Source organism: Quercus robur, chromosome 7, assembly GCF_932294415.1.
Source record: "Quercus robur chromosome 7, dhQueRobu3.1, whole genome shotgun sequence".
NCBI classification, from domain to species: domain Eukaryota; kingdom Viridiplantae; phylum Streptophyta; class Magnoliopsida; order Fagales; family Fagaceae; genus Quercus; species Quercus robur.
This window is the reverse complement of record NC_065540.1, coordinates 22,278,205-22,334,160: the sequence shown is the minus strand read 5'-3', so window position 1 is coordinate 22,334,160 and position 55,956 is coordinate 22,278,205. Positions and strand designations below refer to the sequence as shown.

Below are 55,956 nucleotides of genomic sequence, written 5' to 3'. Positions count from 1 at the left end.
CTCTAGTTTTTTTTACCAAAAAATTAAGAGGTTTAAAAGAACAGGTTAAGCTTATGTCCAATGGATTGGTGCACTTGATACGATGTTCATAATTTAGTTGATTAATCAATTTATTGTTTTAAAACTTATTTTGTATGTTGTACATAATGATTGAGTGTTTTTATTATAAGTTTTACATTTTAAACAACAAAGTTTTGAAAACATGATTTTGCTTAAATCAAAATTTTCCTTTGAAATTGTGTTTGTAATAACTATTTCATTAAATTTCCTCTTGCCTTGAAATGTTTTGATTTAATTAAAATTGTATTTTCAAAACACAACTTTTAATCCTTCTTGCCTTGAAATTGTGCTATTCATTTTGCCTCGAAATCATGTTTTGAAAACACAAATTTTTTTTAACTTTAAAATGGCTTTCCCTTAAAATCTTGTTTTAAAACACCATTTCACTTAAATCAAAATTACCTTATAAATTGTGCTTCAAAATATAAATCTAACTTAAATCACTTTTAACTTGAGAACATGTTATTAAAGCGCAATCAATGTGTGCGCTATATACCTATTGTAGGGATATTGGGCCCAGGAGTTTATTATCTATGTATATATTGGGCCTGAGGCCTAAGCCGAGGACGAAGGGTTGCTTGAGGAGGAATAAACATTGCGAAGGGAGTCCTTGTTAGAAAATGAAGAAGTTAGTTTTGGTCATAATGACCTAGGAGGTTGTGCCGAGGATGAATGCCTCATCGGCTAACCCAATCCGAGGTCTGTAGAGGTGGTCTGCCATCTAGGGGGACGTTTTAGGAAGTTCCATTGGTACAGGTAAACATTGCAAAAACATGGGACAGGGAGGGAGTCCTAAAATATCTAAGGAGAAAGCTAATACCACCGTATTAAATGCTCTACAGCTAACTGTCTGGCCGCATTAATGTGGAGGTGATACCTGAATAGTAGTTTTCTGCTTTACAACTATTACCTAAAGACTTCAGGAATGTGCTGATGGGACAAAGATCAAGCACCAACCATCTGGTCTGCACGTGGAGGGTAAGGATGAAAGAAGAAGAGAGTATAAAAGGAGAAGGGAGCAATGGGAACAGGGATCGAGAAATCAAGAGTGAAACATTATAGTAATCAGGAATCAAATTTGTAACCAAACTTGTAAGAAATATATAAGAACTGATCTCCTCGGATTGTGCCGAGGACGATATTCTCTTGTTTAAATCAATCTATTTACTTGTTCTTATCATTTGAATCTACTTTATTTGTTGTCTACCTCATTTTAGCCCAGTTTTCCAACTCACTCTATAAATTCATTGTTTTAGGCTTTTTGGGCCTAGGTTCATCCACCTTTTGGGATAGGGATCCAAATCTGGTCCTTACACCTATTGTTTGGTCAATAGAAGTTTAATTAAAATCATGGTTATCAAACCTCTAACACTAGTTGCTGGTGACTAGACCATCGAAACAATAGGCTCTAGCTACCAGCACCAGAGTGGTGTCTCTAGTAATTGGACTGCCAACACTGGTGGCAAAATGGTGTGTCCAGCCATTGGACTGCCAACACCCGTGGTTGCTTGGCTGGAATAACGGCTCAGTTATTGGACCTATAACACCGATCGTGGAGCGGAGTCTCCAGTGACTAGATGATTAGCAACGATGGCTAGAATGAAGGCTTTGGTTATCGAACCTTTAGCATCGATTACAAGAGTGGCAGCATTAACTACGTAGCCCACCAACCAAGTGACCTAACCACTAAATTGGGTGATTGAAGCCACTGTTTGTTTTTGTAAAATATTTTACCAAATTTTTAAAAGTAAAATGTTTTTCAACTTTTTATAAAATGATTTTGTGCTCAACAAAAAATATTTATTAGTTTGACCATATTTTACATGCAAACAAACACTTTAAAATAGAAAAAAGAAAAATTCTGAAAAGTATTTTACTTCAAAACAAACAGAGCATTGATAAGAGGCAAAAGAGAGTAAAATGTAATGGTGGAGAGAGTTATGTAATGAAAGGAATGAAGTTATTGATTTGAATGACAAAATAAGTAAGTATAGAATTAATGATCTGAGTGGATAGGATAGGAGCACTTTAATGAATTTTTCACAAAGTTCAAGATTTCAATTTTTACATTGAAATCATGTTTAACTCACTTTTTAGAACATGGTTCCAAATTGAATCCAAATTAGCTTCTAACTATAATCTAATTTTATACCAAGTGTCTATTTTAATTTTCTTAATTTTGATGTTAAGTGATCCATTTATAATACTTAACGCGAAAGCCAAGGTAACCGCCTCACTCACCTAAGAAAGACTAACTCTTCATCAATATTGTTTAATGTTTCCTTACATGAGCATGAGTTACAACCTAGTTTGATTAAAGTTGAATTTGTGTATTTCTCAAAAAAAACAAAAGAAGAAGTTAAATTTGTGTTTTCAAAACATGAATAGGGTTCATGGCTTCCGCTAAAGTTTTGAAAACACAATTTTGCTTGAATTACGTTTTGTCTTAAAATGTTTTGATTTAAATTAAAACTGTATTTTCATTAGAGCATATGACTCTAGCGTGTATGCTGTGCCTATACCTTTTGTCACGTCAATAAAAAAGTTTTTCTTAAAATTGTGGTTTTACTTAAAAAACCAAAACCTGAATTTAAAACACAATTTTGACTAAATAATTAAAAAAGAGATTTCCAAATAATTTGAAAATTTTGCTGTTTTTAATAATTATTACACAGTATTATTCTGATTCAAAAAAGTCTAAAAGTCTCCTGTGTCTTGCCCATACAAAATAAAGGAGTCGGACATAATTAAAGATTTTGTTCTTTTGATAATAGATCCAAATTTTTTTTCCTGGCTAAATTCTGACAAATCCAATTAAAGAAAGGAAAAAAAAAAAAGCTGTATATTTAATTAAAGAAAGGAAAAAAAAAAGCTGTATATTTAATAAATAAAGGGTAAATTACATATTTGGTCCCTAACCTTTATGTCATTTGTCGATTTAGTCCCTAACCTTTCAAATGTGTTAATTTGGTCCCTAACCTTTTGGTATTGTGTAAAAAAGGTCCTTACCGTTAAGTGATAGATGAAAAATAATAGTTTGGCTAATGGTTAAAATAAAATAATATTTTTATGCTACATATATTGCCATGTCAGCATAAACTTACACACAAAAAAAAAGTTAGGTTAATTTTCAAGATTGAAATTATCTTTTTCATTCAGTTCATTTTGCTTTTCTTTCTTGGGAACCAAACAGGGGTTAAAAACCCAAAATTGAAAGCTCAACTTCCTTCTTCTTTTGCCATTATTTTCCTAGCAACCAAAAATTAAAAACAACTTTGAAGTTCAAGACGCGTCTAACACAACCCCCCTTGTTTATATTTGAATATGAAGGAGGAAGGGAAGAGGAATGAGCTTCGCGAGCAAAAAGATGGAAGATTAGAATGATGAATCGCTGAATGCATTGGAGGGTGTGGTGGAGGAGGAGAGTAGGAAGGTCCAACAGGAGATTACAGTTTCAAATCGTGGGTCTGCCATGACATGTGCCTTTTCGTCACCGATAAAGAAGACAAAGGATTTGAATTGGGATGATAGCATTGGTTATTTCATCAAGAACGCAATTTGGCAATGGTAAAAAATATAGAGAGAGAATGATTTGGAGTAATGTGTAAATATGCTTTAGTTCGGATTGATTCTTTGTGATACTATTAGTCATAGTTTTAATGAAACTAGATTTGCTTCTTTGCGAAGATCTAGACCTGCTTTGTTAGATCATCTGGGTTTCACTTCTTCCAAAAGGTTGCCTTAATTAGTTTTAATAGTAATATTTTTTAAAGGGTTTAGTTATCACTGGAGTGGGGATGTAAAGAGAGGCTTCCTAAGCTTCAAAGTTGGTTTTTTCTTGTTTGGTTGCAAGGAAAATAAGGGAAGAAAATGAAGTTGAGCTTTCAATTCTGGGTTTTTAATCCCTATTTGGTTCCCGAGAAAACAAAGAAAAATGAAATAGATGAAAAAGATAATTTCAATTCAGAAAAATTAAGCTTAACCCTTTTTTTATTTAAAAAAAATGTAGGTTGACATGGCAATACATATGACATAAAAATATTATTTTATTTTGACCGTTAACCACGTCATTATATTTTGTCCATCACTTAACGTTAGAGGCCTTTTTTACTCAATACCGAAAGGTTAAGAACTAAATTGACATGTTTGAAAGGTCAGGGACCAAATTGATAAATATAGTAAAGGTTAGAGATTATATAAGTAGTTTACCTATAAATAAAAAAGGGAAATGCTAACGAGTGCCCTTAGGGCACTAGTTAATAATCCATATAAAGAAAGTTTTTATGGGAAGTGAAAAAAAAAAGTAATTAATATTTTGACAATTTTTTTCATTTTCCATAAAAATAGTATCAAAATTTTCTTAAAGTGAATTATTAATGAGTGCACTCATTAGCAAAACCCAAAATATATATATATATATATATATATCCCAGAGAATATGCTGCTGGCACTGACTAGCCTACTAATTACTCCAAATTTTGTCTTTCCCAATTTTATACGGTTCTATATTTAAATCAGGACGCCAGATCACCCACTTTTTTTGCATCATAAACTTGAACAAACATCACCACCGTCCAATCACAAAAGTGGGCCCCACATTCCCAAGGCGCAACGCCTTTACTAGCGTACAAGTGTCCTAAACCAATTTTTAATGAAACTGTTTTATTTTGTTTGGGTCCCACACTGCCTTTCTCTTCACAAAAGAAGCGCCAACGAATTTTGGATCCAATTCCCCTTTTATTTTTCCATTATCAACTCCCAAACCCACTCTCATTCTCATTCATTCATTCACTCATAGGCCACAGACACTCAGGCAGCTACTTCATTTCCCGGTATTTCATTTTTCCGGTAATTCATTTCCCATATTGAAGAATTCCAAATTTCTGTTAACTTTAGATCGTTTTATTTAATACTCGGTAATTGTTTACTGTACTACTTTTTGTTAAATGTTGCTGCATGTTCTGTGATCGAATGGAAAATTTTGATGAATCATGTGATTTTTCTTATTTAATCCAATCACACTTATATACTTTTATATGGGTTTTTATTTCTTTGCTGTATTTCGACTTTAATGAGGTATTATAGTTCTTTACTGATTCGAGTTGATCATATTGTTTATATAATCTATATTATAGGTTTGGGCTTTAACTTTGAACTAGTTGTTTCTCTTGCCTTTTCTTTTCTTTACATATCTGGGTTTTTTTTTTCCCCTGTACTAGTATGAATATATTGTTGAACTCTCTTTTGGAAAACCACATAGTATGTTTGTTTGCTCTTGCTTTCTTGGCTTTCTTTTTTTTTAATAGTTTACTTTTACTAAACATGGCTGAAATTGATTGCATACTAAAAGCTCATGAGTTTAAACACCATCTCTAATGTCTATTCATTTGTATTTAATAAGAAAAAAAATGAGGAACGCTAATGCGTGTACTCCTTGTTACTCCCACTCCCTGTATTTGCTTGTTGATTACTTTTAAGTTCATTAGTTCTTTTACTTTAATTTGTTCTTTTTGCATGATTATGTTATTGTTATGATTGTCTTTTTCTTTTTGAGAAACGGGATTAAAGGGTAGGGGGGGGGGGGGGGTTTCTCAGGGTAAGGAGTGGAGGTGGGTTTAATTTTCTTGGGAAAATTAGATATCCAATAGAATTTGTAATATTGTTGGCCATTTTATTATCATAAGAATTTTCTACAAGCAGAAGCAGCCAATATGTGGTAGGTAATTTCCATTGTAATTATTTCTTTATCAGTGTTATTCAGCATTGGAAACTTTTGTATCTGTTAGTGCCATATATAGTTTTGAAAGGTATAACAGGCACTGTGGTCCTTTAAATTTATTGTAGGATGAAACAGAAACGTTGGATGCTCATAATTACTTAGTAAAATATTAATAAAGATGAAGATTCTCCCATGATAAAGAAGTTGATCTGTATTCTGTGTGCTCCAAGTGTTTGCATTTAATAATAAACTATTCAAATTTCATACTTGTTCATTTTTTTAACATTTCATATTCCACATCAACCTAAGCATCAAAATATTATTATCTTAATTTTAATTACAGGATCAAGTCAGGGGAAGAATCATGGATAGGCTAAAGACCTTGGCACGTCTCATGATTGTTTCGGATCTTGATCATACGATGGTAGGTTCCCTAATTCTTTTCTTTGTGCTCATGTTACTCCATTCTCTTGCTGCAGTGATTTTATTGTGTGATGTTTTCATTACAGGTTGATCATCATGATTCTGAGAACCTTTCTCTGCTCAGATTTAATGCCTTGTGGGAATCCAATTATCGTCATGATTCTCTGCTAGTTTTCTCTACTGGAAGATCACCTGTTCTTTACAAGAAGTTGAGGGAAGAGAAACCCTTGTTAACTCCAGATATAACAATAATGTCTGTTGGAACCGAGATAACATATGGCAACTTAATGGTGCCAGATGATGGTTGGGTTGAAATCTTAAATCAGAAATGGGATAGGAGCATAGTCATAGAGGAATCAAAAAAATTTCCTGAGCTCACTCTTCAGGTATTGTTTATAGATAATGGCATCTGATGGGTTAATATTTTCGCCAGTTCATGGTGCTGATATCAAATATGATGATCTGTATTATAAAGCATTCAAGGCAATTGACTTGATTGTAATCATTACTTTTTCTTTTTTGAGAAACGATTGTAATCATTACTTAAAATTTCTGAAGTGTTGAACTTTATGGGGTAACACAGGCGGAGACAGAGCTACGACCACACAAGGTTAGCTTTTATGTTGAGAAAGACAAGGCTCAGGCTGTGTCGAAGGCTCTTATGGAGCGTTTTGAAAAGCATGGAGTAAGATTTAATTTTTAAGTAAAAGTTTATGACTTGATTTCTGTCATATATTATATTTATTATTAATTTCCGAAACCTCTCTTTGCTTTTGGGCAGTTGGATGTTAAAATAATTTATAGTGGAGGAATGGATTTGGATATATTACCACAAGGTGCTGGAAAAGGGCAAGCTCTTGCATATCTGCTAAAAAAGTTTAAGACTGAGGGAAAACTGCCTAATAACACTCTTGTTTGTGGTGACTCTGGAAATGATGCTGAGCTATTCAGCATACCAGAAGTGTACGGTGTCATGGTTGGTAGTTCATCTATTTGATCCTTTTGCCAATCTTGTTATCTCAGCAAGCAGTGGAGGTTGTCCTCCCAACTGTTTATATTCTAACATTTACCCACTATGTAGGTTAGCAATGCCCAAGAAGAATTGCTGAAGTGGCACGCTGAAAATGCTAAGAATAACCCCAAGATTATTCATGCAACAGAGAGGTGTGCAGCTGGGATCATACAAGCTATTGGTCATTTTGGCCTCGGCCCAAACACATCTCCTAGAGATGTCATCGACTTTTTGGACTGCAAGCTGGAAAATGTAAATCCTGGACATGAAGTAGTGAAATTTTACTTGTTCTATGAGAGATGGAGGCGTGCAGAAGTTGAGAATTTTGAGCCATATCTGGCAAGTCTGAAAGCAGCTTGTGTATGTCTGATATCCCTTTTACCTTTCAATTCAATTTTATAAGTTTAGAGTAACTTTATTTTTGATAGGTAATACAAGAATTATTATTGATGAAAATGGAAAAAGAAACATACAATGTGTTCATGAGAATGAACACAGCAAAGCACAAAACAGAACACCACAGAAAAACAATCAAGAGACTAAACTAAGAGAAGAAAAAAACTGAACAATAGAAGTACATTATGTAAAACCCCAACACCGAGACCAATCAAAAAGACTTCTCTGGCACAGGCCTATTAACTTAACCAAAGACTTCTCAGAATCTTCAAAGGACCGACGATTATGCTCCATCCATAGTCCAAATCAAACATCTTGAAATTAAATTCCAAATATCTGAATCATGTTTCCCAAGCCAATAATTCCAACAAAATAATAATTCCGCCATAGAGCTAGGCAAGACCCACCGAATAACGAAAGCCTGAAGCATAAAAACCCATAAAGAATTCGCCACATGACAGTGAATAAGGAGATGGTCCACAGATTTGCCAAAGGGCGACCTCTAAGCATGGATTATTCAATGTAAGAATGCGATCATGAGCTGCCATCCATAGAAAAAAAGCCACCCTTTTGGGAACCTTTGCTTTCCAAATGCCCTTCCAAGGGAGGATAGAGTTGGGAGTCGTCCTTAACTCATTGTAAAAGGAACGGGTATCAAACTTTCCATTAAGACCCCAACACAAAGAATCGCTGCCTACTCCACATGGAAGATGAGCTTGAATAAAATCAAGAAGAGAAAAAGAAGCAGCAAGCTCCTAGTCTTCGAAATCCCTATAAAATCTCAGGTTCCAAAATCTGACATCATCCCCCTCTTGATGACTCAAAACATCAGAAATACAAGTTTCCTTATTCGCTAAAATCACATATAACTCAAGGTAAAGGATTTTAAGGGGATCAACCCCAACCCATCTATCATGCCAGAAACAAATCCGGGTACCATCACCCACAACAAAGGAAAAATGTTTAGAGAAGCTTTCCCACCCTTCATTAATACTTCGCCACAAACCACGCCCATGAGTTCTCCTTCAAATTTTAGTACTCCAACCCCCTTGACCCTCCCCATATTTAGAGTAACTTATTGTTTATCCAAAATATTAATAATTATAGTGTCTTGTTGGGTATAGGTTAGTGACATTTAGTCCTTCTGGGGGGCTAATATCTCCATCCTTGAACATGCTAAATTTTGTTATTTTTTAGTATTTGTTTTCTGAGTTATATTTTTCTGATAGAACCCTGGGTTGTAGATGAAAGATAAGTATTCCCATGTCTCCTTTTGCCTACAGATAGTAAATTATATTTCATAGTTGTAATGGTCATTTGCCTGGTTTTTATTTTATTTTATTTTTTATGCTTCTGGTTAGTAACAATTCTCACAGCAGGCCATGAGTTGGATAATAGTTTTTTGTTTTTCAAACCCATCCCCCATTCTCTTGCTAGTCACGCTACTCTATGGTTAGTTACGAGTCTATAGTTATTATTATTATTATTTTTTCCTTTGTCAGGATCCATCTGGGGTTCATATCGAACCAACTGGCTCTGAACATTCTCTTTGTGATGGCATAGATGGAATGAGATCAATCTATGGAGACAAACAGGGAAAGCAATTTCGGGTTTGGATTGATCGGGTGTTGCCCACACAAATCAGTTCAAACACATGGCTTGTGAAGTTAAATAAGTGGGAGTTATCTGGTGAAAACTTTGTTATTCCCTTTACTTTATTCTTCTTTTATTTATTTTGTAACTGCAATTTTTTATCACACTTTATGTTAGAGTTCAATTTCATCTCTAAACTATCAATGGTGTCAATCTAGTTATTGAGGTTCTGAAAATAGTTCAATGTTATGTTTGCCTCCAAATTCCTTTTTGATATAGAGTGATTTTAATAAAATTGGTTTTCAAGTTAAGTGATTTAGCCTGTGTTTAGCTTTAATCTTTACTATGAAAAGAGTTTGAAGGAGGTGTGGTTAGTATGATTTCAGTAGTTAATTTGATGGCAAGTGGGAGTAAGTGTAACATTGAACCATTTTCAAAACTTCAGGGACTAAATTGATACAATTGAGAGATTATGCATGAAATTAAACCATGATATGTAGTTCTGGGATTGAAATAATATTTTGAGCTTATTTACTTTATTTTTCTTGTTCTTATACCTTTTTTCTTTCTCAGTAAATCTAACTTGATAATATCACGGTATAAAATTAATACTGTGCAACCACCAATATCATTTGTCTTCACATTTGTGTCCGACTGTTGCATGTCTCATAGTCTATACTCTTTCTCCTGTAGTAACTATGCAGAGACCGTGAAAGGAATGGTCATATTTTCTATAATTATTTGTATGAGAGGATACTCATAAATGCAGTAGAAAATTATAGATACATATCTTTGAAAGCCACCCTGAAACGCTAGGTTTTCGTACCTTGTGATTTCTGCTTCTCTAAATTGACTAGCTGACTTTTATAGGTGAGGAACGCAAATGTTGCAAAACCACTGTTATAATAAGTTCAAAGGTGAGTTACATAAGCATCCTGACCACTGTTATAGTAAGTTTAAAGGTGATTTACATAAACATCCTGTTAAACTTGTGCCGGACGTTTTCTGAATTTTTTTAATTTTTTTTTTAAATTTCTTTTCAGGATGCCGCGGTTCCATCGGATGGATTCACTTGGATGCACGTGCATCAGACATGGTCAGAAGAAGAAACAAATCTTAAAGATCATTCAAGTTCAATCATCGTAGTCTAGATTGCTGCGGCTTCAGCTTTAACTTCAAGTTCCAGAATGCCGTACAACTTTTCCTATCAAATAAATGTGTCTAGATGATACAGTTTATATTTTATATGTTTTCTTTATAATATGGATGTGATTGATTAAGTTAAAATCGATGATTATACATAAACTTGGTGGTTGGCTGCATATTTAAAGTTTATGATTCATTATTTGCATTATAATACTCGGAACAAAAGATGATTGGATGTTGGGTGGCTCTACCTTTAGGCCATTTAGGCAATGACCTAAAGTCCTCTAAAATATATTATATTATATCTATTTTGTTTTATAGTATTGTACAAATATACCACTGTAATAAAAAAATAAAAAAATTTCTATTAGCTGATAGAATGCTTATAAATTTTTTATTAAGGACCAAAATTTAATAAATAAAAATTATTTTTAAAATATTATATTCTTATCGAATTGTTCAACATTTTACATTTCAACATTTTATTAATACGTTTTACTATATTTGTGATAATTTAAGAGTGTAAAAATTTTTAAAATCAAAATTTTTTTAATACATTTTATAAATATATAAAAAATAGTCCAATTAATTTATTAAATTATATAAAAAGGTTCAATTATATAAAAAGGTTCGATTATTTTTTATAATTCATGTATTGCTTTTAAATACTAAGTAATAATACATTTTACATTTGCGTTTGACTCCAAAATGTGTTGAGTGGGCTCTATACTAACCTTATTTTTGCCGAGCAAGAATTTGAGTGAGATTTGAAAAGAATTTATAAGTTAAATTAAGCTAAATTACAAGTTTTTTTTAAAAAAAAAAAAAAAATTTATTTTATATTTAAAATACTTGACGCATATTAAAAAAAAAAAATTGTCATAGAAATGTGGCCATATTCTCTTCTACAACCACATCTTCGATATGATCAACATCCTCATATTCACCCATGGTATCTAGGAGCTCCTCGAAGTCATCCCTAGTAAAATTAATATGGGTTGCATTATCACCAAGTCCGTGATCATCATCATTTTCGGATGTGCCCCCATGCAGCTCATCATGAGATAAATGCTCTCTTTCATGCACTTCCTGGGGCCCTTCCTCCTCCTCAGTCGAGTTCACATGGGGAAATGTCTGCCACGGTTCACTGCCATACCTATCTCCTATGTTCTCTGCACGTCCTTGATAAGACTGTAATGGTATTGAGTTGATGTGCTTATCTACAATTCCATCCAAAACAGTATGTTGTGAACCCTCTCTAGCCTCTACTATGGCGGGCTCAACAATGACATAGAGATTCGAAGCACTGAATCCTTTCACCACCATTTGTTCAACAACTTCCTACATCATCTTCATTTCGGCGCCATTCGATAACTGTAGTGAATTGTAGAAAACTTGATTGTCTACAACCCATTGAGGTGCTTGATACACGATGAAAATGTTATGCCTAGAGTGGTCTAACCCCATCGCCTTCAATATTCTTCGTTGCAAGTTCATAAGGCCTATCCCACGCTTTACCTTAACACATTTTTGCTTTTGGTTTGAGCCTTGGTATGACAACCCATGCAACTCATGATAATACGTCTCTCCATCGTACTACACATAGAAAAAATGAAAATCTATCACCGACCTGTTATTAACAATATAAAAGTTGTCATAATCTAGAACCATTTACATAAATTTGGCGTATGATAAAAACAATTTATATTCAAACTCAACTTTGGGTATAGATATATAAATAATTGAATCTTGATCATTCGAATAATTTATACACATAGACATAATGTGCACTTAATCATATATATATATACACATATATAAAATAATAAAGGTCAACCGTTTCGACTTTATTTTATTAAGCCAATTTCTTTGTTGAGTAATGAATTCATATTATTATGAACACCCTTATTACTGTAAAAGTCAACAAAATATCATATTACCTCTATCTATCAACCCATGACTTTTATACAATTAAGCTACACTTGAACTATACTTGTCACGAATTAGGAATTCAACTAACCTTTACTAGTTCTAGCACTTGCTTATTCTGAAGGTGTTGTTGGATTGAATATTTTCAAAGGATTTGCTTAATTTTATTGTGTTTACACCACTATGTGTATGTGTGTAACTTACAAAATAATCTTACTATGCATGCTGTCTATTTGCTATCATATGGTCAAGCTTGATTCTTTTATATTTGTGCTCCATTTGTTTTGACAAAAAAGTTATATATATATATATATATATATCAACAGTTGTACATAGTTAATATTGCAAAACTCATTACATGAAATACACCTCATGCATAAAAATCTCATACAAACCACATGCAAACACAATCCAAAACTAAGTATTTAACTATTACCTCTATGTACTGGTCACAACAAGGCTGACCCAAAGGTTTAATGGACAACACGTTGGTCTTGGATGGAGACACTAACACTGAGAGTCAAAGACTTGCAGATGGTGACCCAACTACTAGTAAAGCTTTTGTTTCTAGTAAGTGTTCTGACTCGTCACATGGACTTGGAAAGATAGATATTGAAAATAGTTGAAAGCTGGCGAGGGGTTATTTTGTTCAGAGGTACCCGAGTATCATTCATTGTAGTGGTTGGCGCTAGAAAGTAGGTGTGTAATAAGTATGCCACTTGATACTCGAATTTCTAGGACTTCAGTAATGTATTAGAAGTACCCGAGTCCACTAAACTCGAGTATGGCTCGAGTATAATAAGTGAAATGAGTGAAAATCATCTAGATTCATACTCGAGTTTCTAGGACTCGAGTACTGTGTTAGAAGTACCCGAGTCCACTAAACTCGAGTATGGCTCGGGTATAATAACCAAAATGAGTGAAATCATCCAGATTCTGTCTTTACAAAAACTGTTGTTGAAGTCATGCAACCCATTAGAACATTTTTTTTTTCTTTTTTCCCTTTTCTTTTTAATGACAAAAATCTTATGATATTCACTTTTTTTCTCCTCTCCATTTTAAAGGGTGTGAAAATCATGATTCATTATTAATGTCATACAGATGAAAGTTAGCAGATGGTGGCACTATGCGGCAAGTCTAGAAGTAAAGTAAGCAAATGAAGCAACTCCTATAAATAGTAGTCAATTACAATATGCTTACAAATAACTTGGAAATAGAATTAGATAAATCAAAATGATCATAAAAATGTTGAGCCTTGGGACTGAGTTGGTGAACCATCTGCATGGAGTACCCATGAAAAGCAATCGTCGTGTCAAGCTCTCTTATATTTCTGTTTTTTACTGAACCACTTATGAAGCAATCCATAATTAGTTCATTGGCCTCCACGGCATGGATACAACCATTTTCGGCCAATTCAGTTGGGATATTTACATCACCTACCAATATAGTGCAATAGTAGCATTGGTCATTCAAAAATATGATAAAAAATTACTATTAAGTTAGATAATATAATGGTTTACATATGGTTTTATTTTTTTCACAAAATTTCAATCAGATACACGCATACACACACACACACACACACACACACATGTATGTATATACACACATGCATAAAATGACAACGTTCCCCGAATTCAATTGTGTGGATTAAAACACAGATCATATAAAAAAACACCCTAGGACATCATCCTAGATTTCTCTCAAGACTTCAGAGACTGAGAAGCACTAAGGAAGCTTCTAATGTTCTTCGTGAAATGTCCTAGCTTGACAAAAGCACCCTGAAATATTAAAAAAAATAATTATAGAAAAGAAAAAGATGGACTTAGTTGTGTGCAAACAAGATTAACATAGAATCACACCAAAAAATTTGAACAAGCCTCAGGCCAGTATTCAAAATGACTAAAGAGTCACTTGAAACAATTTTTTTGCTTTGCTAACCACTAAAGAGTAAAAGCTAAATACTCCAAAGTAAGGGCAAAACGGCTTCAGAATTTTTCTCTATAGTTCACAAAGACATAAAATGGTAACAAGTTAGCTTTGCAATGGAAAACAAAAAATTGTCAAAAGCAGAGTTATAATGAGAAATTTGTGAAGTTCTAATGTGTAATTCACAATAGCAAATCCAATGGGAAAACAAAATGTCACTTTCAGTCTTATAAAGTGATCAAACATGGCCCTGTTAACATCATTGAAGATTTGAGCAACATGCAAAACAATCTGACTTAGGAAATAATTGCAATTTCAATTTTAAAACTTTTGAATTGCTTGCACTATCTTTGCAGCGTTGTCATACAAGTGGATTAATAATCCCAAATCAGTAGGAGGAAAATCAAGAGGTATCCTGAGCTTGTATGCACTACAACCCATGTAACTTTTCAAAAAAAAAAAGTTTCTTTAAAATTGATTAGTCAGATAGTTAATGAAAACCTAAAAATGACAAGTTAGATTCTAAAATCAAATCATGATGCGATATTTTTCTTCTTCTTCTTGAGTTGTGTCTTCATCATAACCAATTATAGGACTTCACAACCTAATAACATGATAATCAAACAATTTTCAAAATATATTTATAAGTAATTACAAAATAAACCCCAGAGCTTGGGATTAGCATCAAACTAAACCTAAAAGATTTGATTGCACTAATGTCAACCCTATAATCTTAAAAGTGTTACAATGTGCTGTTAGTAAGTCTTTGAATTCGTTAACTAAAAATAATGGAAATCCATATAAGTTGTACTTAGAAATTATCTAAGTAATAAAAATTCAACACAAGAGTTGCAGATGGTATTTTGGCACAAAACGAAATTTAGAAAACGGTTTATTTATATGTAAAACCTAATCAATAAACACAATTTAATGAAGATGCCATCATTTTGTAAGTTTGTACTGTCATTTTATTGTTCATGTGAAAGACCTTTAGCCTCCAAATAGTTCTCAAGGGCAGTTTGCTTGAATTTCCAATATCTCTAGTTAATAGGCCTCAATGAAGATCTAGATTGCAACAATTTTGAAACTAAAGGTTGGATATTGATGGATTGAGAAACTCAAGAGTTAATTTGAAAATCACCCTAAAATTCTAGGAGGATCTATGTAATTTTCCTAAGTGAAAGGGAAATCATATATCTGCATCATGCTTGCATTTTTAATGACTGTACAGTTTCACTAAGTTGAATTCTAAAGTGTGAGAGCCTTAATTAACTTGAAAGGGTTCCATGTATGCAATTAGAGAGGTTTCCAGAGACAAGAAACTATTTCCCTTCTAAGATATCATCCATAAGAATGTATAGTTTGCTCCAAAATTTTACAGAAGTATAGACTTAGTTAAAGCAATTCAATTGTGTAACTAGGAATAAATTCCTTGAAAAAAAAAGAGATGAAATCATGAAGATTAGAATGATATAACCATTCCCAATAATTACCTTGATTTGCGAATGAAAAACGAATGCTTTTTGTACAGAAGCTGCTTAGTCAAGCTGCGTTCTCCTGTGGACATGATAATATCCATTTCTGCAATATCACATCTAATCCAGGATAGCTGTGAACAAAAGTAACAATTGAAAAATTAATGAGCACATAACATAACAAGGATAGTTAGAACTGCAATTTGCACAAATCTATGTCTCATAATTCCCAGGTACAAATTCATGTGACAGTCAACATGTCAAGTTACGTGCCCTAGAGCTCCACTCCCTTCCAAGTGTCATACATATACCACTGTGACTAAATTGTGTCTTAATGCACACGATTTGTGCAAGTATCAAAGCTCAAATATAATAGATAATAGAACTACCCATACCAATTGAACAATGATAAGTGTATCCAAGAAATCATTTTCACCATACCTTTTTTCAGTGTACCAAATAAAATACATGCAGATAATTCAAATAGCATTTTGACCTTGCAAAGATGCTCATGTAATAACCTGGTTCTACATTGCCCCCATGTTAATATTTTGAAGTACTTCTATGGCCAATTTATAATAGAACCAATCTATACATAAATGGCTACAGTCAGCAGCTAGATTCCACAGAAATAAGGTGAACCAACTCAAAGAATGTGTATATTTTGGACACTTTACAAATCATTAATGTATTAAAAAGGAGATAAAAAATCTTAATATGTTCAATAAAAGCAGATTTTACAATTCACTAATAGAAGGCAGCTTAACTTCAACTCGTACTATGTATGTCATAAATTTTACCTTGCTTTCCAGAACCACTTGTAACTAGTAGATTTAAATTGTGAGTTTCAATTTAATTTGCTTTAGGTTGGGAGATACTCAAGGTAAAGAATCAACATTAGAAGGAACTAGGCATCCTATCATATGGTTCCTTAGAACAAGAACATTTCTGCCAAATGGTTGTGGATGATGTTTCACCATCTTGAGCATTTAATGAGACATCTTGATGATTAAAATTTATTATTTACTTTCCTCCTTCCTATGCATTTTTCTGTAGAATTGGATTTCATCAAAAACTGCAGGATATATAGCCTAAGGACTATTGGACTGAAGTATCTACTTAATGATTCTATGTATTTATTATCCATTAGTGCCCTAAAGTCTTCCCTTTGCTAATGTCTCTCAACTATCAAGAAAGAAAACTTGTAAATTTCATTACACCCCAAAAAAAAAAAAAACGATAAAGGAAGAAATTACTAATAATTCTTCAAATTTTATTTTAGAAAATAGAGAAAAGATCCATTTTGTGAAGGAAACAACATAAGAACCAATTGTTCCAAAAGCTCAAGTTGTTGAGAAATACCTATCTTACACCAACACCACCTCATGTACAGGCCTTAACTATAAACACTAAATGAAGAACATGCAAACATAAAAGGAGAAACTGGGGAGCAAGACTAGAATCAAAGACCTCTGATAACATGTTAGGAACCCATTCTGTCCAAAGCTTAAGTTGATTCAAAACCAGCCCAACAATGTTTTCAAGCTTACACCAACGAGCATATTTGTTAGCATTATGTGGTTAAATGATTAAATTCACCATTTCACATAAGCTTAAGCTTTTGATAAAATTTCTAATTTACATGATATTAGAGTAGTAGGTTATGAGTTTGATCCCTGCCTCCTCCACACTACCTCTCATTTTAAAATCTCACATGTTGAGCCTCACCTATTAAAAGGTAATTTGAGCCCACACGTGAGGGGGAGTGTTAGAATTATGTCATTAAATGATTAAATTTACCATTTCCCATGAGCTTAAGCTTTTGGGAAAATTTTAATTTAACAATATCCAAGTTCTTACTTTTTACTATTGAAAAACAAAAGTCTTCATAAAAGATAAAAAATAAGAAAAAAAAAAATTTTGAGGACCAACTGACAGACTCACAAGACTATGATCATAACATTTAGATTGAAGAAAGCTTATAAGACCACAAAATTGAACATGGTATTCTATTTTTCTCAAGAAAAAGAAATGCTAGTTATAAGTTATAACCTAGAAAGAGTGGTCATTTTTATTTAGGAAATTCAAAACAAATTAGACACGTTTGCATAATACCCTAATTGACACAAGAACAAGGAACAAACTGCAACATGAGAACATAATTGTTTCATTTGATAAGGCCATTACCTAGTGATGGTCTAGCTAAAACCTAAGAAAGGTTATTAGCTTCAGAACTTTTGCAAGAAGTGGCCACTCTAAACTTACGTATGATGCATCCCCACTTGACAACCAAGACTATACCATCACACCAGACAATGGCCCCAAATAGAACATAACCTAGTTTATAGATGTACTAGTAAAACTATGCTCACCATGACAGAGAAAAGTAGGAGGGAAAGACCAGAACAAACTTCCGACCACTCTGATTTTGTAGATATTTTGAAGAGCCTAATGAATTCAGCAACCCAAAGAAAGATCTCAGAAAACTCAATGGGAAGTTGATATACATAAAGAAGAATGATGTTCAAGCCTGAATACAACAAAAGATGCCTCCACCACCTTCATTCCAGTATGAAAAAATTTAAATCAGTAAAAAATTGGTATTTTCTGCTAAGTAGAATGACTAGTAGAAAGATTGACATTTGATGTAAACTATAATGCTTACCAGAAGAGACCTAGAAAATTGCTTGTTAAAGACCAATCAACAAGTCCAATGCTGCTACAAATGAAAAATGGAAAAGAGGCCCAATATGGGTGATTGATTCCCGTGACTAGCTGTACAGCGGGCAACAATAAGCAGCATAAAACCCTGAGATGAGAACCTTCAAAGCAACAAAACAAGAAAATAGTCCAAATTCAACATCCAAGTCAAACTTATATTGTAAAAAGGAAATCAATACTCAATTATAGTCAACTGTGACCCATCACCCAGACCTATTGAGAGAAATTCTACTTCATTGAACTTAAGTAATCCTAAGTTTGATGCAAATAATAATCATAGATGCTTCACCACCTCAGATGCAATCGAGCTGCCATCTCCTTGATTGTTGAGAATGGAAGTCAAGTAAAAGAGTGTTTACTTGAAGGATGTTAAAATTTTATAACTCATATTTTATGGAATGGACCATATAAAGGGGACTGGGAGAGGGAGAGAGGTTGTTAAGAGCAAACTTTTATGCTTATTGCATTCGTCCAGTTCATGATCTACTAAAATTATCTAAAACACTGAGAAAATTGCAAGATTTACCTTTCTTCCTTTTTGTGAGGAAATAAATTAGTAAATATAATACATCACAACATTCAAATCCACACATAAGCACTCCTGACTTAATAAAATTATACTCTTGAAAAAATAGCACCCATTCAGATCCATAAATAAAAGATAAAGAAATAGTAAATTTATAACCAAAAAGAAAGTTATGTAACATAGTCTAAATTAACAAACCTATGCGAACGACAGAAGAAAATAGATGCCCCAAACAAGAATCTCTCCATGAATCCAGACCAAATCTACTCCTGTAGATTTCAATTAGAGCAATAGAGGCTGCTAATACTTGTACGACCAAAAATATATCACAGACAAAGGCCTCCAAGACTGGACTTTGCAAAACATCCCACATCTATGTATAGAGTGACTCTTGACAAAGTAATCATGTATCTTCATGACCGAATATCTATGAGATAGTAAGGTAAAAAATAAGAAATAGACACATTCTATACCTCATAAAACCAATTATGTTGGCCCACTGAGCATCCTCTACACTCCATTGATCCCCCTCAATAGCGAAAACGATATGAAATATGGCATGTGAAAGAATAGCCAATAGGGAAAAATTAACGACAAACCATGAGAACCACGATTGTCTCTGAAATCGAGAACCTGTTAGATGAGTTGCATGATCTGGAGGAGGTTTTGGTGCAAGCTTGGCAGATTTGGAATCAAAGAAATCGGGTTGTATATGGAGGGAAATTTCATGAACCGGGATGGTTGATCACTCGAGCAAGGGAGCTGTTAGAGGACTTTCGGACTGCCCAAGATCAGATGAGAACTGAAACAGCGATGCAGCCAGCTCGTGTTACCTGGCAGCCTCCTCCACAGTCCGTTTTCAAACTTAATTTTGATGCAGCGGTATTTTCCTGCCTCAATAGTTCTGGTTTTGGTGCTGTAATTCGCAATGACAAAGGGGAGGTTATGGCAGCCATGGCAGCCAAGGGTCCGGCGGTGCTGTGCAGTGAGGAAGTGGAACTTCTTGCATGTAGGAAGGCGATTGAGTTTGCGGTGGATGCGGGATTCTCAGAATTTGTTATTGAAGGAGATAACAGCTCGGCCACGTCAGCTATTTCGACGATGCAGCTTGATCAGTCACTGATGGGGAATGTGGTTGGGGACATTCAACATTTGATTCGGAATTTGCATTGGGTAAGGATTGATTGTATTAGGAGAGGGGGGAACTGGGTTGCTCATGTATTAGCTCAATTTGCTAGAAATATTTCTGAGGATAGGTATTGGATGAAAGATGTTCCTCCAATAGCTAGAGAAGTTGTGTACCAAGATGTTAACTTTGTTAATTAATTGAATGATATGCTTTTGTTTCAAAAAAAAAAAAAAGAACCTGTTAGATGACAAAACATTAATAGCAATTAGTAAATAAGTATTAATTATTAGCCCAAAAATTAATTTAAAATAATAATGACAAAACAATTGCAAATGTATGGCCATATTTAATTTGGGTCAGGGAAAAGTACATGCAATTAAATCCTAGAACAACCATTCCTATTAACAAAATAGTTGATCCTATCAGTCCATGGAGATAACAATTTTTTAACACTCTTAAAACCAAATAATAATAAAAACTTATCATAAAATGGTTCAATGATCTTTACATCATAATTTAACAGAATAATATAATTAGGGGATAATTAGAAGTTTAATAGTACTCACAACAATAAATTTACCATGTATGTATTTCAAAACTGATAACCCATTAAGTTTTCTCAAAGTAGTTTTCATAGGATTTGAGGATACAAAGACGCATTAGGTCTAACACTAAGCTATCATAGTTACAGTCATGACTCGCAGCATATCTTTTCTTTTCTTTTTTTCTTCTTTTTTCTTTTCCATACAACTTAAAGCGGACAATGGAATCTAAAATTTCCACAATTGCACCCCTTTGCCAAAAACAAGCATGTAGTGTCTAGACAGTGGCACTCCAGATTGAAATAAGGTAGAAATGATAATGATAAACCTTACCTAAATAATTCAAGAAAGATGATCCAGTCAAACTCAAAGGCATCAATAACAGGGAAAAAATGAAATCAAAGGAAAGAAAAATTATCTGACAAATAGTGTAAGCAGCTTACCAATTTTTGTATCATTGTATTGAATGAAAAGAAAAGCTAATAAATCAGCCAGGGATATCAAATTCCAATTGAGTGAGGCAGCTGCATGTAGCAGATAAAGAAGTGAATGATAAAACAATTGGTATAGTAGGAAAGAAAGTATGCACACAAAGAAAATAACCTAGCAAATGCACAAAATTAAGCATGATATTAGTAAACTCACAAATTAGCCTCAAATGAAGATCATAAATAATAGATGATTTCTCTTTATTCTTTTTTCAGACACGAGTTGTTTGAGATCACCATTAAAATCTTTGAAGATCATTAATAGCATTATTTGAAGGGCATATGCCTAGTGAGGAATATTCCCTCACTAACCAAATAACCAAATAAAATGAGGGAGAGAGGGAATATGCAAGCTAAGGTACCGAGCTCTCTCTAATTGCTCAAGTTTAGCCAAAATGCTCTATATTGTTCTCATGGCACAAGAGCTCAAAAAAACCAAGAGCCTCTCAGTTTCCTTGTTTTTGTTCAACAAACCCACACCATAAATCTGCCCAATACACCATCAAGAATAGCTGGGAGCTCAAGAGCTTGACCAATCTACCTCAAAGCTCTCTCTGTATATCCTTTTATGAATACAGCTCTAGAGGCATGAAATCCAATGCTCCTTTTTTTTTTTTTTTTTTTTTTTTTTCTGTTGAGCTAATCCTACTTCCCTACAACCCCTTCTCCTCTTTGTTTTAGGCTCAGTCACACACTCAACAAAATGGTATGTAGCATTAACTGAGAAACCCAAACAAGATTCCTCAATACGCTTACAAAAAAAAAAAAAAAAAAGAATTCTGATGACCTTGCCCGCGCAGGTTAATGTCTCACTTGAGAGCTAATAATGACTGTACAGTTTCACTAAGTTGAATTCTAAAAGCTTTGTCCCTAAAATCATTATCTGTTACAAGAAGCTGAGCGGATGTGACATCCAGCTGCAGATGGGGAAAATAGACGAATACATTAAATCCAAGACATTACCAACATCACATACCAGGTTCTGTAGTGAGTGCAATGCGATCTCTTGCGATCACAAGTTCAGATGACAATTCATTAGAGCCCAAAGTTTAAGGTACTCCACTGTTGTTGTTAAAAACCTTGACTTGCTAAATTTTCAGCATATTTTTCAACAAGCTTACACAAAGATGCACTAAATCGGTTAAACATTGTTGCCAAGCCAAGGACAATAGTCTTTTCCATCAAATCCTAATCAAACGATTAAAAAAAGAAATACATATCAAAATACACATCAAAATACACCTCTACAAGTACCAAATTAACCTGCAGAAGCTCAACATAGGATTTCCCTCCGTGCTCAGTTCTAAGACTCCTTGAACAAATCGTAAACAATGCACTGGAATTTCAAAAAACCAAACCCCCCCCCCCCCCCCCCCCCCAAAACAAAAATCATTTTTGTAGCCTAATAATGCATCTCACCATCATATAGCCCCATTTGGTCTATAGCCATGTTTACACGTACAGCCTATTCATAGCGACTATAGGTCCAACAGGTTTATAGTCGCGTTTTTGAAAACACGGCTATAGGCTGAGACCTAATAGTTGCATTTTTTTTTAAACGTGGCTATAGACCATGTTTTGGGTGCATTTTAAAAACGACGCTGTAGGGTATCTAAAGGTCTGAAATGGAAATTTCTGAAGTTCATTCCCAGAATTTTGCAAGTTACCAACAAAAAATATATCAGCTTATAAGCCAAAATCTTCAAGTTCATTGCCAAAATATATGTGGTACAAAAAATATATCACCACAGGACAAAAAGATCCTATACATCACAAAAAGATCCTATACTATTGCAAGCCCAAAGCAGCATTGATTCTTGAACTTGTTGAGTTGCAACAAAAGACCAACCATAAGAATTGGTATTAGCAGAGTACTTTTCAAAAAATGAAAAGCAAACAATTGGCAAAGCATAATTTAATTGAGTTAATAATCAAACTTATTAGCTCTTTAGGTAGGTAGGTAACTGCTTCTCATTGTAATGTTTCAGAACAAAGTTTTGTTTTCCCAATTTCATACTTGAAAAGAGATAGATATTGTTGCAATTGGAAAAAACAATACCTAGTACTAAACACAGCTGTAAAATGTATCTTCAAATGTCAGTTGACTGTTTAGACATGAGATATTGCCTCTCAAATTACTATTTTCAACACACTCGTCATGAGTGCTTCTAGTCCACTTACTAAGACATTATTTCATGCTTCCTCATTCTTGCAAAGTTGTTATCAATTCCTGTATTTTCACTTGCCTACTAACTATGGTTTGCTTGTTGTTAAGATCCCCATAACTTGATCAAATGGGTGTAAAAGTGAATTAGAAAAGCTAAAACATTCACAGCCTTGAGTGAGCATGCACCAACTCTAAATGAGGATGTCAAAAACTCTTACAATTGGGAATCTTTGAGTTCAATTATTTCCTACTTGACAAATATGACTAAAGGACAACAATATGTTCTCAAGATGGTTTTTCTACCCCTTTAAGAAATGCCCACAATTGAATTCAAAATAGTATTCTTAAGAGAAACACACCACTTGGAAGGCACCATTTTTGGTTCCACCCACGCCAATTGACCATCAAAAATCATCCCCATTTTCTTCTCCTCACTAGTTCCTTGACTGGTCTCACCTTGCTTGAAAAGAACACAAGTAAATACTAATATGCAAATCATTTAACTATAAAGAGATGTATATGTAATCGGTATTGAATTGAAGTATAGTACCATATCCAGTCCCAAAGTCAAGAGAATGTGTCCATGTCTGTTGCGGCCTTTGTGGCCAATCCTCAATGTGTGAAGCCTTTGGTAGGGGGGTGGGTATCTCTGTTTGGATGAACTTGGTATGCACAAACTCAGGGGGGACAGCACCAAGGGTGAGTCACCCAGGGGTGGGCATAAACCTCATCTCATCTCTACCACATACATCTGCGGGGGTAGTGCGGGTAGTCAGTGGGGGAGACGTATGGGTGGTGGGCAACGAAGATGTAGTAGAGGATGTGGATGGGGACCGAGATGTGTCCCCATGGGCAAACATATGGGATGGACTCGCATCATCATGGAGCCCGTGTCATAACCAATGTCCAAACACATCTCATTTGCTGTTTAACTTGCCTTCTCCATGGTGTGGTCATGCCTGGGTGTGTGTTGCTGACCAGATGTGGGCATGGGTGTGTGACGTCGACCAGATGTGGGCATAGGTGTGTGACACTGACCAGATGTGGGACGCCAACTTGATGTATGAAGTTGACTAGATTGACAGCCTCTATGCCCTTGACGTCCACCTGCTTGCCAACCACACCCTACAGCCAGTTCACTTGTGTTGCCCACAGCGTGTGCATTGTCCAAGGTCAACCGACCGATCACTTCAACAGATTGCAAGGCATTAATACAGTTGATGTATATCTCAGACCCTGGTTCACACTTCGTCATAATCCTCAACTGTAATTCAACCTGTCACAAGTATACAAAAGTAGTGTTAGTAGGTTGAAGTAAACTATGCGAAGCAAGGTACATTTATAACAGAACAGTCTTTGTGAACTTACCAAAGTGTCCCAGTACGAGGTTTCTTTTGTAATATGGCGAATAGTGCGGGGACAAAACCACACCATATACTTGTCATTGTAGCTCATCTCCCTATGTAAGGGTGGTGCATTGGCAATTGAGGCGTGCACATTCCATTTAGTAATATGCATGGCATGTACTTCAGCCCAGTTTTTGTCTTGCTTGCCTTGGAGTGTTATCTTGTGAAGTTCAATTGAAGTATCGACATCGACCGGTATGCCTTGCTTCATCCCAAATTGTTAAAGAACACGTTTGGGGTGATGGCCTTCAACTACCCAAAAATGTATAAGCTGCACAATAGACCTTCATATGTGTTGGCCTGTCGTACAATATACGGGCAGGGAACCCAAATAATTTCTGTATGGCTCCCAGACAATTTGCAATGATCCAACAGATGCAAACAACCATATTAACAATATAATTAGAAAAAAATGTGTAATGAATGTGAACAATACATGGCAACAATGTTTAACTCTGAAATAAAAAATGTTTATTCATTCCAAAGTGAATTGTAAGTACACTTGTAAGGCACGATACCTGATTTGGCCGTAGCGAAGCAAGCGACACATGATAGTCACGTAGGACGTGCATTGGATGTTCAATTTTGCCCTTAGCCCTTTTCCATCTAGCAAACAACACAGATATAACCTTCATATTAGTTACTTACATAATTCCCATGAGAAAAAATTAATGCGGAAATGTAAAACGATAACTATCTCAGATCCTACATACCTGATAGCAAGTGGACCTGGGGGAAGTGCCTGGTGTGGATGCCTCATCACAGGACATATGTGTGGAAACCTTACCCATGCCCACAACTGCACCAATAGCAGTGCACCGCCAATTTGCTTGGCTGTCTTCTTTGAGGCCTTACAAAGGTGTCTATATAGCCAACTTAGTGCTGTACTACCCCAACTTAGTGCTGTACTACCCCAACTATAATTCTTTCCGTTGCTGATTGGATTGAAAAATTGCAGATACATAATTGAAAGTTGTTCGCCAGACTTGTCCATAAATAGCATACTACCTAACATCCCCAATATGTAAAACTGAGCATACTATTGCACAAGCACCTCAGTGGCATCAGCCAGGAGAGGGTTGCTAAACTGCTTCTCGAGCCATTTGGCTTTTACCCTCGACCCTTCCATCACCGCAGTGTTCTTACCGGCACCGACTTGTCTGCCTGGTGGCCTATGCCCTAGCACTTCGACGTAGAGGTCGCCCCAATCTTTCATATTGGTAAATCCCACCACCGGCAAGCCATCTATAGGTATCCCCATTATAACCTCCATGTCTTGTGTGATGGTCATCTCACCGTGGGGCAAGTAGAATAAGTGTGTCTTCGGCCGCCATCTTTCCACCAACGTCGTGATCATGGTCAAGGTCTATATTTGGGACCCGAAATAGCCCCTTTAACCCCGCATCTGCAATATAAGCAGTAATCTGTGGATCTAACCCACCTTCTGGCACACTTATAAATCGGTGATGACAAGTTAGTACCCCTGGCACTTCCTGCAAACGGAGCAGCATTGTATTAATAATAGCATTCACTAAGCACGTAATAAATATGCTTCAAACTTAAATGCCAATGCTAGGGACAAGTGCATAGTAAGAAAAATCTTTCCACTACACTATGATTTTGGACAAGTGCATACCTTGCCTGCCGAAGGATCCTAAAGCGAACTTGAACGATGTACAGGTTGCCTCATCAACAAAGGTTGGATAGAGGGTCCCGCTCCATGTGGGTCCATATCTGGCATAAATTAAAGCTAATTAATGGCCCATTAGGTCGAATACAAAGCATAAACATTCTAATCCTCTTTTTTTAAGGAGCATGACACATTCTAATTCTAATTCTTTTTTTAAAGAGCATGCCCAAGGCCTAACCCTTTAGATATTTTCTTATTTATTTATTTATTTTTAATGTCATCTTAATCAGATTTGAAAGCATATTCATCAAATACCCATACGCAATTATATATATATACACACACACACAAAGAAAGGAGACACTTTTTATGGCCTCATAAGCAAATAAAATATTTACGCATGCCTAAACTACTTGCATTAGATATTAAAATGAACGAATACAAATATATTTTCTTTTCCCAATTAATTAATCCCTCAAACCAATAAAGCCAGTGTAAGCATAGCTGACCTCCCCTAATCAATCCCAATTCGCAATATGTATAAGAGATATTCAAAGCAATCTAGTTCAACAAGTCTACCACACAACTATCAATTTAACAAATAAAGAAACATAATTGAACACCTCCTTCACAACCCCACCACCACCATTAAAACCAGCCCTACTAGTTTGGTTCAACAAGGATCCCATCAACCATAAGAACAACTAAACTCACTTCAGCATCAATAAAGTTTAGAATTTTTAATGTTAGTGGATGTATCAATCACTATGTATTCTATGCAATTTATTTTCAAAAGAAAATAATAGGAGAGAGAGAAAGAGAGAGAGTTTCACTATAAAACAAATACAATTTAGAGAAAACCCAAGTACCCTCCCCTATCTACAAGATTGGAACCAACAAACTATTTTTCCTTCATCATTGTTTTTCTCTTTTCATGAAAGTGAGTGTTCTTTGATTCTATACCAAATAAGAGAGTAATTACTACTGGTCTAGTGATAATAGTTTGTCTCTATTGATATGGTCTCACATTTGACTCCAAACTTACATGTCAATTATATGGTCCCACATATGGAAAATGCTAAAGCTTCTATGAATTTTACTATAAAAGACTTACAAACTTACATGCCAATAATAAGATTGGTGCCTACATCAACAACATACTAAACAAATTTTTTACCATCCTTTTTGTGTTGTGCTTAAACAATTAAAAGTTAACACGTCAGTTTGTAAGCTATATGTAATATCCTTAGCATCGCTCTTTTATGTAAGTAATAAAGGAGTCACATACATGTGCTTTCCACTTTCATTAATAGACTTATCCAGACAAAACTCTAGGGCACCATACTTAAAAGACCTTGAATCAACTCTTCACATTCTTTAGAGGGAGGTGGAAACCAATGATATAACAGAGCAAAGAATAAGGTAGTACAACATAGTTACCACATGGAAGAAATTTCTAAAATGAAAGTCTCTCTACATTATTAAAATCAACTCTCACTTTAATAGTCCAAGCATCCTACTCATTATTCAATGACATCAAGCCCCCAAAAAATTTAGGCTCAGCTATGGATCCTTTACACACTAATAGGGATTTGCTGCATATATTCTAAGCAACCTACTCAGTCTCACAAATCAAATATGGCCTTAATAAGAATGCTAACTGTGTCCTACAATGACTGGTTGCTCTAATAACACATGAAAATGTTCATTAAAAACAAAAAAACAAAAAAAACAAAAAAATTTCAAAAACTACACCACAAATACCCACAAATACCGACATATACCCATAAATAACCCTAACTCCCCCAATGCTCAAACAAATATTGAGATAAGGAGACATACCTTGTGATTCCAAATTGAAGATGCAGACCGAGAGTGAGAGAATAGAGCATGAGCAAAAGGGAGAGTATAGAGCAAGAGCGAGACTCAGAGGGAGGTTGAGAGTGAGATGATAGCGAGATTGAGAAAGTGAGAGGGAGATTGAGAAAGTGAGAGTGATGAGAGAGTAAGACTGAGTGGGAGAGAAGGAGATTCAGAGAGTTAAGTGTGGGTGTTAAAAATAGGGGCCATACTCGAGTTTAATGGACTCGGGTACTATACTAGCACAGTACTCGATTCCAAGAAACTTGAGTACCAAGTGGCATTTTTTAATGCCCAAATGCCATGCCAAACGGTGCCATGGTGGCAGAACTTCTAGGAACTCGAGTTTACTGTAGTCGAGTACCATTTGGAACTTGAGTTTGTAGAGCTTGAGCACTAGAAAAGTGGTAGATCACTAATTAGTTCCGAAACAGTGCTTTTTTGCTACAAATTTTGCAAAATGGTGGTATTTGGCCATTTTCACCATCATTTGTGAGACACAACAATAGATTTTTTTATTTTTTTATTTTTTTATTTTTAACAATGTTAGAGTTACAAATTTTTGATAAATTGATAGTGTGACAATGTCGTCATCAGCTATTAAAAAACTAGATTGACATGTCCCATTTTATGAAAAACTCTATTACTATAATTTTAAAAAACCGTTGTGTTTGATTTCGAAATAACTCATAACTCAAAACTCAATTTTCATAATTTATTTCTTATCACTTAAACATCTAACCCATCATTTCTCTATCTCTACTTTTCTCTTAACTCCATCAAACTTGTATTTGGTTCTTGTTCTCAAGTATAGTTCTCACCTCTAAAACTCAAATTTCCAAAAAAAGTGGTGAAGCCCACATATTGTCTTCATTCAAAACATTCTTGATGAAAGAACCCACACATTGAGAGCTTCAGACCGAGGCTGCTGGGTTTCAGCTGGATGTTGCTGGGTTTTGGCTAGAGAGCTTTGAATGGGCAAGTGGTCTTCTTCGGATGCAAAGGAAGAAATATTCAGAGAATCAGAGGATTGGCTTGAGAGGATGCAAAGGAAGAAAGGAGGAAGGTGAAAAAGAAATGAAATGTAATTTGGTGGGTGTGGTTTGGGTCTATAGAGTAAAGACTTAGAGTAATAAGAAGGAAGAAAGGGTGTGAGAGTTGTTAGGAGAGTATGTTGTGGTTTGTCTTGATGGAGATAAGTCATGACTACAAGTCCTACACAATTGCATAGATTTACAAGAATGCCACCATATCTCAATTTTCATAACTTGAAAACTCCTAAAACTTGTTCTCAATTTTGGTAACTCTAAATCAATCTTTCGAGTTTTGAGTTATGTAAATTGAAAAAAAAAATAAATAAACCAAACAAATTTTCTTGAGGTAGGGCCTACGGATTTTGAGAATTGGGTGATGAAGATAGAGTTTTGGCTAAACCAAACATGCTAAAACACCCAAGTTGAGGAAAAAAACCAAATTTATAACTTTCCATCTTCTCTCTACCTTCAACTAGAAGAAAATTTTAGCTCTTTAGGGGGGGGAAAAAGAATCAAATCTAAAAACTCACACTTCACAAACTGGGTATCTACTCTCTCTCTCTCTCTCTCAGCAACATATCCAACTAGATCCATGCTAACTTTGTCTCATTTCTGGCATACAAGTTCATTGGGATTATGTTCTCCTGGAACTCCATTAATTCTAGGATTGAATCCAAGGATCTCCCTTTAAGGTGTTTGTGTTTTTTTTATTAATGTCTTGGATCATAATGAGCCTTGGTTTGTGAAATGATGGTGATTGATGTTGTATCTCTATCCAAGCTTTCTTTTAGAATTTTGTTGAGGGTAATCTTAGGACATTGAAGAGACATAGCAAGAGAGAAGGAGGGAGTGAAAAGGGTTTAGTTGAGGAAAAAAGCAAGGTTAAGTTGAAAATTTAAGACATTTTTAATGAAAATTCAAAAGTAACCAAGATCCAATACACGGTTATACCATTCCATATCTAGAAAATCACCAAAGGGAGAGAGAGAGAGTGATGGAGTGGAAGATGGGCTGTCTGTATGGTAATTTTTTAGATATGATTTAAAAAAAAAAAAATTTCTAAGTCCTTGACTCTTTGTGATGAAAAAAATTTCATTTTAGTTTTTTGACACGTATTTTAGTATTTTAATAGCTGATGTGGACATTGCTCTAGCATTACTCTAGTGTTTTTACCAAAAAATTAAGAGGTTTTAAAGAACAGGTTAAACTTATGTCCAAAGGATCGGTGCACTTGATATGACATTCATAATTTAGTTGATTAATCAATTTATTGTTCTAAAACTTATTTTGTATGTTGTACATAACGATTGAGTGTTTTTATTATAAGTTTTACATTTTAAACAATAAAGTTTTGAAAACATGATTTTACTTAAATAAAATATTTCCTTTGAAATTGTGTTTGTAATAACTATTTCATTAAATTTCATCTTGCCTTGAAATGTTTTAATTTAATTAAAATTGTATTTTCAAAACAAAACTTTTAATCCTTCTTGCCTTGAAATTGTGCTATTCATTTTGCCTTGAAATCGTGTTTTGAAAACACAATTTTTTTAAAAAAACCTTAAAAATGGCTTTCCCTTAAAATCTTGTTTTAAAACACCATTTCACTTAAATCAAAATTACCTTACAAATCGTGCTTCAAAATATAAATCTAACTTAAATCACTTTTAACTTGAGAACATGTTATTTAAGCGCAATCAATGTGTGCGCTATATACCTATTGTTTGGTCAATAGAAGTTCAATTAAAATCGTGGTTATCAGACCTCCAGCACTAGTTGCTGGTGATCAGACCGTCGAAACAATGGGCTCTAGCTACTGGCACTAGAGTGGTGTCTCTGGTGATTGGATCGCCAATGCTGGTGGCGGAATGGTGTGTCCAATCACTGGATTACCAACACCGGTGGTTGCCTGGCTGGAATAACAGCTTAGTTATTGAACCTATAACACCGATCGTGGAGCAGAGTCTCCAGTGACTAGATGATTAGCAACGTGGCTGGAATGAAGGCTTTGGTTATCGAACCTTCAACATCGATTACAAGAGTGGCAGCATTAACTACCTAGCCCATCGAACTAGTGACCTAACCACTAAATTGGGTGATTGAAGCTACTATTTGTTTTTGTAAAATATTTTACCAAAATTTTAAAGTAAAATGTTTTACAACTTTTTATAAAAGGATTTTATGATCAACAAAAAATATTTATTAGTTTGACCATATTTTATATGCAAACAAACACTTCAAAATGGAAAAAGAAAAATTCCGAAAAATATTTTACTTCAAAACAAACATAGCATTAATAAGAGGCAGAAGAGAGTAAAATGTAATGGTGGAGAGAGTTATGTAATGAAAGGAATGAAGTTATTGATTTGAATGACAAAATAAGTAAGTCTAGAATTAATGATTTGAGTGGATGGGATAGGAGCACTTTAATGAATTTTTCACAAAGTTCAAGATTTCACTTTTTACATTGAAATCATGTTTAACTCACTTTTTAGAACATGGTTCCAAATTGAATCCAAATTAGCTTCTAACTATAATCTAATTTTATACCAAGTGTCTATTTTAATTTTCTTAATTTTGATGTTAAGTGACTCATTTATAATACTTAATGCAAAAGCCAAGATAACCGCCTCACTCACCTAAGTAAGACTAACTCTTCATCAATATTGTTTAATGTTTTCTTACATGAGTATGAGTTACAACCTAGTTTGATTAAAGTTGAATTTGTGTATTTCTCAAAAAAAGAAAAAGAAAAAAGAAGAAGTTAAATTTGTGTTTTCAAAACATGAATAGGGTTCCTAGCTTCCACTAAAGTTTTGAAAACACAATTTTGCTTGAATCACGTTTTGTCTTAAAATTTTTTGATTTAAATTAAAATTGTATTTTCAAAACACGACATTTAGTCCTACTTGCCTTGAAATTGTGTTATTGACATTTTGCCCTAAAGTCCTGATTTTTACTTAAAACAACTTGCCCTTGAAATCTTGTCTTAAAACATCATTTCACTTAAATCAAATTTTACCTTTAAATCAAGTTTTCAAAAAATAATTTTAACTTAAATCACTTTTGAGTTGAAAACGTGTCATCAGAGCATATGACTCTAGCGTGTATGCTATGCCTATACCTTTTGTCATGTCAATAAAAAGTTTTTCTTAAAATCGTGGTTTTACTTAAAAAAACAAAACCTAAATTTAAAACACAATTTTGACTAAATAATTAAAAAAGAGATCCAAATTTAAAAACAAAATTAGAGATTTCCAAATAATTTGAAAACTTTGCTATTTTTAATAATTAGTATGCTGTATTATTCTAATTCAGAAAGTCTGAAAGTCTCCTGAGTCCTTACCATACCAAAAAAAAAGGAGTCGGACATAATTAAAGATTTTGTTCTTTTAATAATAGATCCAATTTTTTTTTCTTGGCTGAATTTTGATAGATCCAATTAAAGAAAAGAAAAGAAAAGAAAAAAAAGCAGCATATTTAGTAAATACTAGCCTCATCACTTGTGCTTCACGCGTATGATGAGGCATTTTTTTTTTTGGTGAGTAATCCTATTTTGTTGAGTTTTTTTTATTCAATATGTATATATATAATTTTTATTTTGAAAATCTAATTTACAAGTAGATAAAACAATTGAAAAATTAATAGAAAAATAATCTTATTTTTTAGGCAATGTTTTAGTAGGAGTTAAAGTTACATTTTTACTGGATTATTTTTTAGTTTTGTCTTTACTTAAATATAGGGATGTAAAGACTTTTTTGAATTAAAAAAATAAGGAATTCTAACAAGAAAAGTTTTTATTTTTTTTTATTTGCTAAACAAACAATAGAAGCTTCTTAAATAGTAATAGTGTAGAAAAAATCACATATATATCCCAAAGAATATGCTACTGGCACGGACTAGCCTACCAATTACTCCTAATTTTGTCTTTCCCAATTTCATACGGTTCTATATTTAAATCAGAAACTCTTAAACCCATTGTCAACTCTTAAACCCACTCTCATTCATTCATTCACTCATAGCCATAGGCCACGCCACAAACACTCTCGCTCATTCTCAGGCAGGTACTTCATTTCCCAGATTGAATTCCAAATTTCTGTTAACTTTAGATCGTTTTATTTAATACTCGGTAATTGTTTACTGTACTATTTGTTAAATGTTGCTGCATGTTCTGTTTGGTTGCTCAGAAAATGTGAGTCCGGATGCTTTGAATTGTAGGAATTTTTAATATTATTATGGAAAATTTTGAAGAATCATGTGTTTTTTCTTATTTAATCAAATCACACTTATATACTTTTATATGGGTTTTTATTTCTTTGCTGTATTTCGACTTTAATAGGGTATTATAGTTCTTTGCTGATTCGACTTGATCATATTGTTTATAAAATCTCCATTATAGGTTTGGGCTTAAACTTTGAACTAGTTGTTTCTCTTGCCTTTTCTTTTCTTTACATATCTGGGTGTTTTTTTCCCCTGTACTAGTATGAATATATTGTTGAACTCTCTTTTGGAAAACCACATAGTATGTTTGTTTGCTCTTGCTTTCTTGGCTTTCTTTTTTTTTTAATAGTTTACTTTTACTAAACATGGCCGAAATTGATTACGTACTAAAAGCTCATGAGTTAAAACACCATCTTATCTTCTAATGTCTATTCATTTGTATTTAATAAGAAAAAAATGAGGAACGCTAATGCGTGTACTCCTTGTTACTCCCACTCCCTGTATTTACTTGTCGATTACTTTTAAGTTCATTAGTTCTTTTACTTTAATTTGTGCTTTTTGCATGATTATGTTATTATTATGATTATCTTTTTCTTTTTGAGAAACGGGATTAAAAAAGGGGGGGGGGGGGGGGGGGCGGGTCTCAGGGTAAGGAGTGGAGGCGGGTTTAATCTTCTTGGGGAATATTAATGATATCCAATAGAACTTGTAATATTGTTGGCCATTTTATTATCATAAGAATTTTCTACAAGTAGAAGCAGCCAATATGTGGTAGGTAATTTCCGTTGTAATAATTTCTTTATCACTGTTATTCAGCATTGGAAACTTTTGTATCTGTTAGTGCCATATATAGTTTTGCAAGGTATAACAGGCACTGTGGTCCTTTAAATTTATTGTAGGATGAAACAGAAACGTTGGATGCTCATAATTACTTAGAAAATATTAATAAAGATGAAGATTCTCCTATGATAAAGAAGTTGATCTGTATTCTGTGTGCTCCGAGTGTGTGCATCTAATAATAAACTATTCAAATTTTATACTTGTTAATTTTTTAACATTTCATATTCCACATCAACCTAAGCATCAAAATATTATTATCTTAATAATTGTAATTCTAATTAATTTAATTACAGGATCAAGTCAGGGGAAGAATCATGGATAGGCTAAAGACCTCGGCACGTCTCATGATTGTCTCGGATCTTGATCATACGATGGTAGGTTCTCTAATTCTTTTCTTGATGCTCATGTTACTCCATTCTCTTGCTGCAATGATTTTATTGTGCGATGTTTTTATTGCAGGTTGATCATCATGATTCTGAGAACCTTTCTCTGCTCAGTTTTAGTGCCTTGTGGGAATCCAATTATCGTCATGATTCTCTGCTAGTTTTCTCTACTGGAAGATCACCTGTTCTTTACAAGAAGTTGAGGGAAGAGAAACCCATGTTAACTCCAGATATAACAATAATGTCTGTTGGAACCGAGATAACATATGGCAACTTAATGGTGCCAGATGATGGTTGGGTTGAAATCTTAAATCAGAAATGGGATAGGAGCATAGTCATAGAGGAATCAAAAAAATTCCCTGAGCTCACTCTTCAGGTGTTGTTTATAGATAATGGCGTCTGATGGGTTAATTCTTTTGCCAGTTCATGGTGTTGATATCAAATATGATGATCTGTATTATAAAGCATTCAATGCAATTGACTTGATTGTAATCATTACTTAAAATTTCTGAAGTGTTGAACTTTATGGGGTGACACAGGCGGAGACAGAGCTACGACCACACAAGGTTAGCTTTTATGTTGAGAAAGACAAGGCTCAGGCTGTGTCGAAGGCTCTTATGGAGTGTTTTGAAAAGCATGGAGTAAGATTAAATTTTTAAGTAAAAGTTTATGACTTGATTTCTGTCATATATTATATTTATTATTAATTTCCAAAACCTCTATTTGCTTTTGGGCAGCTGGATGTTAAAATAATTTATAGTGGAGGAAGGGATTTGGATATATTACCACAAGGTGCTGGAAAAGGGCAAGCTCTTGCATATCTGCTAAAAAAATTTAAGACTGAGGGAAAACTGCCTAATAACACTCTTGTTTGTGGTGACTCTGGAAATGATGCTGAGCTATTCAGCATACCAGAAGTGTATGGTGTCATGGTTGGTAGTTCATCTATTTGATCCTTTGCAATCTTGTTATCTCAGCAAGCAGTTGAGGTTGTCCTCCCAACTGTTTATATTCTAACATTTACTCACTATGTAGGTTAGCAATGCCCAAGAAGAATTGCTGAAGTGGCATGCTGAAAATGCTAAGAATAACCCCAAGATTATTCATGCAACGGAGAGGTGTGCAGCTGGGATAATACAAGCTATTGGTCATTTTGGCCTTGGTCCAAACATATCTCCTAGAGATGTCACGGACTTTTTGGAATGCAAGCTGGAAAATGTAAATCCTGGACATGAAGTAGTGAAATTTTTCTTGTTCTATGAGAGATGGAGGCGTGCAGAAATTGAGAATTTTGAGCCATATCTGGCAAGTCTGAAAGCATCTTGTGTATGTCTGATATCCCTTTTACCTTTCAATTCAATTTTATAAGTTTAGAGTAACTTATTGTTTATCCACATATTAATAATTATAGTGTCTTGTTGGGTATAGATTAGTGACATTTAGTCCTTCTGGGGGGCTAATATCTCCATCCTTGAACATGCCAAATTTTGTTATTTTTTAGTATTTGTTTTCTGAGTTATATTTTTCTGATAGAAGCCTGGGTTGTAGATGAAAGATAAGTATTCCCATGTCTCCTTTTGCCTACAGATAGTAAATTATATTTCATAGTTGTAATGGTCATTTGCCTGGTTTTCTTTTTGATGCTTCTGGTTAGTAACAATTCTCACAGCAGGCCATGATTTGGATAGTAGTTTTTTGTTTTTCAAACCCATCCCCCATTCTCTTGCTAGTCATGCTACTCTGTTCCTATGGTTGGTTACGAGTCTATAGTTGTTATTATTATTATTATTAATTTTTCCTTCGTCAGGATCCATCTGGGGTTCATGTCGAACCAACTGGCTTTGAACATTCTCTTCGAGATAAAATAGATGGAATGAGATTGATCTATGGAGACAAACAGGGAAAGCAATTTCGAGTTTGGATTGATCGGGTGTTGCCCACACAAATCAGTTCAAACACATGGCTTGTGAAGTTAGATAAGTGGGAGTTATCTGGTGCAAACTTTGTTATCCCCTTTACTTTATTCTTCTTTTATTTATTTTGTAACTGCAATTTTTTATCACTAAACTTTATGTTGAGTTCAATTTTATCTCTAAACTATCAATGGTGTCAATTTAGTTATTGAGGTTCTGTAAATAGTTCAATGTTATGCTTGATTCCACATTCCTCTTTGAAATAGAGTGATTTTAATAAAATTGGTTTTCAAGTTTAGTGATTTAGCCTGTGTTTAGCTTTGATCTTTACTACCAAAAGAATTTGAAGGAGGTGTGGTTAGTATGATTTCAGTAGTTAATTTTGATGGCAAGTGGGAGTTAGTGTAACATTGAACCATTTTCAAAACTTCAGGGTCTAAATGGATACAATCGAGAGCTTATGCATGAAATTAAACCATGATATGTAGTTCTGGGATTGAAATAATATTTTGAGCTTATTTACTTTATTTTTCTTGTTCTTATACCTTTTTTCTTTCTCAGTAAATCTAACTTGATAATATCACGGTATAAAATTAATTCTGTGCAACCACCAATATCATTTGTCTTCACATTTGTGTCTGACTGTTGCATGTCTTATAGTCTATACTCTTTCTCCTGTAGTAACTTTGCAGAGACCGTGAAAGGAATGGTCATATTTTCTATAATTATTTGTATGAGAGGATACTCATAAATGCAGTAGAAAATTATATATATATATATATTTTTGAAAGCCACCCTGAAACGCTAGGTTTTCATACCTTGTGATTTCTGCTTCTCTAAATTGACTAGCTGACTCTTGTAGGTGAGGAACGCAATTGTTGCAAAACCACTGTTATAGTGAGTTCAAAGGTGAGTTACATAAACATCCTGTTAAACTTGTGCCGGACGTTTTCTGAATTTTTTTTTTTAATTTCTTTTCAGGATGCCGCGGTTCCATCGGATGGATTCACTTGGATGCATGTGCATCAGACATGGTCAGAAGAAGTAACAAATCTTAAAGATCATTCAAGTTCAATCAACGTATTCTAGATTGCTGCGGCTTCAGCTTGACTTCAAGTTCCAGAATGCCGTACAACTTTTCCTATCAAATAAATGTATCTAGATGATACAGTTTATATTTTATTTGTTTTCTTTATAACATGGATGTGATTGATTAAGTTAAAATCGATGATTATACATAAACTTCGTGGTTGGCTGCATATTTAAAGTTTATGATTCATTATTTGCATTATAATACTCGGAACAAAAGATGATTGGATGTTGGGTGGCTCTACCTTTAGGCCATTTAGGCAATGACCTAAAGTCCCCTAAAATATATTATATTATATCTATTTTGTTTTAGAGTATTGTACAAATATACTACTGTAATTAAAAAAAAAAAAAAAATTCTATTAGCTGATAGAATGTTATTAAGGACCAAAATTTAATAAATAAAAATTATTTTTAAAATATTATATTCTTATCGAATTGTTCAACATTTTACACTTCATCATTTTATTAATACGTTTTACTATATTTGCGATAATTTAAGAGTGTAAAAATTTTTGGAATCAAATTTTTTTTAATACATTTTATAAATATATAAAAAATAGTCCAATTAATTTATTAAATTATATAAAAAGGTTCGATTATTTTATATAATTCATGTATTGCTTTTAAATATTAAGTAATAATACATTTTACATTTGCGTTTGACTCCAAAATGTGTTGAGTGGGCCCTATACTAACCTTATTTTTGCCAACCAAGAATTTGAGCGAGGTTTGATAAGAATTTGTTTAAAGCTAAGTTTAGCTAAATTACAAGTTTTTTTAAAATTTTATTTTATATTTAAAATACTTGACGCATATTAAAAAAAAAAATGTCATAGAAATGTGGCCATATTTTGCAAGAAGTGTATTTAACATGCCAATAACAGTTAATATTTTATGATTTTGGTATGATCATAGTGGTATTAGTAAAAAAAAATCAATTCATTTGATGCTAAAGTTGTTAAAAAAAAAAAAAAAATCAAATTGATGATTTTGCAAAGAAGTGATCAACGAGTACTACCTTTAATATATTGGAAGAAACTAATAACTTTTCATAAAATGCCTATCTTTAAATTGTTGTCTTAGGCCTCAATTAATAATTATGCGTAAAATACACAAAAAACATGTCTGTCTGCAAGGTTGAGAAAAACGGGCATTTCCCATTTGGTTTCCAAAGTTACGAAAATAATCGTGTCTATTTAAATGTAAAAGTCCAATTTACATAATGAAAATAATCGTGTCCATTTAAATATAAAAGTCCAATTTACATAATGAAAATAATTGTATCCATTTAAATATAAAAGTCCAGTTGTGATGGATGAATTGGACTTCTTGTTAAGAACAAACAAAGTAATAATGAAAGACACCGGATTGGTGCCAGCCAAGGACCATTCGATACTTCAATTAGTTAATCTCTCTTAGGAAATCTCTAATGTGTATTGTAGCTTCATTTGTAGTTGTTTACTTGCTTTTTATGGCTTTATATAGCCATCCCATGAGTTATTGCGAGGTCTGTTGATCTCCCCTAGGTGTTGTGTTTGAGCTGGGTGATTAATGACTTAGTCATGGTCATTAAACAGCTCATAAAAGTATTTGTAACAGCCGTGAAATGGCTCATAAAAGATGCTTGTAATGGCTTTGTAACCATTGCTCATAACTAGCTTAAATGAAAGATTTATGTCTGACTTGAATGTGCTTACGGTCGTTCATGTAATAGACAGCCATTTTATTACTACTTGTCATTTTCTATATGGCTATAATATGTTGAATTATTGTATTTATCTCAAAAAAATATATGGTAAATATTTCCGTACTTTTGTTGTAAAAATTTAAAATATGAATGTAATATACTATACTATACATGTATAGTTCTTTCTCCATTCCCGTATTTTTTTGCCAAATTTTTGAAACGTACTTTTCTGGGAAAAAAAAAATCCAAATTATACTTATTCGTATTCTTGTAGTATGATACGCATACGGCATACCATATTTAACTAAGTATATGCTTTATGCCACAAAATGTATTGAGCTGGCACTGTTATAAATAGAATTAGAATCCTAAGCTTCAATCCATCAAAATGCAATCATTCACAGAGAGCCTTCAACCTACCTAGAGATTTGATAATTTGAGTAGTCTTTCAACCTACAAGAGATTTAATAACAATAATTTGTCTTGCCAAGGCGAGTTGTTGAATCTGCTTCGATTGCCAAATGACATACCTACAAAATAGCCAAACTAAAGTCTAACTAAGATGAAATTAGGGTGGAGACATCTTATTTGAACCTTGGCGGAGACAATTCGAGTGTTCTGCTAGTGCTTGTACAAGGCAATTCATTCCTAAGATTAATTATGTTTTTTGTTTGTAGCTTTCCATTATAACAAACAACACAAGCAAAGATCCTTGTGGACCTGTGATATGTAATATGGAATTTTAATGGCACAAAATGGATCGTAGCTTTCTATTGTAACACCATATTTTTAAACCCACCAAAATATTTTATACAGATCCATGAGATGAGATATCCTCCAAATTTGTCTATCGCACGTTTGAACGTACCGACTTTGTCAGTTAACTCTTGAATGGTTACAAATCTAATTTGTCCAACGTATATCTGAAGGTAAATTGCAATATCACATGTAAAATGGTAAAAAAAAAAAAAAAAAAAAAAAAATGATGGGAGGATATTCTTGAAATAATCCACCCCTTTATATTAATTATTTCATGTTAATATTCGGCTTACCCAAAACTCGGTTTTGGGTTGTGACATTTATACATATGAAAAATCAATTATTTAGGCTTACTTAATCTATCTTGGTCTTCTGACAAGCGATAGCAAATGTACATTCAGCACTAGAGTATTGGAAATTACACCTAAATCAACATTAGCAACCATCATAAATTCAACAAAAGCAACAATAAACAATTATGAGTATTCATTTGATCGACTAATACACTTAGGCTACCCTTAATTAATTAACAATCCATGTATTGCTTAATGTCAATATAAAAACCACAAAAAAATTAGTAACTTTTTTCAATAGGACACTTCATAGGATCCATTAAGTGTATTTAAGTGTTCCAGTTCTAAAAAATCTTACAATTCTTGGATGACATGAAGATATTAAAAAAAAAAAAAAAATTAGGGATAAGAGGAATCCCTCTCTCTATTTTATTTTATGGAAGGAATCCTTCTCTTCTTTGAATGGTAGTCCATTGAGAAATATTTTTTTTTTTAAAAAGAAAACACGTAGATGTATGAAACAAATAGTTTCGGTTCATCTCAACACCAAACTATCAATGCTGTTATGCTTAACATGTAAATATAGAATAGTCACCCTTCATCTCTTTTTGTTTAATATGTAAAATTTTGTAGCCATAAAACTCTAGATATTTTATTGACAGCTTTGATAATTGCGAAGCATAATCACAATTCATATAAACTGACAATTCCGTGTTGCATTTTTTTCGCTCTTATTAAAAGAGTAGTGTTAAGAAAAGATACAAGGTATTTGGATTTCTAACTAGATTATCAAAAAAAAAAAAAAAAAAAAAAAAAAAAAAACGAAAAGATACAAAGTATCTCTCACCACCAATATTTTCATAACTCCCAGATGTTGTTAATTTAACTTTGCTCATTCGTTCGGGCATATTGCATACCACCTGAAATCGAAGGTTTTTAAAGAGGCATTAGAGCATTTATATTAAAGGTACTAAAAGTCTAAAATAACTTAAATGATATTTTAGAATCCAAAATCCTAAAAAACCCACTACATAAATGATGCCAAAAGTCAAAATTTTTAACACTTAGTTAAATTTGTTAATTTTTTTTTTTTTTGGGTAAAATAAATTTCTTCATTGAACCATGCTCTTTGGCACTTTATTGTAGTTAGATGGTAAACATAAAAAAAAAAATTATTTAAATGAAACTTAGAGAAAAGGAAACTTGAGTAGAAAAAGAAAAAATATAGCAATATTTAAGAAAGAATATTTAAATGAAACAATAAAAAATAAAGTATTTAATGTTAAGTGATGAGTTAAAATGAATAAAGTAGTTTTTTAAAGTGTTAAAAATTATTATTTTTAACATTTTGTTCACTTGATGTGAATGCTCTAACACAATATATAGATACATAGTACAGGCCCATTTGTGGGCAAAGGATAGGACCACTAGCCCAATTGGTAAGGAGATAAACCGGTCATCAAGTCTCCAATCCATACTCCATGGTTTAATGTTTAAAGTTTACACTAAAATTAGTGAAAAAAATTCGAGAAAAACAGAAGGGCCCAACCGGGTTCGAACCGGTGACCTCTTGATCTGCAGTCAAATGCTCTACCACTGAGCTATGGACCCCATTGAAATAATGTCATCTAAGATAATATATATAACATATGTGTTATTGTTAGTATACCCTATTTTAGTTTTTGGTAATAATACGACCTTACCTTTCTTCACCGAACCTTTTGAAGCTTCCCGAAATGCATGTTACAATAAATTCTCATGCGAAACCAAATACAAATCCATTAATATCGAACGAAAATGTCTCTTCTTTTAGGAGGAGAATCTTTTGGGAATGACTTTAAAATGGAAGTTGCATGTGTTGAGCTTAGGATTTTATAAATCTATCAATTTCTTGAGATTATTTCTCCCTTATGTTTTCTTCTTTGGGTTAGATTGTACTTAACAAAAAATTTCTACACTTGTAATTATGAAAATAAAAATACAATTAACCTATTTTAAGATATAATTTACCTCTTATTTGAAAGCTCTTTGACTTCTCATTTTCTTTAACAAACAAAGCACTTTCACTCTTAACCAAACAAACATCTTATCTAAGTAATACTAGCTTCCTATTTCCCCACCCCCCCCAAAAAAAAAATAAAAAAAAATAAAAACTCTATGAAAAGTTTGAGTCATTACTTTAGTAATTTTGTTGATAATAATTTTAAAATTTGTCAAAAGTGAAAACTTATAATAAAAGCGTAAATTTTCAAAATGTGACCGTCAAAATCTAAAATTCAAGTTGAGGTCATGCCAAGAAAAGTAATGAATTAATCATCATACATGAATGCATAATGAGCCAAAAAAAAAAATCCTAAAATATTAAAATTGAAGTCTATAGTCATCACTCCACCAGCCATAAATATACAAACTAAATTTAACAAAGAAATAATAAGTATATAATATTTTCACAATATTTTTACAACAAATTTTAAGTAGCAGATTGTTACTGGTTGTTATTGTTGGGACAAAAAAATAACTAATCACCAATAATTTGTTATAAAAATACTAGCTTCTGAGCACGCGCGCAGAGACTCTTCTATTTTTTGGGTAAGAGTTAATTTAGAGCATTTATTATAATTTGGAATTATTACATTTTTCAATCACAAAAAAAAACCTAGGGGTGTGATGAGTGTCATGTGTGGAGAAATAATTTTCCAATCACAATAATTTTTCATCACAAAAAAATCTAGGAGTGTGATTGGAAAATTATTTCTTCACACATGACACTCATCACACCCCTAGGTTTTTTTTTTTGTGATTGAAAAATGTAATAATTTCAAATTATAATAAATGCTCTAAATTAACCCTTACCCAAAAAATAGAAGAGCCTCACGCGCGTGCATACACACATCTATCCATTTACTATTTTAAAAATCCTACTTTTTATCCCACGTTAAGCATCTCACGTTTTTTTTTTTTTTTTTTTTTTTTTTTTTTAATCTCTTCCATATTTTGGAAAAAAAAGACTCCTACCATAAAACTACTACTATAATTTCTCCTTCCATATCCTTATATTTAGGCACTAACATATTTGATTTTGAAAGAAAATAAAATGCTAAATTTTAGGGAAAAAAATTTAAAATCTAATATTCCATTCTTGTAAAGTCTCTCACGTTCTCTCTCTCTATCTATGTACTATTTAAAAAATTTCCACTTTCTATCCCACGTTAAACATCTCAAGTTTTCCTTTTTTGTTTTTTTTTTTTTTTTCAAATTTTTATGTATAACAGTTATCATTTTTTGTCTTTTCCTAAAATGTTGTTTTTTTAATCCTAAAATTTAGTCATTTACTACACATCCATAACATAAGTAAATAAAACTTAAATTGGAAATTTTATGTGAAGAGATACACGTTAATTGTATACAAAAGAAATCTCACGTTTTCCTCTTTTTTTTTCTTTTTTTTTAATCTCGTCCATATTTTGGAAAAGAAAGACTCCTATAATAAAACTACTACTATAATTTCTCCATCCATATCCTTATATTTAGGCACTAACATATCTGATTTTGAAAGAAAATAAAATGCTAAATTTTGGGGAAAAAAAATTAAAAGTCTAATATTCCATTCTTGTAAAGTCTCTCACGTTCTTGGTGTTGTTGATGTGGTCTTTTTTTTTTTTTTTTTTTTTTTTTTTTTTTCAAATTTTATGTATGACAGTTATCATTTTTTGTCTATTCGTAAAATGTAGTATTTTTAATCCTAAAATTTAGTCATTTACTACACATCCATAACATAAGTAAATAAAAGCTTAATTTGAAAATTTTATGGCAACACGTTAATTGTATACAAAAGAAATATAGTTTCTATTACAAAAGAAATTTTTTTACAACAGTTTCTTAGATAACAACCACTTTATGTGAGGTTTAATACATATAATAATTCTTGTAAAGTCTCTCACCCGAACTTATCTAATATTCCATTCCAATGACTCCTCAATGCAATCCAAAAAGTTTGTGCATACGTGAACCTGAGAGAGATAAAAGAATTAGGGTTATACCAAGTATTAAAAAAAAAAAAAACTTGAATTAACAAACCAACGTTTGAATGTATATGTTGTTAAAGATAATAGCTTAAGTTTGTTAGAGTTTGTGTTTGAAATATTTGAATTCAAATAGAAATAGAAAATTCTTCTCCAAAAAAAAAAAAAAAAAAAAAAGAATAAAGCAAACATTTGAATAAAATAGTAGTAACCATTTTTTCTGGGTAGTGGGCTTTCGGTGGAGTTAAGTTATCCGAAAATGTTGATAGTGATAGCTGATAAGGATAAAAGAGATCGTGATAGAGAACATGGTGAGATGCTTACTGGAAATTTGAAATTCGAAAATTTGCAGTTATTTAGGAAATTTAGTGGTTGTAGCCTTGCATTGTGTAGATAAAAAAATAATAGTCATAAATTATGTGGATAAAAAAATTATGGAATAAAAAAATAATAGTAATGAAATTGATAATTTCTCAACAATCAAAGCAACGCAATCCTCTTCTCAAAAAAAAAAAAAAAAAAAAAAAAAAACAAATAAAAATCAATGCAATATTTAATGCACTCATCATTGGAATGAATCATTCATCCCTGTTCAAAATTAATCATGCTGTGATGAAAACAAATAAGATTCTAGGTCGAATACTAATAATAGGACAAAATTTATATACAATTTCTTAAATTACTTAATTACATTTAATTAAATAATCACATTAACCAATAAATTACATAGTTAATTTTTTTTTAAATTATTGAAACGACAGAAATCACACCATTGAATATAATTTTTATTTTTATTTATTTTTTTGATAAAATTTTTAGTACTGAATTGCTCAAAATAAATAATTAATTATAACAATTAAAAAGTGAAACCTAAAGTTTAGACTTTAGACTTTTAAATTGACGATTTTTTCTTTTTTCTTGAACCCACCTGATGACCAAATGCATGTGGGCCCATAAATTTGAGATGGATAACCCTTTTTTATTTTTTATTTGAGATGTAGACAACTTTAATTGGATAATTTAGATATACTTAAAAGTTACACAAATTAAAAAAAAAAATCATTCTAAATAAAAAAATTTAGTAGCTGTTTAGTAGTGATAGACGTGTAGATGATTGTGGTTAACCTTTTGATAAAGTTGGATGTATTTAGTGCAAATGCAGTTAGAAATAGATAATTGTGGTTAACCTTTTGATAAAATTAAAAACCTTTTTTTTTTTTTTAAGAAAGAATAAAATTAAAAACCTAATAAGAGAGTGATGGACGTTGTTGACCTTATTTTTTTTTAAAAAAAACTCACTATCTATTCATGGTTATAATTTCTTAAAATGTAAACAAAGGCTATTAAAAGAGGTAAGGGAAGCCATACTGTTTAACTGTTGGAGAATGATTTTGAATACTTCTTTTTTTGAAAGCATAAGACAGCTCTGTCTTTGGATCACAATACTTACAATATGAAATGACAATTCATTAAGAAGTACAATGGTAGAGTATATGAAGGAACCATTTATTTCAAAATTACATTTTAAAATAAAAAAGAAGGAAAAAAAAAAAAAAGAGTTAACGTGATATATATAAGAAAAAAAAAAGGTAGAACTTAAAGAAAGTCAATCATAAACAAAAGAAAAGAAAACAAAGAGGAACTTGCAAAAGATAGATCCTGAAAATTTGTTGAAGCATTTGACAGTAAATATTTTTAATATGAAGAAAAAGAGAAGAGGATGTAGAGCTAAACTAAATGTCTTCAATCTGAAGAAGAATGAGAGAGAGAAAGTGAGATAAAAACTGTAAAGCATACGTGAGTTTGTGGTTTTAAAGTGTAGGAGTTTTAATTTACATATCTATCTTCGGTAGTTGAAAACTTGTAAGTGGGTATGATGAGGGTATCTTAGGCATGAAAAATGTGGAATCCAAACGGGAGAAGCCTCTTAAATAGTAGTAAGTATAGATTATAAAAATGTTGTGGACGTAATAAACCATATTTTTATCTAAAAAAAGAAATTATAATTTCTAAAGCAAACCCCCCCTCCACACGTGTGACATTTTCATACATCTTTCCCACGCGGAGAGTCGATACTCTACACCCTTAATTGACACGTGTATCATTCCGCTCAAACTGTGTTCAAAAAGCCTTATCCAGTTCCTATTTTAAATCCAAACTTTGTCTCTCTTTTTCTCAGTTCTCACACACACACACAGAGGAGAAACCAAAGGCTATTCAAATGGCCATCCGGATCGTGTACGGTGTGGTGTTCCTGTCCTTCTCGTTCGCCTGCATCAAGTTCCTCTATCTAATTCTCCACCCAGTCTTCTTCTTCACCTCCTGAAGACAAGAAAAAAAGAAATCCCATATGTGTTGGAACCTGAATTTTCCGGCAAAAACTTGAAATGGGTTAGTCAGAAAATATATTTATATATATTATACTTCTTTTTATAAACATGTATATGTAATGGGTTTTTGTTGTATCTGTTTCATTGTCTGTACGAGTGTTATATTTGTATGTCAGGTTTTTGTTGTTAGGATTCTATCAATGTTTGTTGCTTTGGTGTGACATGATTATATAATGGAAGTTGATTTATTTGGTTGCCGGCCAACACCTTTGGTTCAAGAAGTTGTGTCTGTTTGATTTGTTATGGTAGAATTTATTTACCTTTGTTAATTCATTTGAGTGCTGAATTTTTGTTTAACTGGTGCTTTTGTTAATCTCTTGTTTAGAATTTATTATATTTTTTTGTCATTTTATATATATATATATATATATATATATATATATATATTGTAATATTGTAAGGACATAATTTGTAACGACCCATAATAACGTTGGGTTCGCACGTAAAAAGGCCCAAACAATATCATTTATAGAGCGTGGGTTTGAAAGGCTAGGCCTTGGTCACAAGACAGTAGTTTTCCATGGTGTTCATACATAATTAAATCGTGTTCGCTCTAGGAGTCTTTCTCCTGGAGGCGGGCTGGGAGGCTCTGGTTTTTGGCCCTTTTTCCCAGCCCCTTCTCCCGGATTGCTTGTCCCTCTTTTTATATTAGCCTGTGTTCCTTATCTTTCGTCCACGTGTAGGATCGACTTTTCCAAGACTGATACTTGTCCCATCAACCCATACCCAGAGTGGTTGGGGGTGGTTGTGAAAGTTTAAGGGCACGGCTCTGTCATGTGCAGAATGCTTTATTGCAGTTTTGGCAGCCTTTTACTTGTGCTGTTCCCGCACTGTGATCACTTTTCCTTTTAGGGGCATTTATGGCATGCCGAGTAGGAGCTCGTCCTCGGCCATTTCCTTAGGCCGTCCATGACTCTCATGATGCGTCATCAGCCCTGTATCTCCTTTGCGCAGGCCTTGGGCCTTAACATGAAACGGGCTGGGGTCACAAACTCTCTGGCCCCACAATAACCTCTCAAAATCCTGCTGTCCGACCTCTTGGTCGGAGAGGAGGGTTTTGGATGATGCCACGCCTTTATTGCGGTCTGCTTGGATCTGCCCTTCATCAATGTGGGTGTCTCTTCATCTATCCAGGAAACACACCGGTCTGCGAGACATTCCTCTGAATTCATTCACGCTGCGTTCCTGCCGTTTCATTATCCAAAACGCGCCTTTAATGACTTCCCTTTACGAGACCATTTAATTTTGACGGTTATTGACGGCGTGGGGAAGTGGAGTGGTATATTCTCGTTTACAGATTTTCTTGGAAATTTGGATAGATTGAATGCCTCCCGTTTTGCCCTTCATATAAGAAGAAAGGCAAGAGGTTACTTCTCTTACACAGAGACTTTTTAATCCTTTTAAAGTCTGAAACCCTTAGCCTCCCCCAGAGTTTCCTTTATCCGCCAGTTTATACCTTGAATTGTGATACGTTCGAAATAGGAGTGGGAATGAAGGGACCATACCCTTCCCAGAAATGCCATGTTCTTCTGAAACTTAAAATGGCTCGGTCAGGGCAGGGATGGTAGAGACTCAAGATACTTCTCATCCTTCCTTCAGCCAAAATCCGAAGCAGGGGCTCGTCGCGTCAAACTTTTGGTGCGACTGAACTGGGGTCACCCATTATCAGTACCAGCCGCTCTCTTATGAGTATAGCTAACATGGCACCAGCGTGTTAGGAGTCAGGACTGACGCAGGGATCAAGTATCCCTGCTTCTTCCTCTCTTCCTTCACTGGTGCCTCCTTTTTCCTCCCATTCTTCTTCTTTCCCATCACCAGATCCATCCTGGTGCTTTTCCTTCTTCCTCTTCTTCTCCTCTTCTACCAAGGAAGGTCCTCCTCTCAATATGGGTGCTACTGGAGCAGAATTTGGAAAGACTTGGGAGCAGAGCTTAAAAAGACTTCTGGCTGTTTGTTTGTTTTGTTTTTTTATTGTTTTTGTAATTCGTTTCCTACATAGGCTTGTCTAAGCCCTTCATTGTACGCTGTAATACCTCTTTATATTAATAAAAGTCATCATTGCTTTATTTCGTATATTCTATCTCTTCTTTTTGAAATGGTTATGCCGTGAATAGACGTACTACCCTGTGACTTTTTTATTTTTATTTTTATTTTTATACTTTGAACGATGCTTAGGGCCAAAATCCCAGTTAATAAAAAGACCTTACTCTGTGCTTATTGAAACTATCCGACATAATAATGCCAATTTGAACAAATGATACTTAGGGCTGAAATCCTTACTAAGAAGAAAAGGAAAAGATATTATGATGAGCTTATTAGAGCTGGCTGGCATAATAACCCCAATCTGAGAAAACAATACTTAGGGCCGAAATCCCTTACCAAGAAAAAAGATGTCATTATGAACTTATTAGAGGTATCGTGTACAATAAGACCGACCTGAAAATGGGTTGTATACCCCAAACTTGAACGAGGTGATGGCTGAATGCTTGATGCCATGTAGGGAGTAATCATCCGAAGATATATAGCCCAAAATGTACAGTCCCTGTAGGTCGCTGAGTAATAAGGTGTTTCGCCATCTTCCTAATAACTTTCATAGCCTTAACCTTTTTTGGTATTTGGTCCGAGGACTGAGCGACTTAGAATTCTTCTTAAGTAGCTGACTTCTCCATAGGTTTGAGTTCGAGGACCATGCGATACCTTGGTTCTGGCCAAAATTTGATATTTTAGTAGTTGGTTTCCCCATAGGTTTGAGTTCGAGGACTATGCAATACCTTAGTTCTGTCCAAAACTTGAATTTTTAGTAGTTGGTTTCCCCATAGGTTTGAGTCCGAGGACCATGCAATACCTTGGTTCTGTCCAAAACTTGATTTTTAAGTAGTTGATTTCCCCATAGGTTTGAGTCCGAGGATCATGCAATACCTTAGTTCTGTCCAAAACTTGATTTTTAAGTAGTTGGTTTCCCCATAGGTTTGAGTCCGAGGACCATGCAATACCTTGGTTCTGTCCAAAACTTGATTTTTAAGTAGTTGGTTTCCCCATAGGCTTGAGTCCGAGGACCATGCAATACCTTGGTTCTGTCCAAAACTTGATTTTTAAGTAGTTGGTTTCCCCATAGGCTTGAGTCCGAGGACCATGCAATACCTTGGTTCTGTCCAAAACTTGATTTTTAAGTAGTTGGTTTCCCCATAGGCTTGAGTCCGAGTACCATGCAATACCTTGATTTTTAAGTAGTTGGGGGGGGGGGGGGGATTAACCCCTTGACTATGGCGTGAGACCTTGGTTTAGGGGGGTTAGCTCCTCGGCCAAGCCCCTAGAACCATCCGGGCTGCTGGTGTTACGAAGCGCAGCCCCTAATGAAGAAACGCAGCCCCTAGTGGAACTTTACGCTAGAACATTACATCCGGTTGTTGGAAATGATGTGAGGGATTGTCCCAACCCACTACCTGTGCCAAGACACAAGCCTTCCCCACAGACGGCGCTAATTGTAAGGACACAATTTGTAACGACCCATAATAATGTTGGGTTCGCACGTAAAAAGGCTCAAACAATATCATTTATAGAGCGTGGATTTGAAAGGCTAGGCCTTGGTCACAAGACAGTGGTTTTCCGTGGTGTTTATACATAATTAAATCGTGTTCGCTCAAGGAGTCTTTCTCCTAGAGGCGGGTTGGGAGGCTCTGGTTTTTGGCCATTTTTCCCAGCCCCTTCTCCCGGATTGCTTGTCCCTCTTTTTATATTAGCCTGTGTTCCTTATCCTTCGTCCACGTGTAGGATCGACTTTTCCAGGACTGATACTTGTCCCATCAGCCCATACCCAGAGTGGTTGTGGGTGGTTGTGAAAGTTTAAGGGCACGGCTCTGTCATGTGCAGAATGCTTTATTGCAGTTTTGGCAGCCTTTTACTTGTGCTGTTCCCGTACTGTGATCACTTTTCCTTTTAGGGGCATTTATGGCATGCCGAGCAGGAGCTCGTCCTCGGCCATTTCCTTAGGCCGTCCATGACTCTCATGATGCGTCCTCGGCCCTGTATCTCCTCGGCGCAGGCCTTGGGCCTTAACATGAAATGGGCTGGGGTCACAAACTCTCTGGCCCCACATATATATATATATATATATATATATATATATATTTTGGAGGAATTGTCATTTTTATATTAAGTTATAGGGATAGTGGCATTTGCATTACAAAACTAACCATGAGCGACAATTGGTGGCTGTATAGGATTTTAGGGTTGTTAAAAAAAGCTTGGAGGCATTGCCCTTTTATTTCTATGTATATATATATAAAGAAAAATTTGGGGGCAATTGGATATGGTGATGGCTGAATGGGCTCAAATTCTTGTATCTGAGTATGAATATTTGGAAGTTAATAAGGAGTCACATATATTAAGGTTCACTACATTTTCATACCATTATAAATAAATATCATCATATATAGGTTAAAATTCCTACCTTTTTTTTTTTTTTTGAGAATCAATTCCTACCTAAATTGAATACTATTTATGGTGTATTTTTTACTTTTTATACTTTTCTAACTATATAATTTGATAGAGTAGGGAAATTATTCATTCAAGAAAGATATTTATTACTACTTTTTAACTTAATTTTTATTATTTTGATGCAATAAATTTATTTTATATTTACATTTAAAAAAATAGTTATAAAAATTGAGTTATTACGAAAATATATTAAAAATGAATAATCAAATTTCTAGAATAGGGTTAACATTTTTCATTGAAATTTATACTTGAATTTTAATAATAAATTTTAATTACAAATGCGAGTATAACAGAAGGTTTACCAAATTTGTTAATGAGAAAAATTTAGAGGAATTATTAGTGAAGTTCAATTTGACAAAATGATGGAATAAATTAATAAAAAAATATGAAAGTCTGGGGAGATAATCTCAAACTTTTATTTTTAGAATCGAGATAAACACAAATTACAAATAATAGTTTTAATTTCACCCAGACAAAGGAAACAAATATGAGGAACTACTGCAAAAATGGAAGTCGTAGTGTGTTGAATTCCTAAGGAATAATTCTAGAATCTATTTAAAATAAAGAAAATCTCAATTTATTGGAAGCAAAGTGTTATTTTTGTTTTACAACAAAAGCCTATTTCAAAGCTCTAAAAAATTATTTTCTATATAAATATATTGTCATTACTAAGAAAGCCTTAAAAGCTCTTAAAATCAAGCAAAATAAAATTCTAAATCCTAAAATTATGAAAATTACAAATATAAAAAATAACAAACAATAAAAATTCACCCATATACTTTGTCTTGCATAATACTCCACTCGAATAAAACTCGATCTCAGAGTTTTCATTTGGAAATTGAGATATTTCATTCCTAATAAAAAGTTATTTAGAATACTTTGATTGTCTTTCAAATTGTTTAAATTATTTAAAATATATGAATTTATTTTTCTTATAATTTAAATTCATTAAAATTGCAGGAAAATAAAAATTTTATCACCATCTTCTTTATTCTCAACCATGAAGAAATTGTATGGGGTGATTGTAGTAAGTTTCCTTCTAGGATTATCCCTTCACATTTTGAAATTGTTGTGAAAATCAATTTATGCTATATTATAGAAGAGAGGAGAGAAATCAACATAGAGAATTTACTTGATTCAACAATATGCTTTCATCCACAAGAGTAAGCGACTATCATTTTACTATATGACAAAATTTAGGTTATCTATAGCAAAACTCACAATGGTTTGGCATTGTTGCAACTTAAAAATTTTCAGGGATTTTTTGAGAAAGTAAAATAATCTTCAAGATTTAAAATCCAATTTATAATGTCTTCTTTATTAGTGTATATATTATGCTATCGGACAAAATGGCCTTATGCCCTTTTCACCCAAATTATATAGCCTTATGCCCTCCTTCCCAAACTAATTATGGAAATGCCCCTCTTTTGTAACTCGATTTTCTCAAAATCGAGTTAAAAAAAAAAAAAAAAATTTCTGGAGCCCTATAGTGATCTTTTTAAGGACTTATAGTGACGTTTTGAGGATCTATAGTGACGTTTTGTAACTCGATCTTCATGAAATCGAGTTATATGCAATAAAATTGCCTATAACTCAATTTCATGGAGATCGAGTTACAAAACGCCACTATAGGTCCTTACAAACGTCACTATAGGGCTTAACTCGATTTTGAGAAAGTCGAGTTTCAAAAGAGGGGCATTTCCCTAATTAGTTTGGAAAGGGAGGCATAAGGCTATATAATTTGGATGAAAAGGGCATAAGACAATTTTGTCCTATGCTATCAGCAAAGCATAAAATAATTCTCAAAAAAAAAAAAAAAAGAATAAAATATAATTAAAATTGAGAATTTTTTAGTGAATAGGTCGATCATGAGCACAATCTCTCTCTCTCTCTCTCTCCACTATTTTCATGATCTTGTCTAGCATTAAATGTGAATCTTCTAGCCATGGTTTAATTTTATTAACATCGCCAAATAAAATTATTGTTTTCGTCATTGTCTTTTGTCGTATCAAGATTCTTCGATACCAATTAACTTATAACACTATAACGACTTCTTAAAAAAAAATAATAATAATAATAGCGTACAACAAAAGCATGGAGGCCTACCCCTAATTGATCATATAACATAAACATTCAAATCAATTAATTAATAGCCCACAGGCAGGATTAAAAAAAAAAAATCAAAATTTTTTTTTTGATACAGATAGAAATTCTACTCTAACCTAATCTATGTGTATATGTGTGTAAAACTCTCTCCTGGAGACTTGAACCTCGGCCCTTAGCCCCCCCCTCCCCCACACACACCCCACAAACACTAATACTTGTGGAGTGACCATCGCACCAAGGATGTGCGGTGGTAAAATAAAAAATCAATGAATAGCCTAAATCCAAGTTAATCAATAGGGTAAAAAAGAAAAAAAAAAGATGAAAATATATGAAAAAAAAAGAGGGCTTGACTCAATTTATTCCTCCTTCACCACACTTTCTCTTTTCCTTTAAAAAAGAGAAAGTTAAAAGCACTTCTTGGTAAATCGAAAAAATAAAAACAGATAAAGTACTTTTTCTTTAATATATGACATATATCCCTTTATTTTCACTACTTAATCATCTGAGTTTTCTTTGCTATTCTCGTTTATTGATTCATTGCTTTCCATCCACAATTTGGAGATTTCTAATTTAAACTTCTCTCAAGCTAACGATTTTTAATAGAATCCAATTGTGGCATTTCTTATCATTTAAATGAGAGGCGCATGATTTGCTTGAGATTTTTCTGCTGTCTATAAAAAGAAAAAGAAAAATGATAGTCTACCTAGGAAATGGCGACCAAATCTGGTAATGAGTAAATTGCATTTGAATTTTGAGTCAATTTGGGTTCAACTTCATGGATTACCATTAGAATATCATTATCCAGAGTTAACAGAAAGAATGGGCCAAATGATTGGGTCCTTTGAGAAAATTGATTGGGAAGATAGTCTACCTAGGAATATCAGGTTTATAAGGATAAAAATGAGATTGAATCCATGGATGCCTGTTGTTTTGGGGTTTATGCTCCGTCTGGATGATGGTACTCGAACTTGGGTTCAATGTAGATATGAGAGTGCTTAAACTCTGTACTAAATGCGGACTCATTGGACATACTAGAAGTCAGTGTAGTGAGAGTATGGATGAAGTGGAGTGTATGCTTATTCGTCAAAGGTAGAGGATTCAAAGGTTATATTAAGTTCCTTATACTTTTGATTCACTAGAACCCCAATTTCATAATGAATTGAGAGCTTATTTTAATAAGAAAAGGCGTTGGACTACAAGAGCAAGATATGGGAATATGGATGTTGATAATCCCTTATAGGATCATCCTTCACATGCTACTATTGACCTTGAACCACCTTTGGCCCCTAATCAGAGTAATTCTACCATCCCCACACCATAACCCTCATCTCTCCATCAAGACATTGTGCATGCATCACTCCATACAGCCATTCTCTCTTTGTCTATCAATAGAGGTAATGTCCCACCAACTCCTGCAAATTCCCAAATTTCATCTTTTGAAGACCCACACAGTCCAAACCTGAACCAAAACTTGCATACAGACCCTCCTTTGGAACCTAACCCGATACCTAATTCAAACATCAACATGCATGCAACCCAGGAACTTCAAAGCAATAATTCACTGCATGAGATGTGGGTTAATGGTTTAGGCTCAGTTATGACGAATGGGGTATTAAGGGAGGCCATAGGGTCTTCCTCAATAACTGAGAGTGATTCTGAGACGGTTGTGATGTTCAACTTAGATAGACTCAATGATGATCATCCTGAATGGCTACGTGGGAATGCACGGGAGCAAGCTTAAATCCCAGAGTCTACTGATGGACTTATTAATTCCTTGGTTAATAGGGAAGATAGGATAGATTACAGGCTGTAGCTAGAAGTGTGAGACATGGGCCTTCTATTAATTCTTTTAGTGGCTCGAACCAATATCAAAGCCCAATTCAGAACATGCATGGCCTTTAAGCTACAGCTAACTCGGTCCAATCAGTCAGCCTTGATACGGGGCTAGATGCTATTAGGACCTCAGATGTATCAGACACAGCGTCCAGTTACTCTTCTTCTAATTAGCTAAGATTGATCCTGCCTTTTTGGGCTGTCTCCAACATGATCCGGAGCTGAGAGTCAAGTGTAGTCCTTCCAAGAAGAGAATTGGCACTGAGCTTGGTAGGATTGGGAGGAACATTAGGTAGAAGCTATTATGTGGGTCTTTCACCAAGGAAGGTACCATTTACTCTCATCTCAATCAAAATTGTTCATATATTTCTTGTCAAATTAAGAATGTTGAGATATTCCTGTGTAATCCAAAAGGTTGTTAGGAAGCTGACCCTAATAAGCTTCCCCAACAACAACGAGGATCATGAGCTAGAATTGCAAGGGTTTGGGCAAATGCTCTACAGTTCTATAGTGCAAGAAAAAAGCCCTTGAATTAAAACCTGATTTTTTGTTCCTCATGGAGACTCGTCTAGTTAGTGGTAAAGGGAAGGAACTGCGGGAAAAATGTGGTTTCTCTAAGGGGTGGGAGATTCCTAGGGTGGGTCTGAGTGGTGGAATTATTCTAGCTTGGTTACCTAGACAAGACCTGCGGGTTGTGTTTGATTCAAAAAACCTTACACATATTAATTTGTTAGA

At 33.7% G+C, this 55,956-nt stretch overlaps 3 protein-coding genes, 1 long non-coding RNA gene and 1 other non-coding gene across 16 annotated transcripts; 2 read left to right on the top strand and 3 right to left on the bottom strand.

The window, feature by feature from the left end:
- The first annotated feature begins 4,758 nt into the window (after window positions 1-4,758).
- On the top strand, window positions 4,759-37,801 carry LOC126692770 (probable sucrose-phosphatase 2). Of its 5 annotated transcripts, none has more exons than XM_050388530.1 (9): window positions 4,759-4,873; window positions 34,540-34,620; window positions 34,706-35,005; window positions 35,169-35,270; window positions 35,367-35,561; window positions 35,665-35,955; window positions 36,437-36,623; window positions 37,405-37,451; window positions 37,524-37,801. In XM_050388530.1, exons 2-9 carry the CDS (start codon window positions 34,561-34,563, stop codon window positions 37,629-37,631), a joined length of 1,290 nt encoding a protein of 429 aa, XP_050244487.1. In that variant the 5' UTR covers window positions 4,759-4,873; window positions 34,540-34,560; the 3' UTR covers window positions 37,632-37,801. The 5 variants fall into 5 exon arrangements, with proteins under 5 accessions (XP_050244487.1, XP_050244482.1, XP_050244483.1 ...); XM_050388525.1 differs by having other exon boundaries at window positions 4,765-4,908; XM_050388526.1 differs by lacking the exon at window positions 4,759-4,873 and adding an exon at window positions 33,083-33,245.
- On the top strand, window positions 4,760-37,801 carry LOC126692768 (probable sucrose-phosphatase 2). 6 transcript variants are annotated; one of them, XM_050388520.1, is made up of 10 exons: window positions 4,762-4,908; window positions 6,123-6,203; window positions 6,289-6,588; window positions 6,786-6,887; window positions 6,984-7,178; window positions 7,284-7,574; window positions 9,113-9,299; window positions 10,074-10,120; window positions 10,247-10,376; window positions 37,654-37,801. In XM_050388520.1, exons 2-9 carry the CDS (start codon window positions 6,144-6,146, stop codon window positions 10,352-10,354), a joined length of 1,290 nt encoding a protein of 429 aa, XP_050244477.1. In that variant the 5' UTR covers window positions 4,762-4,908; window positions 6,123-6,143; the 3' UTR covers window positions 10,355-10,376; window positions 37,654-37,801. The 6 variants fall into 6 exon arrangements, with proteins under 6 accessions (XP_050244480.1, XP_050244477.1, XP_050244476.1 ...); XM_050388523.1 differs by lacking the exon at window positions 37,654-37,801 and having other exon boundaries at window positions 4,760-4,892; window positions 10,247-10,525; XM_050388519.1 differs by lacking the exon at window positions 37,654-37,801 and having other exon boundaries at window positions 10,247-10,525.
- LOC126692771 (piezo-type mechanosensitive ion channel homolog) lies at window positions 13,428-19,534 on the bottom strand. 3 transcript variants are annotated; one of them, XM_050388533.1, is made up of 6 exons: window positions 19,403-19,534; window positions 19,128-19,198; window positions 18,348-18,504; window positions 18,055-18,241; window positions 15,701-15,816; window positions 13,740-14,059 (listed from the first exon to the last, which is right to left on the bottom strand). In XM_050388533.1, the coding sequence occupies exons 1-6, from the start codon at window positions 19,405-19,407 to the stop codon at window positions 14,041-14,043; spliced, it is 555 nt and encodes a 184-aa protein (XP_050244490.1). In that variant the 5' UTR covers window positions 19,408-19,534; the 3' UTR covers window positions 13,740-14,040. The 3 variants fall into 3 exon arrangements, with proteins under 3 accessions (XP_050244489.1, XP_050244490.1, XP_050244488.1); XM_050388532.1 differs by lacking the exon at window positions 13,740-14,059 and adding an exon at window positions 13,428-13,714 and having other exon boundaries at window positions 19,128-19,424; XM_050388531.1 differs by having other exon boundaries at window positions 19,128-19,424.
- A 4,111-nt stretch (window positions 37,802-41,912) lies between the features above and the next one.
- Window positions 41,913-41,984, bottom strand: TRNAC-GCA (transfer RNA cysteine (anticodon GCA)). The gene has a single exon. It is a non-coding gene; the product is annotated as a tRNA-Cys (tRNA).
- A 2,211-nt stretch (window positions 41,985-44,195) lies between these two features.
- LOC126690868 (uncharacterized) lies at window positions 44,196-45,800 on the bottom strand. The gene is made up of 2 exons (XR_007644756.1): window positions 45,764-45,800; window positions 44,196-44,383 (listed from the first exon to the last, which is right to left on the bottom strand). It is a non-coding gene; the product is annotated as an uncharacterized LOC126690868 (long non-coding RNA).
- Window positions 45,801-55,956: the final 10,156 nt, after the last annotated feature.

What these genes read in the sequence shown, in the direction of transcription:
- LOC126692771 (XM_050388531.1), bottom strand. Translation starts at nt 19,302, where the DNA reads ATGTGGGATGTTTTGCAAAGTCCAGTCTTGGAGGCCTTTGTCTGTGAT. An exon ending in TTCTTCTGTCGTTCGCATAG is followed by an intron (nt 18,505 to 19,127) that starts GTTTGTTAATTT and finishes GTTGCTTTGAAG; the next exon opens with GTTCTCATCTCAGGGTTTTA. An exon ending in TCCTACTTTTCTCTGTCATG is followed by an intron (nt 15,817 to 18,054) that starts GTGAGCATAGTT and finishes TTTTGTTCACAG; the next exon opens with CTATCCTGGATTAGATGTGA.
- LOC126692770 (XM_050388530.1), top strand. Translation starts at nt 34,561, where the DNA reads ATGGATAGGCTAAAGACCTCGGCACGTCTCATGATTGTCTCGGATCTT. An exon ending in AGATAAGTGGGAGTTATCTG is followed by an intron (nt 36,624 to 37,404) that starts GTGCAAACTTTG and finishes TGACTCTTGTAG; the next exon opens with GTGAGGAACGCAATTGTTGC. An exon ending in CTGTTATAGTGAGTTCAAAG is followed by an intron (nt 37,452 to 37,523) that starts GTGAGTTACATA and finishes ATTTCTTTTCAG; the next exon opens with GATGCCGCGGTTCCATCGGA.
- LOC126692768 (XM_050388520.1), top strand. Translation starts at nt 6,144, where the DNA reads ATGGATAGGCTAAAGACCTTGGCACGTCTCATGATTGTTTCGGATCTT. An exon ending in AGCGTTTTGAAAAGCATGGA is followed by an intron (nt 6,888 to 6,983) that starts GTAAGATTTAAT and finishes GCTTTTGGGCAG; the next exon opens with TTGGATGTTAAAATAATTTA. An exon ending in CTGTTATAATAAGTTCAAAG is followed by an intron (nt 10,121 to 10,246) that starts GTGAGTTACATA and finishes ATTTCTTTTCAG; the next exon opens with GATGCCGCGGTTCCATCGGA.